We start from the raw sequence: 72,089 nt of genomic DNA on the forward strand, positions 1-72,089 counted from the left end.
ACCAGTCTTGGTGATGTTTCTTGGTGAATCCCATTGATTCTTCAGTGGTACGGTAGATAGACGAACGCAGTATGTTCGAGATAGAGTTTGTGTCCTCGATGGCAGGGCTTTCTGGGATGCTGTACAGTTCGGCTGTAAGTCAGTTTCTAAGACGGTAAATGGCTGGGAGGGATTTAAGGGTACCGCAGTTGAGCTTCTTGCTGGAAGCCTGTTTGCGGTGCTGTGGACTAATTTCTATGTTGACTTTTGATCGAATCAACCTGAGGTCCGTCCAGCATTCTGCACCACTCATAGCCCTGGTGATCTGGAACTCTCTTTGGTCAGCTCGTCTGGTGATTATATAATCTATTGGATGCTAGTGTTTGGATCTTGGATGCTGCCAGGAGGTCTTCAGTTAGTTTTTTTTTACTGAAAGATGGTATTACTAACGACAAGTTGGTGCTCTGGGCAGAGTGTTAGTAGTCTGAGACCATTGTCATTATGCTTGCCAATGCCATGTTTGCCAAGTACGCCTTCCCAGAGCCCGTAGTCAGATCCCACACGAGCATTGAAGTCGTCCATTAGCAGAAGTTTGTCGCTAGGAGGTGTCTTCTGGATGACGGAGTCCAGTGTGCTGTAAAAGTTGTCCTTCGTGTCCTTACTAACATCTCGGGTTGTTGCGTATGTGCTGATGAGAGTTGCATGTTGATCTTTCGTAAGGGGAATCTGCCAGGTTATCAGCCTTTTGCTGATGCCTGTTGGTGTTTCTGGGAGCGTTTTAAGCAGACCGGTCTTCACAGCAAAGCCTACCGCATGGAGCCGGCGAGAGTCTGGGGGGAGCCCTTTCCAGAAAAAGGTGTAACCTTCTCCAACTTCTGATAGGTATGGGCCTGCGCAGGGAGAAGATTTGGGTGAGTGTAGGGGTGTGCAGTCCTTACTCCCACCATCTTGGCTCCAACCAGCTTCTTCCAGTGGCATGAGTAATCACGACGACCTTCTGCTGATTGGAGTTGCAGGGGACTGCCAGAGATCCAGTCTGTTGGTATCCTGCCCAATGTGAATCTTTGAAACACAGATTTTTCGTTCGGGGTTTACTCCCAGAGCCATACACACCCCCTGGGTTTACCCACATGGCAGTGGGGCAGTGATTGGTGGGGCGTGTCCACATTCGTGTGGGCCTGCACACCCCACCCCTAGGGACCACAGCAGCTTTGAGATCCCCTACTGGTTTAGCCTGGCTTTGCGAGATGCCAGTTACCCTGCGTGGCCACGAGGAGGCACAATAAGAGTCTTGGTGAGGGAGAGGCTGACCTAGGAAGGATTACGCACTCGGATTCCTTTACCCAGGCTGGGTTGGTCAACGGCAAGAACTCTCTACATGCAACATCTCTCTAGCATGCTGCAGTAGACGCATCACTACACCCTGCAAGCATAACTCACACACACACAGCATGCGTGTAACCTATGTGATACATACAACTAATAGATCGAAAAGGGATGTTTTTGTAGGCAATTAGTGGAGGGGGACTTTCAATAACTGAGTGATATTAAGACCGTATGCATTGTGTTTGATGGTTTATCAGTGTATTTGCCATCACAACGATCATATGGATATTTTTCAAAAGCCAGTTGGCAGGTATTGCATTGATTGGTTTAAAATAAAAAAAACAACAACAACAAAAAAATAGATCATTACGCATTATCTGTTATCCGATTTAATTTATGTTTTTAAAAATCGAAAATGGGAATGAAAACAAGTGGAAAACTCTATTCCGTGTTCAAGGTTTGGACATGTGCGTAGATTGCACATGTGCAGTGTCTCTTATAGCTCGGTTAGTAGTGCGGCAGTGCCAGCAACTTGAGGCTTCCAGGTTCGATCCCGCTTCCGCCATCCGTTGTGTCCTTGGGCAAGACACTTTACCCACCTGCTCCCAGTGCCACCCACATGGTTTAAATGTGACTTAGATATTGGGTTTCACTATGTAAAAGCGCTTTGAGTCACTAGAGAAAAGCGCTACATAAATATAATTCACTTTCACTTCTTTTCAGCTCATCTGTGAGTGACGGAACGGGAAGTAGTGATTTTAGAGAAAGGACCGAAAATCTGTACTAAGATGCGCGATCAAATCCCTTTTTGCCTCCACTTTCGTATTACATGTGCATATAGATATCTGTATATGTCAAACCTCGTTGTGCCATGACGAAAATATTTTCTGCGTAGGGCTCCAAATACATTTTAGCCAGACACATGGTACTGTAGTATCCCCACTTTTACTTGGAAAATAAAAACTTCCGGTGCCTGAAAATGAAAAACTATCCAATTTTTGTTTACTGGGGATATTCATTTTTCTTTTCAAAAATCAAAAATCAAAAAACATTTAGTTTTTCAAGATAGGTTCCAGCACCCCCCGCCACCCCAAAAGGAACAAGCGGTAGGAAATGGATGGATGGATGGAATTTTCGTTGTTGTATTTTTAAACGAAATTCAAATAAACCTGTCGTTTTTTTGTTTCGTTTTTCAAGATCCCTTTTGTGAAAAGAATATTGAAATACCAAAACATACACGGACCCTAAAGGTTTGCATCTCTTGTTTACAAGTGTAATGCTGCAAGCGGAAGTTGTTACAATAAAGTTTGTTGGAAAAAAAATATACTGCTGCCGTAAAGAAGTAAACGTGCGTTGCGACAGTTTGGAATGGAAACGAATGTTGATATCATTGAAATGATGTGTCGCACTCGCAGCGAACTCCTTGCTCTATCCCACTCACCTTTAGTGTTGTTTAACAACGGGTAAGACCGTGTTCTTAGGCTGGCCGTGAGGTACGTTTTGCGATTTTTGACGCAATTATGAATAGCTAGCATACACACATTGGTAGAGTTCGGACTAATTTGGACTGTACAGCCTAATTTTGTGGTTCAAGTACGTTTTCAGTTCAATTCTTCCAATGCTTTGGTTTTGTTGACGGGAACTGAATACCCCTCCTTAATGTGTCGCTACATCCTTGACAAACCTAAATGACAGGACCTTCTTAAGCGTGGACACGGATTATATTACCGGATTTTGGATATTATATGAATTCATAAAGACGTGTGTCATATTTATTGTGTCACGCTATTGCCTCTTAAAAATACTGGCAGGATAATTTAGAAATCCGCCTGGTGTTTTATTCTGAAATTCCCGAGCGGAAAGCGTGCCTGGTTCTCTTATGATTGACGTTGTCAGGAAGTGGGATGTGGCCAGATTGTATTTGTGCTGCTGTTCGAGATATGAAAATCATTGAATCAGCGCGCTTCGGGACCTCTGCTTCGTCGCAGGTGACCGCGGGGATTAGGACAGTGTTGCCGAGCGTCACTCAAGTTGCCGTGGGTGGTCGAAGGCAGCAAACAGAGCCGCTTGGCTACCTACGTCTGGACTGGGCCACTTTCCTAAAGGTCTCACCACCGCACGCCCAAACAATGTATCGCACATATACCCAATGCGATTCTTACGTAAAAAGTATGTGAATCCATACAGTGACGTTTTTTTACTTGATGTAGGACCGAGATTAGTGGGCTGTGTTGTTTATTACTAATGTCAGCGAGTCATCATCGCCGAATGATGATGAAATCCACGTTAGCGCTCGGCAGACTGGAGCTGACTTCCAGCACAGTCCCTGTCGGGGTCAACATCAGCCCGTGCATCTCCCCGGGACTCTCCGCCAAGGAGAAGAGCGGCCAGCGGCCAAAGGAACCACAAGGCCCGGCTCACCTGGATGGATGCGTGCCTCTGTCTCATCAGGTGGCGGGTCACAAGTATGGAGTCGATAAAGTGGGTGAGTAAATGCACCACAACTTTGTTTGGGGGGGGGAGACACAACAGGTGGATAACATTATTTACTGAACCTAAAATATTACTTGTTTTATCTTTGTGGAAAATATTGGACACATTGTGTTGTCAAGCTTATGAGATGTGATGCAAGTGTAAGCCACTGTGACACTAACGTTAATTTGTTTAATGTTTTTTTAATTTTTATAAATGGCTGTAATGATAATGTCGATGAGGGATTTCTAATCACTGCTATGTTGAAATTCTAATTAATATTGATACTGTTGATATTACTCATTTTTGTTTGACTACTTTTGGATTGTTTTGTGTCATGTCCGTGTGTCCTCTCAATTGCTCTGTTGATTGCTATTCTGAAAAATAAAAAAATAAAAACAAACATTTAGTGTCTTCGAAGTGACAATGTAAACAAAAATGTTCACTTTCGTGTCTTTCAACATTTACTTTCTGACAAGCAGTGTCCTCCACGGTGGACATGTTTATATCAGTCTATAAAATGCTGTTCCTAACAAAAGTTAATAACAATTTAACTTTTAATAATGTAAATACCTCACAAACTGATGTTTGGCTTCGCTGGGCTCAAATATATTTTCTGGGTGACAGTTTAGGAGGCGGTGACTTGTCTAGGGTGCCGCGGTCCGCCCGAGTGCAGCTGGATAGGCTCCAGCCCTCCTGCGACATCAAGAGGGACAAGCGCTGGAAAATGGATAAATATAATGAGGATTCATCAAAACGTTTTTCAGTTTACTCGTATTTGACATAATTTGATTTACATTGGCTGTGTTATTTTCAGACCCTGCCAACGCTAAAGCGCCATTAAAAAAAAAAACTCCACACCATACGGTCACGCGTCACGGCATTATTGTGAAGACTTTGAAACCAAAATACCGCGGTATCTACAAAACCGTTTCACGATATGACAATGTTATAAAAGTTCTGTCAGCCAAATTTATAAAATTTACATTGCCTATCATCTATTTTGCATAACTTTACACTGGACTATTTCTTTTGATCTGCACTATATATGGTGCAGTATATGGTATAGCTCGGTTGGTAGAGTGGCCGTGCCAGCAACTTGAGGGTTGCAGGTTCAATCCCCGCTTCTGCCATCCTAGTCACTGCCGTTGTGTCCTTGGGCAAGACACTTTACCCACCTGCTCCCAGTGCCACCCACACTGGTTTAAAAATGTAACTTAGATATTGGGTTTCACTTTGTAAAGCGCTTTTAGTCACTAGAGAAAAGCGCTATATAAATATAATTCACTTCACTATCGTTCTACCTTGTCTCATACCCCATTTCGAAAATGTTAGCTTAATCAATTAGTTTTTTTTAATGATGACAACAGTTGAACATAGAAATAATTATCTATATTTCTTTTATTCCTTAAGAGTACGGTAAGTGTATTAAAGTGAAATATAGAGCTATGTGGCCTTTGTCTAAAAGTGCAGGACAAAATAACTGTTTACCTGATTTCTATATTTCAGAAACTTGTCAGGACATAACTTGTGGTGTAACTGTACATCTATACATTTTCAGATTTTTCAGTACGTTACAGAGTGGTACCGATATATGACACGGCACACATTAAAAGTAACAGACAGGAAGTGTGCATTCGGTGCCACAGTGCAATGCACACGCCTGGGGAGTGTGTCTAAAAGTGGACAAAAGACGAGGCGTTCTGCGTGTTAAATGAGATCCAGGTGGAGGAAAATGGAGCCTTTGACTAACAGTAGTCATGACTAGTGATTAGGGATGAGATCGAAAAACCGGTTCCCAGTGCATCATTTCCTTGGAATCGCTTGCCATTTTGTCAAGCGATTCTCTTAACGGTTCTTCCGGGTGGGTATGCGCAGCGATGTCTGATCGCAAAATGCAGGTGCTCAGGCGGAACAAACGCTAACATTTTACAAGAAATGATTGCGTTACTTGTCATATTTATAAGGCTACTATTTCATCAAGTGGATGACATGCGAGCAATATGCTGAAACATTTGAACACAGCATGCAACAATTATTAATGAATGTTGCGTTTTTGAAACGGTCCGATCTCATCCCAGCAGCAGTAACGCTAGCACGTCATGTGAATGCAACAGGTATGAACACCGTCTATCATGTAAGTGCTATTATTTGTTAAATTGGATGGATGGACTAGAAACACATTCTGACTGGCTCCAAGGTGGGCAGTTCTCGCCCCAGTTCACGTCTGCCGTTAGACTAATGTCACCGAGCAGCGACCAAAAGCTTGCACCCATTTACTTCAGTAGATACTCCAAATTTTCGGTAAGTGAATGTTCAATTGTAGTCAGAGAAAAGTTGCATGTTTTCCTCCCACCAGATTTTCTCTCAGTCATTATATTATACAGGTGAAACTCAAAAAATTTGAATATCGTGTACAAGTCCATTCATGTCAGCAGATTTACGTCCAATGTGAAACTAATATGTGATATTAACTCATTACATGCAAAGTGAGATATGTCAAGCCTATATTATCATTGTGATGATCTTGGCTTACACTTTTTGAAACCTCAAATTTTCTGAGATTTTCAATTCAAAGTTTCATAAACTTTTAAGCCATAATCATGAAAATTATAACAAAGGCTTGACATATTTTGCTTTGCATGTAACATGTTAATATCACATGTTACTAAATGGTACATTCTTGTGTAATTTCCACATGATTTATTTTCTTAAATTCCACAAAAGAATATGTATTTATATAATTTTTTTAAAGTACCTATTTTTCTTCTATGCTGCATATGTGACCTCACTGTAAGCTTCCACTTTTCCACCTTTTCCTAATCCACCTTTTTTTCTCTGTTTTTCCAAATAAGAATCGATAAGAGAACTGTTAGGGAACCGAATCATTAAGCAGAATCGAAAGTAGAATCTTAACCAGAAGAATCTTATAAATTCCCATCCCTACTAGTAATAGTGCCAAAATAATGCTGCTTCAATCATTAAAGTCTTCTGTTGGGTAACACTTCATCCATCCATCCCATCCATCCATTTTCTACCGCTTATTCCCTTTGGGGTCGCGGGGGGCGCTGGAGCCTATCTCAGCTACAATCGGGCGGAAGGCGGGGTACACCCTGGACAAGTCGCCACCTCATCGCAGGGCCAACACAGATAGACAGACAACATTCACACTCACATTCACACACTAGGGCCAATTTAGTGTTGCCAATCAACTTATCCCCAGGTGCATGTCTTTGGAGGTGGGAGGAAGCCGGAGTACCCGGAGGGAACCCACGCAGTCACGGGGAGAACATGCAAACTCCACACAGAAAGATCCCGAGCCCGGGATTGAACCCAAGACTACTCAGGACCTTCGTATTGTGAGGCAGATGCACTAACCCCTCTGCATCTTTTGTGAAATCTATTAGTGGACAAAGACAAGTGGATAAGACGAAAGCAGTGTGTCAGCATTGTTCATGAGAGATTGGGAATGGTGATACAACTGGGTAGAATTAATGTTCAGTCAATGCTGTAGTGCTACACTCTAGATTACCTACAAATATATAATGATTCACAATGTAGCACTTGTTTGCATCTTTGCAAATTCCTAAAAAGAAACACTGTAGTGTTGTAAAAAGTCCCTAAGCAGGAATTGTTTTTCATGTCTAATGTTTAAGAACTGGCAGCATGTTGTACATTTGATTTAAGAAGTGAAAAATAGTTTAGAATTATTAATTTGGTTCAGCAAGCACTCATCATGTCAAGAAAAATGGTAATCTATTAACTGTCAAACTGAAATGTTACCGTTCAAGTTGTATAGTATTATGATGGTGTTTTACCCACTGACAAACAAAAATTTAATGACTAAAGTTGTGTTCCAATTAGTTAATAGCCTTACTAAACATAAAGCAGATCAATTAATAAGTCAATCTCAAATGAAACCTCTCTCCGTGATAGCGATTGCTGATGGATGTATCTCTGTCCGATAAAAGAAATAATCATTTTGTTAACAATGTACTGTACCGACAGTAAGGCAGTATAATCTTATTTTATTTTTTCCCTGCGCCTAGACCCGAATAATCATTAACTCTGGTCACATACAGTACATTGTGTTCGGTGCACAATATCGAGACTCTGGAGTGTTATTGTGTTATGGAGGCTGTACTTTGTTGAACAAATAGTGGAATCCTGTTCAGCCTGTATTGCGTCGTGCTTGCCCCTCCCCATTGCAAGGTTTGCTAGGCCTCAATGGCAGTTGACCTCTATAGATAATATATACTAAAATATGTACTAAAACAGCAACTAAAGTTTTCATTAGCATAGTACCACTAAAATTTAAACTGATCATTGTTTCGATAAACACTTTTAATTTGAGACATTTTTAAAATGCAGTGCATTCCAAAAAGGCATCTTTGGGAAATTAGGAGACAAACTATTACAAATTAAATCCGTTCCCACTCACTTCTTTGGGAAATACAGAGAGGTCAGAGCTGAGCTATGTTATTATATTTCATCCATCAATCCATCTTCTTCCGCTTATCTGAGGGTCGGGTCGCTGGGGCAGCATTCTAAGCAGTGAAGACCAGACTTCCCTCTCTCCAGCTACTTCGTCCAGCTCCTCCCGGGGGATCCCGAGGTGTTCCCTGGCCATCCGGGAGACTTAGTCTCCCCAACGTGTCCTGGATCTTCCCCGTGGCCTCCTACCGGTCGGACATGCCCTAAACACTTCCCCAGGGAGGCGTCTGGAGGGCATCCTGACAAGATGCCCGAACCACCTCATCTGGCTCCTCCTGGTATGGAGGAGCAGCGGCTTTACTTTGAGCTCCTCCCGAATGACGGAGCTTCTCACCCTATCTCTGAGCGAGAGCCCCGCCACCCGACAGAGGAATATCATTTCGGCCGCTTGTACCTGTGATCTTGTCTTTTCGGTCATAACCCAAAGCTCATGACCATATGTGAGGATCGGAATGTAGATTGACTGGTAAATTGAGAGCTTTTCCTTCCAGCTCAGCTCCTTTTTTCACCACAACGGATCGATACAGCGTCCGCATAACTGAAGAAGCCGCACCGATCTGCCTGTCAATTTCACGATCCACTCTTCCCTCACTCGTGAACAAGACTCCGAGGTACTGGTACTCCTCCACTTGGGGCAGAAATCTCCTACCCAACCTGGAGATGGCACTCCACCCTTTTCCGGGTAAGAACCATGGACTCAGACTTGGAGGTGCTGATTCTCATCCCAGTCGCTTCCCACTCGGCTGTGAACCGATCCAGTGAGAGCTGAAGATCCTGGCCAGATGAAGCCATCAGAACCACATCATCTGCAAAAAGCAGAGATCTAATCCTACAGCCACCAAACCAGATCCCCTTAACTCCCTAACTGTGCCTAGAAATTCTGTCCATAAAAGTTAAGAACAGAATTGGTGACAACAGGCAGCCCTGGTAGAGTCCAACCCTCACTGGAAATTGATTCGACTTACTGCCGACTTACGGTACTTACTTAATATGTTCATTACATTTAAATGTCACAAAATTAATTAAGCCCCCCAAATTAGAAAATGGTTATATTAAGGCAAATCATTGTTTGATTCCCTTGAGATTGAACTACCCCTGTACAAAACAATAACAGTCCATTTTTGGTAGCTTTATTTATAAGAAGACCCTCTTAAATGCAGAAAAAAGTATTGGTATGATTTGGTTTGGTTTATTATTTTCAGACATCCCTAACAATTAAAGGGTAACTGCCTGTTTTTTTGGAATTTTGCTTATTGTTTACAATCATTATGAAAGACATGATGACAGATGTATTTTTATATGCATTCTAACTTGTAAATAAAAGTCCGCTTACAGCGGAATCAATGGGAGGTCATGTATTTCGCCCATAAAACCCAATTAATTACCATTCAAAAACCTCCAACAATACTTAATTTACATTTTGTGACTTGAATATTAATCAAATACTAGTGATATTGTTATAAGCGCTAACGCAGACAAACTATTTATAGTGGCGCCGTGATCACAATCCTGTGTACAATTTCAACATGATCGACTGGCGAGATGTTTTCTCACTTATTGTAGATCATAAATCATACATCTCACCTGGACAGAAAAAGTCTAAATATGTATTCTGACAAGTTGGTACTCTTCAGCAGCCATTTAGGACCCAGAAATGGCAAGAACAACACAAAAAGACGTGTGGTCTCCCTCCACCCCGTTTCTTCACGAGGATTATGAGTCATTCTTCAAATAAATGGGAATATATAAATATCATAGCAGTCGGCATCCTAATGACAGCAGACACTGTACAGTAAGTGATGTTTTTTTATGTTTGTTGGCTCTCGTGAAGTCAGCAGTGAGTAATAATCAGTGATGAAGAAATTAAAAAAAAGCAAACGTTGTGATGCGTTTTTGAAATTAATGCGCCGCTCCATTGTGAGCGAACTATTGATCGCATTTATTTAATATTGCAAAAAAATAAACTAACATCCATTGTCATGTCTCTCATAATGATTGCACTTTTTCTGGAATTTTGCCTATTGTTCACAGTTCCCCTTCAAGGAACAGTACAGATTACATGTTTACAATTCAACATGCCTGAAAAGAAGTAGGAAGAAGCAGAGCTAATTTAATTCTACCCCTTCTCGATGTCTATTACTGATCATTTATTCACGATTATAATATTCTGTTTGCTTCCATGTTTTCATCAATACATGCATATAATGTAATCAGATAAAACATTTAAATACATTTAATATCTAAATTACTACACTTCACTTCAAAACTGTATAAACTGTATAAAGACGGTTACAGTAACTTGTCATTACAGTTTTAAGGGAAAAAAAACGTTGTTTGTTTCTTAATATTTATTTCAACTCATTGTGCTTAACTGTGAGAGTGCGTGTGTGCATGTAATTAGGGCCCTAACCAGGATTTGATAAATACAGAGGTCAAAAATTGGTTCTCCAAGAGAAGCCTTGAAAGGCTGAAGTCATGGGTATCCCAGCACCATGTAAATAAAAGCTTTTGAGGTAGAACTATCCATCCATCCATCCATTTTCTACCACTTGTCCCTTTTGGGGTCACGGGGGGGGGGGCTGGAGCCTATCTCTGCTGCATTCGGGCGTAAGGCGGCGTACACCCTGGACAAGTCGCCACCTCATCGCAGGGCCAACACAGTTGACAGACAACATTCACACTCACATTCACACACTATGGCCAATTTAGTGTTGCCAATCAACCTATCCGCAGGTGCATGATTTTGGAGGTGGGAGGAAGCCGGAGTACCCGGAGGGAACCCACACAGTCACAGGGAGAACATACAAACTCCACACAGAAAGATCCCGAGCCCGGGATTGAACTCAGGACTACTCAGGACCTTCGTATTGTGAGGCACATGCACTAACCCCTGTTCCACCGTGCTGCCCACATTTAAATACAATGGCATTAAAATAACATAATGAATATACTTCATTTTTAGTAGTAAGTAAGCAAATAGGTTACAAAGGCTCCGAATTTGGCTGCTGACATAAGCAATAACATATTGTCTAATTTCTCATTGTATTATTTCGTAAAATTATGAGGGACAAGTGATAGAAAATGAAATAAGTATTAATTTACTTGTTCATTTATTGTTAATATATGGTTACTATCTGTTTTAACATGTTATTGTCTGGTTACTTTCTATTTTACACATTTGTTAAAATGTAATAAACACTTATTCTTCTGTTTGGATACTTAGTTTTGGGTGGTAATAGAAATGTAGGTATTATCCAATACCAAGTAGTTACAGGGTCACACATTGGTCATAATTAAAGAAAATAAACTAAAATGAATAGCCACACAAGATACTTGATTGGCAAAGGAAACATTAAATATTGTTCTGGCTTCATAAGAGTCATATTATTTTTATTTATGGGTTTAAATATGCTCATCTTCATCCTTTTCAATTTGTAAATGTTTTATAATGTTTTTTTAATAAATCAAATTGGTTGAACAGTTATTTTCACTTCTAGTATGTGACATCACTCGCGTTCACTTCCTGTTGAACGGACGTCTGTCAGTTTCAACTTGACACTGTGGAGTTTTTATTGATCACTTTATGTAAGGCAGCACAGCGTTTATGTTCAATGTGAATACTGTGTCTTAGTTGTTTAGACAGTAATGTGTTTATACAAGTTTAGACTTGTCCAGGGTGTACCCCGCCTTCCGCCCGATTGTAGCTGAGATAGGCTCCAGCGCCCCCCGCGACCCCAAAGGGAATAAGCGGTAGTAAATGGATGGATGGATGGATAGATTGGAGTATGACGTTTCTTAATGGGAAAAGACATCAATGTCGCTCTTTTTCATGTTGGAATGTAAGCGAGCAGGCAAGCTAGTCCTTCCATAAGTTTATCAAAGTGTGGTTGTGAATAAAATGTTTTCGATCATTTTAATTGAATCTGGTAATGCAAACCGTCGGGAGTTTTACAGCGGTTAACATTATTGTCATTTATGTCCATGTAGTACATACGCCCGCAGCTTCTGAAACATCCAAAAGAGTGACTGCTCTTGTAACCCAAACAACACTAGCTCAAATGTTTTGTCATCTCATCGAACTGAACAAAGGCTGTGAAGATTGTGTATTCAATGTGAGAGGTGTCACTCCTCTTTATTTTTGTTGGCCAAACTGTTGTACTGAACCAGTAGAAGAACACAGCTTGTTTATTAGACTTTGGAGCCCCTGCCTTGAAAGAAAATAATGTTTGCCTTGGTGCTCTTCTAACCTGCCTTGGTGCCCTAAAATATGAGCCCTCCTTTAAGGCAACACTTGCCTTGACCATAAAAAGTTAAAATTTGAGGCCTGCATATATATGGCGATTATCGACCCTGAAAAAAGATACCGACTTCATCTTCTTTTATCGTTCCGTTAATTGACTTATTCAATATTGGCCCAGGCCTAACGTAGTGTGTTTTGTTGCCATGGCGGCAAGGATTAGTGATTTTGAAGTAGCTAAAACACTGTCGAGGGATGGTAACAGCTAGCTCGTGAGGACTTTGCAGTGCATTGCACCTTTATCGTTCGTTTTAAAGCCAAAATACGTCCATTCTCCCTCTTTTGTCTCAACACTGTTTCCGCTTGTAAGGGCTCTGTGTTTGTTGACTCACATGCGCCTCAGCACATATAACCAGCAATTATATATTATCAAAGGCAGTATAGTACCTTTTTTATGTTATTAATACCGCAGTACTCTATTAGTAGCGGTATACCCTACAGCCCTACTACAGGGTACTGACTGACGTAAAATCAAATAGTGCGATGTTTTGATACCTTCGTTACACGGGACCTTTGCTTCACAGGACGTCAGTTCAAGCACTTTGCGGGCAAACAGGCGTATTCCATAGCGGACTGCCACTAGGTAATGTTGCATATGTCCGTGCCAACAAAGCAAACATGCCTGATAGAAAGCGCTCAAACGTTAGGCTCCACTTTTCAAAATATGATTGCTTGACATAAGGCTGGACAATTGATCGAATTTGGATTTCGATTATGGCTTCTATAATCAATAATTGCTGCACTCAACAAAAAAGTAGGGCATTTCCGTGTTGATGTAACCGCCGACGGAGTCACAGAATTGGCCAATAAAACGGAATCCGCTGTTCAATGCTGAATATCACAGAAATTGACAAAAATGTGACTGAAATGTTGTAATTGTGAGGAGAAAAAACATTTGTTTGGGAAAATAATGTGTCCGGTAGGGCTTATTCATCTCGAAACACTCAATTGCCCCCTCTTGAACTAAACAATGTCGAAATCATGGGTCCTGAGGTCAAAAAGGGTTAAGAACCCCTGTCTTGGTGTTTATATGGTTTTAAACATATCAAATGAATCGTTAGATTCCCCATTACTAGGGGTGTAACGGTACGTGTATTTGTATTGAACCGTTTCGGTACGGTTCGGAGGTGTACCGAACGAGTTTCCACATGGACATATTAAGTAGCGTACCGCATGTTGTGTAAACAATGCACACCGAGGCACAACACACGGCATGCCAGCAACGACCGGGCTACGATAGACTGACCATAAGTCCTCTTTTCACTGGACAAGTCCTCTTTTGCGGGGCTGTCCTGGCGGAGTTTCTTAAATGCCTCAAATGTCCGGCATTTTGAGTTAGGGTTGCGTGTATTTTCATTGTACGTTCAGGGTTAAGAAGGGGTTAAAAACAAAACAAATTGTGCGCGCAGCAGCATTCGTGAGGGAGGGGCAGAGACAGAGAGAGCGAGATAGTTATGATAAACGCGCATGCGTCGCCAGGCTCTGCTTTTTATCGATATATTTATAAGATTTATTTTTTTATTATCTATAGCAGGGGTGTCAAAAGTGTGCCCCGGAGGCCATTTGCGGCCCACAGCTAATGTTTTAAAGGCCCACGGCACATTCTAAAAATACTATTAAAATTAAAATAAACAAAAACATAACAAAAGTGAAATAAAAAAGCTTAAAGGTTTTATTTAGAAAAAGTTGCAATAATAATAATAAAACAAAGCAGGTTTTTTTTCTTTCAAACTGTCATTGCTCAAAACATAAAATTGAATCAAAAACAATGTTATTATGAATTATTGACCTATCCAAGGTTCCGATTACTTCACATCAAATATTCCACTAAGAAAAATATTTTTGGTGGAAGATTTTGCAAATTTGGTAAATAAATAACCAAAAAATGTATATTTTGTTGTTTTCTTACTGTACCGAAAATGAACCGAACTGTGACCTCTAAACCGAGGTACGTACCGAACCGCAATTTTTGTGTACCGTTACATCCCTACCCTTTACCATATAATAATTTGTTTGTCCACCTTTTAATCAACTTAGGTCTTCTCACTAACTGTAGTATTCCAAGGCATATTTGATTATTTTAGACTAATATAAAATGGGTGTTTTTTCAAATTGACCGAGGATTACACCTCTATCCCGCTTTGAGGTAACTGGGGAGAAGATACATCTAAAGATCACATGTTGCTCAAAAGAACCATAAATTCAGTATGGTTTGTTTGTTGCAGGAATTCTGCAGCATCCAGATGGAACAGTCTTGAAGCAACTCCAGCCTCCACCCAGAGGACCAAGAGAGATGCAGTTTTACAGCATGGTATTATACATCAATATGGTTGTTTCCAATAGTTTACTGCTTCAGCCAGTTAAATAGTAGTTTGTGTGTCTATTATATAGTGAAAAATTGTTCTTGCATAGTCAGTCATTGGGCTACGTTATATTGTATGGAATAGAATCCAGCAGGTTAAAAATAACCTGATAGCAGAGAAATGTCTTCCTAGTGTTGCCCTTATTACAGGGATATCCATTGTGTGGGCCGCAGCTTGTTTTTTTATTAGCCTGATAGAAATGGAGAAAAAGAACACAAAGGAGTAATGTAAAGAGAAAATAAAATAGAATGTTGATGCTATTAACATGCTGTCAGTTTTTTTATCTAAAAATATTAGAATTAACTATGGATTAGTTTTAGCATTTTTATTACCTAATTAAAAATACCCCTGCCACACACACACACACACACACACACACACACACACACACACACAAAAACCCATAGTGTTCTATTGAAGAGGGATGATGTATATTATATGCCCCAGGTATATGCAGAGGACTGCTGTGACCCATTTCTTCTTCAGCTCCAGAACCATCTACCAAAATATTACGGCACCTGGTCCTCTCCTGATGCACCTAATGGTGAGATGTGTGCACTTAATAATAATAATAATAGTAATAGTAATATCTATTGGTAGTTGAAGTGTTGTACTATTTTTGTACTTTTAGTAATTATTCATTATCAAGTCTACAAATTAAAGTAAAATATGATTCCTTTGACCATTATTTTTTAAAATTTTAGGAGACATTTTTTAAAGGGGAACTGCACTTTTTTGGGGAATGTTGCCTACCATTCACAATCCTTATTTAAGACAAGCACACATATGTTTAATAATTTTTTTATGCATTCTAACTTTTAAATAAATGCGATCAAATGTCCGCTTGCGTATGGGAATCTGCCTATAAAGCGCTCTAAAAAACATCTGAACACCTCCACCAAAGTTGTATATATGCTGTTTGTATATATATATATATATATATATATATATATACCGGTATATATATATATATATATATGCTGTTGTACATGCAGTAACAACATATGTAATGTAGTAACAAGCACATTTATAATATGTAATATTTACATATTCTGATAATTTTAAGCATACGACGGCGGCGTATTCATTTCAAAACTCATCACAACGTTTGCTTTTTCCTTCCAACAAAATTACTGATTACTACTTACTGCAGACTCCATGAGAGCCAACACACATAATAAATCATTACTTACTGTACAATGTCTGCTGTCATTAGCATGCCGACGGTTATATCCGCGTAAAGGTAAAGAATGACTCATAATCCTTGCAAAGAAAACATGGGGAAGGAACTCTGCGTCCCGTCTTTCTCGCCATTTCCGGATCTAAATTGGATGCCAAATTTGTTGGCACTTGTCAGATTACTTCCTCATCCTTTTACTATCCAGGTGAAAGGCATGATTTATAATCTAGAATAAACTTAAACGAGCTCTGAGGTGAGAAAGCAGCTCACCAGCTGTCAGGGTGCCGCTATAAATAAATTGTCTGCGTTAGCGCTTATAATAAAAATATCCCTAATACTTGGTTGCGAAATGTAAATGGAGTATTGTTGACGGTTTTTGGATGGTTATTTATTGTGATTTATGGGCGGAATAGAGGACCTCCCTTTGCCTCTGCTGTTTTATTTACGAGTTAGAATGCATTAAAAAAAATACTTCCGTCGTCTTGTCCCTCATAATGATTGTGAACGATAGGCAACTTCCCCCGCCCCAAAAAAAAGCAGTTCCACATACACTTTTAAATATATGGCAGATGACTGACACAGTAACAAACAATACCTGAAAAGCCTGAAAATCACCTCTCTTATCTCAGCCTCATTCCAGTTTTTGGATTATGTAATTACTTCAAATGGTTGGATAGACTTAAGCTCAACGCAACTGGTTGAAAAAGTTGTCCGTCCCATTTTGTTCAAGGTTTTCTCCAGTCAAGAGTTTTTTTTTGCTTGCTTCAGTCACCGATTGCTTTCTTGTGTGGTGTTCAGTTGTTGTTTTTTAATGAATGAGCCGTGTAGTTCGAGACCTGCCACAGATATCTTCGGTCGTAAACTACAGTATATAGATACAATTGATTTGACTTGACCCAACCCATAGTACATGTCACACATGGTACTCCATGGGATGTCCTATTTTTGCAAATGACTGTTGGGTAAATTGTGAAACATATTTTAGATTGTGGACATGATAGTCAGTGTGAATAAAATCTACATGTTATTTAAGCCCGTTATAGTAGAATACCAAAAATTTTAATTACTCATTGTCACATCATTTATACTTTATTTATACTTTTGTACCCGAAAGGTACTTTTTGTTTCTCTCGTCTACCACAAATAATTGGAAATGTGCGTGTGCCTGTCACTGCCTCAGACCTGTACATGAAGCTAGAGGATGTGACTCGACACTTCGTCAAGCCGTGCATCATGGATGTGAAGCTCGGCCAGCGAAGCTACGATCCTTTCGCCTCACAGGAGAAAAGGGAGCAGCAGATCAGGAAGTACCCACTAATGGAGGAGATAGGCTTTCTTGTCCTTGGCATGAGAGTAAGTATGAGTTTTAAGGTTTTATTTATAACATGACATTTTCTTAAGAATGCTCTCTACTTTTATAAACACAATAATATTGTATGTTGGTTCCTTTACAGTAGGGATATCCTTATAATGGGTAACTTAGTTATTTTTTATTTTATTTTATTTTACCAGGAAAAATCCCATTGAGATTGAAAACCTCTTTTTCAAGAGGCAACAAAGTTTCACTCAAAAGTATAACAAACATTTTCTAAGGAAAAAGAGCTCAGTTGACTTAAAAAAACATTTTTTGGAAGTGCGGGGGGAAAATGACATATATGATTGCAGCTTAGATAGGCTCCAGCACTCCCCGCGACCCCGAAAGGGATAAGCGGTAGAAAATGGATGGATGTAATGTATTGTATTTCTGTCAACACTGTCAAAAAATTTAACAAAAAAATTTTGTTTTTATAAAAAAAAAAAAAAAAAAGCTCTGTTCAGGCGAAAGGCACACAGAGCAACAGCTGATTGTTTGATCCTAGGGAGTAAGAGTCAACGGTTCTCTGTCTGATTAAAATATTAATGTAGGGCGGCAGTAGACCAAGCAGAGCCTTGTAAAAAAAAAGTGTATGTACCTGCCTTCTAGTGGACAAAGATAACCATTCTACTCGTAGGTACATGTCACAGTGATTTGTCATGGATCTACAATTTGTAATGAACCTTAGAAAAGCATGATAAACAGTGTCCAACATTTGAAGACTTAAAAACAAAGCATTCGTGTAAAAAAAAAAAAAAAAAAAAAATCACCATAATACAAGTAAGACAAGGTGCTTTTTTCTTCAAAATAAAAACTTATTATGGTATAAAACCCCTAATTTTAAGTGTTATAATTAGTTAATAATGATGATAGAAACTCTTTGTCAATGTTAATCGAAATCTCGCAACAAGTAGCAAGTCACAAGCTATTCATATTTAATCTCTTGTAGCAATTACATAATAAGAAATGAGTTAATAACCCATGTTGACAGCCAATTTACAGCCTGGTTGCAATTACTGACGAACGCATGTGACACAGACACGTGGACAGTATACAAAAAAGACAACAATATTTAAAGGGGAACCGCAATTTTATGGAATTTTGCCTATCATTTACAATCCCTATATAAGACAAGAACACGTTTTTAAAAAAAATGCAAGTACGAAGTGGCTAACATTGCAGCTCATGAGCACACTCTATTGCGCCAATAGGGCCCTCTAAAAAGCATCCAAAAACTGACAACAATTTTCCATTCACATGTCCTGACCTGAATATTAACCAGCATTATTATAAAAGCTGAAGAACTACTTTTAGCGGCGCTCTGATCACAGGGAGGTAACGAGCTTATTCAGCTATTGACATACTGAGCCGATTAGCTGCTGCCTTTGAGTTGGTGAACGTTAACGCTAGATCATAAATAACGCCTCTCACTTGTATAGTAGATAGTTCTTGCCATAAACAGTGATGTTGGTCAACTTTGACATTCAACTTACACCCAAAGATGTTGAGAAAGACACGAAAAGACGCTTGTTTCCACCCACTTTAAAAAAAATTTTTTTTTTTAACTACATCCATGAGGATCATGATTATTTATTAATCTACACATTGTGCAGTAAGCAGTTGATTTATTATGTTGGTATTTTGTATTTCTTGTTCAGCAATCTGGTGCTGTACTGTAAATAGAATTAACTTGATTTTCTGGGGGTGGCGGGCACCTTCCTAATATAATGGTAGGCGAAACAGTCACAAACTTATGACAACTCATTCAAAGTTGCTTCTACTAGACATATTTCTTTTAGATTACTGACAACAGAGAATACAAGTTGTCTTCTTTGTGGCAAACAATGTCATGTACATGTATGTAGTATACATACACCTTCATTTACACAAACTCTCCTTCGTATACTCATTGGTCAGCGACCAAGAAATACCCATTGATTAATCTTAGAACAGCAATATCTTCATTTTGGTCTTTTGTGTCTTTGCCGTCTATCGCCCAAACACAAGTAAATTCACTGCATATATGTAACTCTGATAACTCGGGCAAAGAACACACAGACTGTGAGTGGAAACTGTTTACTAGGTCCACATGGGCGAGACAGGAGGGGGACGTGTAAATGTTTACTTATCTTTTGGAAAGGAAGCAAGTTAGATATTGGGACGTTCATCATTTAGCTTTTTGGCATTATCATTTCCTGCTCACTCTAAGATACCCTTAGTATACAAACATAACATCTCCTGGCACGAAACACAATTATCTGATAGAGACCTATGATTTTATGATGATCATACAGTCTTCTGGTAATTTGCAAAGTTCACCAATTTAACAATTTCAACTTTTATTTATATCTATATAAATATTTTGGAGCCCTTTTGGCTGAACGGAGTGGGAATTCACTGACTGACCCTAACCACACCTGATTCAATGATTAACAGAGTGGTACAAAGGTAAATTTTTAGTTTGAACATCATTGGTGAGTATTGCAAAGATATTATATACAAACTCAAGGTCCACAACCAGCTCATGATGCAATTACATCCATTGTATAAATAGTGTGGTACTTTTAAGTGTTTTTGTTGTACTGGTAAATGTGAGAGTGAGAACAGACTTCACATTAGTCTGCATGTTCTGGATTTTTACCGTGGTAAACATAAAACCCACAATTGGTCACAAACGTATCATAACAAAAACAATGTGTTCCTCTAATCCGCATTCATATTACATTTAGATTATATTTAAATGGTTATTTCCAGCATCCTATCCCTTATTGATAGGAGGAGATAATTGTATTTTATTTTGGAAACAGGAAGTGTTTCTGCTCAGTGTTAGGCTACTGCTTTATGGTAACGCACAAGAACATTTTGTCTTATGTAACATTTAGTGTTTACTTGAATATTACACATAATAATGCAGTGCATCTGGAAAGTATTCACAGTGCTTCACTTTCCACGTTTTATGTTACAGCCTCTTTGGAATAAGTTAATTTTTGTTCCTCAAAATTCTACACACAAATCCCATAATGACAACAACGGAAAACGTTTTTTTGAAATGTTACAATAAAAATAAAGAACTTAAGAACATCTATGTAAGTATTCACACCCTTTGCCATTGGTGTATCTTTTTTCCTTGATCATCTTTAAGATGTGGCCACAGCTTAATTGGAGTACACCTGTGGTTACAGCTGTAAATTCAGTTAATTGGACATTATTTGGAAAGACACACTGTATGTATATGTATGTACATAGAGTACTACAGTCACTAAGCATAAAGTTAAAAAAAAAAAAGTGTTGACTGCTGAGACAAGTTTGTCTCAAAGCTCACATTTAGGAAAAGGTGTAAGGGGAAAATATGGTAAGAAAGAATTATGAAATTGGGGTTACTGGTAATTTTTTATCAGTGTTTCACTTTTTAAGGTGTAAATTTCTTTGGTGCACTGCCATCAGTGGAGTCAGTCTCACATGATAGACGTAAAAAGAACAAAAGTGACAACCTTCCTCAGTGTAGCGACATGCGACTGTGTATTCTTCTGCCCACTCAGTCTTTCACCGTGCACATGTCTCTAATTTGTACAGTATTATTCATTTATGGGAGAGCATACATAAACACAAAATGTCATAACACAAAGACCGCCTGTAAAGCTATGTAGATTGTTTAATAAAAGGACAAGGTAAAGGGTTATAAATAATTTTACTCCATTCACTTTGCTTACTAATTCTTGATTAGAAATGTTTGTATTCCAGCATGTAAAAGCAGCTTGAAGATGATCGGTCTCCACAGCATTTTGCAATCGCACCAATTAATGCAAATTCATACAGAGAGCTTTGAGTTGATAGTCCTCGAATAGAATATCAGTTTTGAACAATAATGGACTAAACATGTAAACCACTTTCAATATTACATTTGTGGAGTGCATGTGAATGTCAAGTGCAATCATTAATTGATTACACCCAGTTAGCTAATGTGTTTAGTCACATAAATGGGCTCAATGTTGCAACAAGACACCTACCCAAAGTTATTTGACTCACTGATGTCCTGTGTGGTGATCTTGGCTATGAATGCAACTGTATGACTTACACGTGGTTTAGTTGAGTTCCTGTTCGTACTGTATCCTGTGTGGTTTGTGGTCAGTGCATAGTAGTTAGTGTTACATCATTAGGTGGCACCCAACATTACAGTTGCTAACATCTATTTTTTTAAAGGGAAAATAAGAGAAAACCTGGGGATTTAAAATCCTTTCACAATTATTGCCCTATAAAGTTATTGGAATTATTTTTACTGCCATTTTCACAACAGCAACATGTTATGAAATAACAGTTCTCATTGGGTTTGTTGCTGTTTTGTTCTGCAATTTGTTTCTATTTTCTATTAGAAGTGAACACTTAACATGCTTCCATTTCGATCACCTATTCACATTACTAAACATTGTTAGTTGTTTTACTTTTCCATTTTTTGTGTATTGTTCTTTACCATATGCAAAAACCTAAACTTGAATTCATTTTCTCTCAGGTTTACAAGCTTTGCGATGACACGTTTGACACGTTCGACCAGCATTATGGAAGGGGACTTCTGAAGGACACCATTAAAGATGGTATGTTTGTGTTAAGCAATATAGAGTTACTCGGAAAGTATTCACAGCACTTTACTTTTTTCACATTCTGTTATGTTACAGCCTTATTCCAAAATAGAATACATTCAGTTTTGTCCTCAAAATTCTACAGACAATACCCCATAATGACAATGTTTTTTGTTTTTTTTTATTCACAGCTTTTGCTAAATACTTTGTTGATGCACCTTTGGCAGCAATTACAGCCTCCGGTAGAAACGTGCAGAGGCACCAGGTGGCCTCGACGTCACTTGCATGCGCAGTTTGGTAAAGTAAAAAAAAAAAAGGAAGTTGACGGGATACCGTAAATGAACAAGGAATTCTCTACTACTACTACTACTACTACTACAAAATTAAACTAAAAGTCGCCATATCTCTAAAAAAAATATTTTTTTTCTTACATGAAAATACATTACAGTAATATAATGTATATTATAGTGTGATATATTTGGGAAGTTTCTAATCTTTTTATGGCTGCTAAGTAGAGAAAACACAAACATCAGTGTGAATCTACTTTTGCTTTATTTTTCAACTCATTTATGTAACAACTTACATGTAAGCAAATATGCCACAAGGTGTACACCTTTTCTAGTTTTTCAACAATCACTTTTTCTTCGAAAACAAAGTATACATATACAGTATATCAGGAATCCCAGATGTCTGCTATTTAGAATAATTTTTCTAGCCAAAGTTGTATTTATTTTAGATTTCCGTATAAAACCACTAACTCGGCCGCTTTCTGCCACACCGTGGTTAGCTGGCTGCTTAGCGCTAACTACGCTAGCAGGCCGAGTGCAGCCTACCCTAACTGACTTGTTTACGTGTTTTGCAGCACCGTGGCTAGCTGGCCACTTAAGAGTCAAAGCCAGCTATGCTAGCCACGCAGTAGGCCAAGTGCAGCCTGCACTAAAAGCGTGTCCACGCTGTCTAAATGTGTTTTATTATTCTGTTCTAACATGTGGACAGTGGACACATCCCCTAAGCAGGGACAACCTCTCTAAGAGAAGTTACAATTGTTACTCGCGTTTACGCCAGCGTCGGAGGGGTGACTTTTTTTTAAACCTAGCAAAGCTTTGAATTATTAAAAAAATGGCCTGTTTGTACTACGTTAAAGTATAGGTTAACTAGTGAGGCGGTAAAGAGGATGAAAGTAGTCAGTAGATTGGGGGAAACGTATTGTAGCGATGAGAATATTTTGTAGTGAACTGTAATTGCCCAGTGTGGGCTGCAGAGGGCAGCGGCGGGATGCAAAGATTATGAGGAAGTGTGCCTGTCAGCTATACAGTGCTAGCCAGTTTCGTAAAAATACAAATGAAAGGCTGATTTGTGCACAGTCATCCTATGCCATTACAGTATATTCATGAATTTATTGATATTACATGTAATAAAAAAAAACTTCATGTTATAATTGAACAAACACAAACTTGTAGCAGATATCATGAAGGCAATCTTACATCCATGCCTTTACCAAGTCATTCACGAGTTCCACAAAATATTAAAGTTTTTAAAATTACAATGTTTGTTATCAAATATAGCCATCATATCTCATGTATTCATGAAATACCTTATAATGATGTAGTGAAGATATTTTCTCAAACCAAACAAAACATTGAACTAATGAAATAAACTATGGATGTTTTACATTTTGAAATGGCTTGTATTGATGTGGTGAAGATATTTTCTCAACAAAAAACATCAACTATTGATGCTGTGGTACAGTCATAAAGAAAAGAGGTGCGGTTTTCAGTCCATATCATCTAATAGATAGAAATTATTGATAAGTTTTCTTGCTTTTTTACATAATATCTATGTAAGAAATGCCTTCCGAAGCATCTTAAAAATGGTCAAATCTCTTCAACCCTAAAAGGGACCCCTTTAACCATGGCTGATATTTTTCAATTCTTCTATTATTTTTGCCTCAATGGGATCACTGATATTAATACACATATACATATTCATATATTACATATGGGATGGTGAGGCTTGGTTGGTAGTTGGTTCATTCCCCGGCTTCCGCCATCCGTTGTCTTTGGGCAAGACACCTCACCCCTGCTCCTGATGGGTCGTGGTTAGGGCCTTGTATGGCAGGTCCCGCCATCAGTGTGTGAATGGGTGAATGTGGAAATAGTGTCTTTGAGTACCTTGAAGGTCGAAAAGCACTATACAAGCATAACCCGTAACCTATTATTTACACACTATAATAGTGTGCCGAAAATTTGTCTGCCGGAAAAATACACCTGACACCGGATGTTGTGATGACGTATCCACTTCCGTTGGCGGGCTGCGTCTTTCCCTGTGCACACGAATGAGGTAAAGTCGCAATCAGGTTGCATTCACATCGCATTTCGGTTTAGACCAGGGGTGTCAAACTCATTTTAGCTCAGGGGCCCCATGGAGGAAAATCTAATCCCAAACGGCCCGGACTGCTAAAATCATGTCATTAAAACTTAAAACTAAATACAATTTCAGATTGTTTTCCTTGTTTTACTTTGGCCAAAACAGAACAAGCACATTCTCAAAATGTCAATGTACACATTATAAATAATCCTTTTGGCAAAATACTTTAAGTTGAAAATTCTTTGGAAAAATTGTGTGCAGTTTCAAAATCACCATGAAGAACACAATGAACTTAAACTTTGTCTCAGTGTATTTACAAAGCCATTAAACTTTAAACACTTCCTGTTTAGCATTCTCAGGTTGGCAGTTCACCATAAAAAATATTTGGAAAAGCAGTAGTGTTTCCTCAAACCACCGATTTGGTGAAATCCGCAACTGCCACAACACATGAATTTATCTTAATACAAATATTACAATTATAATATAAACAAATCAATTATCAAAATAACACCATAGCCGAAATCATGGTAACATAACTACAAATCTAAGGGAGAACTGCACTTTTTTAGGATTTTTGCCTATCGTTCACAATCATTATGAAAGACATGACGACGAATGGATTTTTTTAATGCCTTCTAAATGTTAAATAAACATAAATAAAAGTCTGCTTACAGCGGAGCCGATGTTAGCTCCACTATTCCGCCCATAAAATCTGATTAAAAAAAAAATTAAAAAAGCGCTAACAATACTCAATTTACATTTCGTGACTTGAATATTAACCAAGTATTAGTGATATTGTTATTATAAGCGCTAACGCAGACAAACTATTTATAGCGGTGACATAATCACTTCCGTTTGTCCCTCTGTTTACATTATCGAGTGGTCTGCTGCTTCCTCGCTTCCTTGGTACAAGTAAGTTTATTCTAGATCATAAATCATGCCCCTCACCTGGAAAATAGATGGTTGAGAATGTATTCCGACAAATTGGGACACTTTGACTGCCATGTAGGACCTGGAACTGGCGAGAACAACACAAAAAGCGCTTGTCCCCCCAGACCCCGTTTCTTTGCGAGGATTATGAGACCTTTTTCATCTAAATGGGAATATATGAACATCCAAGCAGTCGGCATCCTAATGACAGCAGACATTGCACAGTAAGTTATGTTTTATTGTGTTTGTTGGCTCTCGTGAAGTCTGCAGTCAGTAGTAAACAGTAATGAAGTAAAAAAAGAAAAAAACGTGATGCATTTTTTTAATTAATGCACCGCACTGTGTGTGCTTAAAATGATCAAAATACATAAATATTAAATGTTATTATAAATGCGCCCATTACTACATTACATATTTACTTACATCATGTATATAAAACCTTAATGGAGGTGTTGGGATGTTGTTTTAAGAGCTTTATTGGCAGAATAGAGCGACTTCCATAGGCTCCATTGTAAGCAGACTTTTGATCAAATTTATTTAATATTTAGAATGCATAAAAACAAAATAACTTCCATCGTCATGTCTCTCATAGTGATTGTGAATGATAGGCAAAATTCCCCCCAAAAAGTGCAGTTCCCCTTAACCAATGGGAACATGGTAGATGTAGGTATAAAATAAAATAGAACGAACAAATGTAGAAACACACCTTTTACAATGGAGTTCAGGATGCGCATCACGCTGTCAACCACTTGCGAATGCTGCACCAAAATAACTACTACATAGATGATGGTCATGTTGACTTAAGTCTTTCAATTTCATTCAATAAAATGGAGCAAATTTTTATACTTGGCGAACTCATTTCCCGGGCCGAATTAAACCTGTTTGGCCCGTGCGCCATACGTTTGACACTGCTGGTTTCGACTGACGTCACATTTGAAAAGTTTAGATTCCAATCGGATTCGGACTACCTCCTGATGTGGCATTAATCTGATGCGAAAGAGATTTGAAGCACTTTGGAGCGTTCAGATTGGATCTGTGTCACTTGAAGGCAAAAAATATCAGATTTAGTGTGCAATGTAAACGAGGCTCTTGATATGTAGACTCAGATTTTGCTACTGTGTGAACAAGGAATTGTGTTTTTCTCTCGTCCAGGCTTGGCTAAATTCTTCCACAACGGCATTTGTCTAAGGAAGGATGCCGTGGCAGCCAGCATCCGCAGAGTGAAAACTATCCTCGGCTGGTTTGAGTCTCAGCGTCAGTTGGCCTTCTACGCCAGCTCTCTTCTCTTCGTCTACGAGGGTCTCCCCTCGTCTTTCACCTCAAGCGCCTTTTCCTCCCTCTTCAGCACACCCACAATCAGCCCAATTGCGGGCAGCAGGTGTTGGGATGGGGAGGAAGAAGGAAGGCTGGAAATAGGAGGCAAGAAAGAAGAGATGGCAGAGTACAACAACAACAACTTTCAGGTTGCAGTGCCCTGTGATTGCAGCCTAGACTCTGTTTACACCAATCATAGGAAAGGTGGCCTCCATATTTGTGCTAAGAGCAAAACTCATGGCAACAGTGGAGATGCTTGCACTTTGGGGACAACAACATGCCAACCCATTTCTGGAGAGAAACTGCCAGAGGGCCGTGAGCAAGACAACTCTACGTGGTTGTCCCAACAACCACCAAACGGAAATGGAAACAAATCCCAACTGGAAGGGAAGGCGGAGGACAAAGAGAGGGAGAAGAGCAGCAGGAGAGAGGAGGACATAATGCGAGGACAAGGGGGAGATGACGCAGCAGAATTGAGCAGAAGGGATGCGGACGTGGAAGTCAAGATGATCGACTTTGCCCACGTTTTCTCCAGCGAGAGCCACGATCACGGCTACATTTACGGCCTCAAACGTCTGCTGACTGTGTTGGAGCAGATCCTCTGCGATGATGTTTAGGCTCCTCCTCTTTTTACCTCCTGAAAATGAACCACTGTCTCCTCCTACCTGTCCATTCTCAAATCTTGGAACGGCCATCATCATCTCATCTGTGGTAGCTCTCGTGTGTGTGCGTGTTTGTGAAAGCCAGAGGCTGACAGCAGCTCGACGTGCTAACCATTCCGATCGAGGTATCTTTCATGACGCTCACGATGAACCAACTCCAAAATGTGACCTAACCTTTCCTGTACTCCTTTTAAATTACACTGGATTTGACAAATCTATTTTTATATCATGGCCACAAAAAAATGTTGTTTCTCAGAACATCTCAAATCTTAAGTGAGCCACAGATGTTTATATCATAGTAACTATTTGATAATATTTTTAGGAGGTGGTTTTTGTAAGGATGCTGAGAGACATTAGCTCTATGCATGAAAAAGGTGTATTTTCTCATATTCTTTTTGAAACCACACAGATAGTAGGCCAAAGCTCAATTTTAGAAAAAAAAAGACATGTGATCTATTAAAATATTCCACATTACGTTCGAATTGGTAAACCTGATTGTGTGTTTGCACAACTTGTTGATGTCAGACATCGATGCAACAAGACGTCCACTGTTCCATTCTAACATGTTATTCGTAAACCAATCAGCAGACAGCAGCTTGTGCAACTCCACCCTACACAACAAATGTTTAAACTTTGAACGTAATTGTCCTGTTTAGCTTAGTGTCTTTGCAATTGCTCTGCCACACGCGATACTGAGAGCAGATCAGAGAAGTAAACACAACTATTTAGAGACGGAAACTACGTAATGTCAGGTACTCTATATTTGTGTGGATACATTTTTAATTTGTGGAAACAATTTTGAAAAATACAAACAATCTGACCAACAGCAATTATCAAAGCACTTACTCTAGCGTTCTTGATATGATACTACCTGGCATTATCACAACTGTCCTGTCGCTTTGGTGGTCATATCCCCTGTAGCTCCCTGCCTATAGAAGACATTTTCCTAACATTTAGGGACTGCTTTGTTATCCTGTGATGTATTTTTTCAACATGAACACAGTATTAGTAACAGTGTCTCTCAGCATTCACATACAATTTCAGTCTTTTAGCAATTCATTAAATTCTGCTCTGTGCAGCATTAAAATTCTGCATAATTGGCTCTGGTCAAAGTCTTACTAACGTGTTCAGGGCGTTCAATTCTATCATTCGATCGCCACCAGAAAACGGTTGTTCATTGTGTTCAGTCATTGCAACAATAGCACAATCTGTAAACAATTAGAACTACGCTATTGCAACTGGATTTTCTTCATTTACCGTAGGTTTACAGTGCATTTTCAACTGGAATTGGAAGCTCATCAACAATGTCAAATTCAAGCGTGGTTTCCTAAAGCTTAAACTGACCCACTTTACTGCCGTGTCAGCCAGGTTATCTGTACACTTTTACCTTGTGTTGTCACTTTTGTGTGTTTGTGGAATCCAGTGTCAACAGGGATTTGACTCAGGTAATTCATGGAAAAAAATCACTCCAGGATGCATTGTTAATATTACAGGTTGTAATGGCATTATATATGTATGCAAGTATGTATGTATGTATGGGGAGTTATATGTATGCATGATTGTGTATATACAAATGTATGTATGTATACATACATACATACAAACATACATATATGTATGAATGTGTATATGTATCCATTTTTACTGCTTGTCATATATACATATATATATATGTGTATATATATATATATATATATAGTACACACACACAGTATGTATATATCCACACGTTTGTGTATTTGTTATACATAAGTGTGTGTATATACTGTATGTATACAGTTTTTTCCGTACCATAGGGCACACCGGATTATACGACGCATGGCCGATGAGCGGGTCTAATCAGGTCTATATTCATACAAAAGCGCATTATGGGGTCATATTATGATTTTTCTTAATTTAAAATGGTCTACATAACATGTAATGGTGGTTCTTTGGTAAAAATGTTGAATAGATTTTCTAAAAGTCTCTTCAGGATGCACTGTTTTGTGGGCGGTCTTATTTACGTGGTTCCACTTCGACAGCGTCTTCTCCCCGTCATCTTTGTTGTAGCGTGCAAGGACAAGGGTGGAAGAAGTGTCAAAAGATGGAGCTAACTGTTTTAATGACATTCAAACTTACTTAAATCTATAAAGGAGCAGCGTCTCCTCATCCGTGGCTAACAATTGCAACAACAACGTCGGAAATGTGTCCCGTGAAAAACCAGCCAGCCAGGACTCTAATAACTAAAGTTCCGTGGATTAATTATGTAAATCCACTAAACCGGTAGTTTTTAGCGCTTCCATAGCGAGTCTACTGTCAGATATAAGTTAGATCTTTACTCTTCTTTGTATTAGAAATGGCAACAGCGGAGGATGAATGTCCCATAACAAGAAGATCGAGAAAAAGAAGCTTTTTGACTACGGCGTCGGCACAAATTTTCAGGACTTATGCAGATCCCAAATACAGATCAGCAAGTACCAAAAGGTAAGAAAAGTTGATTTTGCATAATATTGCGAAACAAAATGTCATATAACATGTCTGCTAATAGGTGCCATTTTGTGGTCCTTATACACACAATAATAATACCCAAATGTTGAAGTACAGTACATCTGACTACGGTAGTCTTAATGCTCCGACAAGCCAAGCCAAGCGGCTGCATAGCTTGCCAAAGTCGTACGAAGACATTTTGATCGATTTTTGAGCGCCGTTGTGTAATGTTCTATATTGTAAATGCCGTCATATTGCAGTCCACACGTATCTCTTAGGTGTAACCGCTATACACTGGTCACACTTATTACACCATGTACCAAATAAAATAGCTTTGAGGTCTGTAAGCACAACCAGAATTATCCTGTACATTAGGCGCACGGTCGATTTTTGAGAAAATTTAAGGATTTTAAGTGCACTTTATAGTCCGAAAAATACGGTGTGTATGTGTGTGCATGTGAATGTATGTGTGTATATGAGGGACAAGCAGTAGAAAAATGGATGTATATGTGTGTATGTATATATACTGTATATATATATATATATATATATATATGCGAGTATGTATTTTTACTTTGCTTTTAAATAGTATACCTGCCTGACTACTTGTGCTTTCGTTTGGTTCTGGTTTCTGATATTTGCGACCTTATTTTTTTATACTAGAGGGTCAAATATTTGAGAGGCTGTGCTGCAATTGATATAACAAAAAGGATTAATGGTGTGCTCTTCTGCCATTGTTGTTGTTGTTGTCATGGATTGGAGAATGAACGACTGAACAGTTGGAACAATTCCGTTCTGGTGGATACAATTTAATAAGACCACAACTTCTGAAGTCGAGTTTTAAGTTTGTAAGGATGAAAATGAGTCCTGCTTAGTGGGTGGAGATAGACAGCAAATGAATGTTATTGTTTTTCTTTTTTTGGGGGGGTGGGTCAAATTATTTTAAAGGAGACACACCGGTATAGAAAAAAAATACTTGTAACGTCAAAACTCAGTGAAATACTGTATTGACCCAAATATAAGTCAACCCCTTATTTTCAAGACTTGTTTATGACCATGTAAGAGAAATGAAAGATGGTTATATCAAATGCTGTTTTCAATAGCGGTGAAATAGCGGGTAGATTGCAATGAAACACTTAACGATGACGTGAGGCGCCATTACACTTCCACTCATTCATAAACCCTCCTGTCAGTCTCATGGAAGTCAAGCACGATAACCTTTTCTTCCAGATTGCGACAACTCTGTGCATCACACTTCCATGTCTTAAAGCCACTTGACTCTTGTTTGTTTCATTGATTATCATTGTCTTAAAATTAGCATAAGAACTCCTCTGTTTGATAACTTTCCCACCTCTGAGAAACGTATTCGAGTTTTTTTTATGTGTGTGCCGGGATGAAAAGCTCCAGCACTACCTGCTGCTGCTTTGCATCCAGACATTAAATATAAAACATGTCTTTTCAGAATTGTCATTGTGGAGAAGAAGTGTTCCTTTATCCCAGCCAATAGGGAGCTTCAACACTTGAAGGCTAAGCCCTCGCTTGAAAATAAGACAGGCCTCAAACATGTCACAGGCATTTTAAGACCCCAAGAAAGCGTGTTAAATGTGTGAAAAAGAGACACGAAACGTCTCCTTTAATTCTAAACCAGGGGTGTCAAACATACGGCGCGGACAGATGAGTTTGCTAAGTATAAAAATGAGCCAAAACATTTTTAGTGAAAGAAACTGCTGTTCTAAATGTGTCCACTAGATGTCGCCATAGCAATTCTTTGTATCTTTGTAGATTATACTACATATGTAAAAACAAAAAACTAGAGATGTCCGATATTATCGGCCGATAAATGCGTTATCGGTATCGTTTTTTTTGTTTTGTTTTTTTAATTAACATAAAAAACACAAGATACACTTACAATTAGTGCACCAACCCAAAAAACCTTCCTCCCCAATTTACACTCATTCACACTCAATCACACAAAAGGGTTGTTTCTTTTTGTTATTAATATTCTGGTTCCTACATTATATATCAATATATATCAATACAGTCTGCAGGGATAGAGTCCGTAAGCACACATGATTGTGCGTGCTGCTGGTCCACTAATAGTACTAACCTTTAACAGTTAATTTGACTCATTTTCATTAATTACTAGTTTCTATGTAACTGTTTTTATATTGTTTTACTTTCTTTTTTATTCAAGAAAATATTTTTAATTTATTTATCTTATTTTCTTTTATTATTATTTTTAAAAAGTACCTTATCTTCACCATACCTGGTTGTCCAAATTAGGTATAATAATGTGTTAATTCCACGACTGTATATATCGGTTGATATCGGTATCGGTAATTAAAGAGTTGGACAATATCGGATATCGGCAAAAAGCCATTATCGGACATCCCTACAAAAAACACATGATATTAATGCACCAGTCGGGGAAAATGAGCAAACTACATAAATAACATCCTGTAATTTGATTTTGATATAATTTTTTTATCTTGGTAGTTTGACAATTAACATCAATGAGTTGACTGATGAACATTATCACATAATTTATTCAGAAAGTATAAATAATGACAAATAAAGATAGAATACTATTAACCGCAACATGTAAGTGTAAAAAAATAAACATGATTTGTACATTTTCAGAATGTGCTTGTTCTATTTGTAAACAAAGAAAACAATCTGAAGTTGTCTTTATTTTTAAGTTATCGTGCCGTGATTTTAGCAGTCCGGCCCAATTGGGAGTAGATTTTTCTCCATGTGGCCCCCCATCTATAATGAGTTTGACACCCCTGCTCTAAACGTATAGTTATTTGCCTCATTTTATTTTATTTTATTTTCCAATTGTGTTCAAATTTTACAGATGGATTAGAATTGAGAATTCTGTATATTTATAGAGGTTTGTAGTTTGTTCTTAATATAAGCTGACGCTGCAGAAATGATGGCTGGACAGAGGAAGCTGAGACTAAAGATGCAGGAACCACTTGGATAATGTGAAAATAAAACACCAGAACCTTAAGCAGAATTCAGGTTCGTAACTTTGCTGGTAAAGGAAAAAATATTCTCCTATTGGTCCGCTCAACTCCAATATATTTATCTAGTACATGAAATATTACTTTCAGTGCTGCTGGGCATTAGTTTGAATCCAACATTCTGCAAGGTGTGTGTGCGTGTGTGTGAGATGTTTACTGCCCTACTTTGAACTGATGTGCACATGCAGGCCTTTTTACACAATATGTAGCTTTTAAATATATACAATGAAAATGATAACCCCTTTGTATTAGAGCCCAGTTGCAACTTAAATGTGACAAAAAGAGACGGCTGGTAATTACAATCAACATACTGTACATTTGAAGAGTCTTTAAACGTTTACATGATTTAGCAAAGCTGTATCTGGAACCGCTTCATAAACTTGATTGGGTTTTGTCTTTGTCTTCTTGATATTTTCCTTCATTCAGTCTGGCAGCTTTATCAGTCTTGCTGCTCGTCTGGCTGTGGCAAGCTAACAAAAGTCCATATCCTGCATATTCACGTGTAATAATTGTTGTCACTGATGCAAGCTTGTTGTGTAACGCCATAACCATGCTACCATACTTTTACACACGCCTAACTTTATGTACAAACCTTTTACAGCGGAATAGTCTACTATTTTTTAAATGATCCTTATCAGTTATAACGACAAAGCAGGGGTGAGACGTGTACATTATACAAAAGTTATTACAATTTATTATGAAAAAACACACAGAAATATAAGGTTCTTACTTCTTGTCTTTTGTTTTTTGGTTTGCCAAACTTTATTGAGCCCGAACACATTGCAGTGCAGTCTCTAAATTGAAATGTTTAATTTGATTGCATTTCAAGTTTTTTGGGGGGCAATTGAAGTAAGCTGTTCAAACTATGATGAGTTGATGATCAACAATAAAAGAGTTGACTGCTGTTTGAAATCAAATGTAAAAACAATAAAACTCTCTCATCCTTAACGTTGACCAAGCGTGTGAGTCTCTTAATGTAAACACATCCTCATTTCCATGTACTTATACACCAGGGGTGTCCAAAGAAACAGTTATAAATGTTTTACGACTTAGTAAAAAGCTCATTAGTCAAGGGTAGGTAAACAATGAATTCATATTATAAAGCATGTTTGAACACCCGTTAGTGTGCAATTTATAAACAGTTTGTGTTACTCATTATCTAGAAAATGTTAGGCAAGGCAAGGCAACTGTCATGTGTGTGTGATCATGTTTTGTTTTAGTCATGTTCGGTTTTGTTTTTGGACTCTTTGTGCACTTTGTGCACCATAGCAACCCATTAGTTTTCACCTGTTTCACGTTTTGAGTCACGCACCTGTTTTCACTGATCATGTCACTGCTATTTAAGCCTGTCTGTTTCTGTTGTTTGTCCTGGTGACATTATCCTTTCTAACTCTGTTTACCTCTGTCATTATCATGCCCTGCTTATTCCATAGTGTTTGCTTCATGCCATGCCACGTACGTTTTTGTTTTGCTCTTGTCACAGTAAGTGTTTATTAGTTTCACGTCCATAGTTTTGCCTTTGTCCTACTTTTTGTTTTCTTAGCCAAGTTTATCTCCGCCTGTGAGCGCGCCTTTTGTTTGTACCCCTTTTTGTAGTTTGTTAGTGTTAAAATAAAAATGTACTCACATTCACGCCTTGCCCGCGCCAACTTTCCTTTGCATTCCGGGAAAACACAACCCAAGGACCACGTTTTGACAGCAACTTTATTTGTATAGCACTTTTCATACACAAGGCAGACTCAAAGTGCTTCACAGACAACAAAGTGAAATTAAAGAAAATTAAAGCAAAATTAAAATGCAAACAATAAAAATAAAAACAGTGTGGACGTTAAAAGTTTTAGCTGAAAGCTAAGGTGAACATTAAAGTTTTCAGTCTAGTTTTAAAAGTAGTCAGAGTTGGGGAAAGTCTGACATCTTCAGGAAGTTTATTCTAGAGGGCTATATAGTGGGAGCATATCAGTGATATACTTCGGCCCTAGACCATGTAGTGATTTATATGTGAGCAGGGGGATTTTGAAATCAATTCTCTGATGTACAGGGAGCCAATGTAAGGATTTAATAATTGGTGTAATGTGCTCACATCTTTTGGTCTTTGTTAGAACTCTAGCAGCAGCGTTCTGAACAAGCTGTAGCTGCCTGACAGTTTTTTTTGGGAAGACCTGCAAGGAGACCATTACAATAGTCTAGCCTACTGGTAATAAAGGCATGTACAAGTTTTTATAAGTCGTGAGCTGATATGAGCCCTCTAAGTCTTGTTACATTTTTGAGGTGATAGTAGGCCGATTTTGTTACTGATTTGATGTGACTGTCGAAATGTAAATCAGAATCTAAAAAAACCCCAAGATTTCTGGCTTTATTTGAGGTTTTCAGGGACAGTGATTGGATGACTTTAAACCTTTCTTTTTTAGCACCAAAAACAATTATCTCAGTTTTATCTTCATTTAGTTGTAGGAAATGTTGGCACATCCAGTGTTTGACTTGCTCAATGCACTGGCACAGAAGATCTATGGGGCGATAGTCATTTGGTGATAGCGCTACATACTGTAGATTTGGGTGTCATCGGCATAGCAATGATGGTCAATGTTATCATTTTGCATGATTTGTCCTAGTGCAGGGGTCGGCAACCCATTAGCGCCGCCCTCGTGGCTCTCTGGAGCTTTTTAAAAAATGTATGAAAAATGGAAAAAGATGATTTTTTTATTTTTTGTTTTATTTTTGGTTTATGTAGGAGGACAAACATGACACAAGCCTCCCTAATTGTTACAAAGCACACTGTTTATATTAAACATGCTTCACTGATTCGAGTATTTGGCTAGTGCCGTTTTGTCCTACTAGATTTGGCGGTCCTTGAACTCACTGTAGTTTGTTTACATGTATAACTTTCTCCGACTTTCTAGGACGTGTTTTATGCCACTTCTTTTTCTGTCTCATTTTGTCCACCAAACTTTTAACGTTGTGCATGAAAGGTGAGTTTTGTTGACGTTATTGACTTGTGTGGAGTGCTAATCAAACATATTTGGTCACTGCATGACTGCAAGCTAATCGATGCTAACATGCTATTTAGGCTAGCTATATGTACATATTGCATCATTATGCCTCATTTGTAGGTATATTTGAGGTCATTTAGTTTCCTTTAAGTCCTCTTAATTCAATTTATATCTCAAGACACACTATCTGTATGTAATATGGCTTTTAATTTTTTTAATTTTTGCGGCTCCAGACAGATTTGTTTTTGTATTTTTGGTCCAATATGGCTCTTTCAACATTTTGGGTTGCAGACCCCTGGCCTAGTGGGAGCATATAGATGTTAAATAAAGTCGGCCCCAAGATTGAACCTTGGGGGACTCCACACGTTACGTTGTTTGGTTCTGATACAAAGTCACCAATGGAAACAAAACAGTTCCTATCTTGTAGATATGACTTGAACCAGCTTAAAACTGTGCCTGAGATCCCCACCCAGTTTTCCAACCTGTCCAAAAGTATTGAGTGGTCGACAGTGTCAAATGCAGCACTGAGGTCCAATAGCATTAATACTGAAGTTTTGCCAGAGTCTGTGTTTAGACGGATGTCATTTATAACTTTAAGAAGGGCCGTCTCTGTGCTATGAAGAGGTCGAAATCCTGACTGGAAGTTGTTGTGGCAGCCAGTAGAAGCCGAGAAGTGATTTAGTTGTTGGAGGACAACTTTCTCAATGATTTTACTTATGAATGGTAGATTTGAAATTGGTCTGTAGTTGCTGATAACAGAGGCATCTAGGCTCCGCTTTTTTACAAACCCCGTTTCCATATGAGTTGGGAAATTGTGTTAGATGTAAATATAAACGGAATACAATGATTTGCAAATCCTTTTCAACCCATATTCAGTTGAATGCACTACAAAGACAAGATATTTGATGTTCAAACTCATAAACTTTATGTTTTTTTTGCAAATAATAATTAACTTAGAATTTCATGGCTGCAACACGTGCCAAAGTAGTTGGGAAAGGGCATGTTTACCACTGTGTTGCATGGCCTTTCCTTTTAACAACACTCAGTAAACGTTTGGGAACTGAGGAGACACATTTTTTAAGCTTCTCAGGTGGAATTCTTTCCCCTTTTTGCTTGATGTACAGCTTAAGTTGTTTAACAGTCCGGGGATCTCCGTTGTGGTATTTTAGGCTTCATAATGCGCCACACATTTTCAATGGGAGACAGGTCTGGACTACAGGCAGGCCAGTCTAGTACCCGCACTCTTTTACTATGAAGCCACGTTGATGTAACACGTGACTTGGCATTGTCTTGCTGAAATAAGCAGGGGCGTTCATGATAACGTTGCTTGGATGGCAACATATGTTGCTCCAAAACCTGTATGTACCTTTCAGCATTAATGGCGCCTTCACAGATGTGTAAGTTACCCATGTCTTGGACACTAATACACCCCCATACCATCCCAGATGCTGGCTTTTCCACTTTGCGCCTAGAACAGTCCGGATGGTTATTTTCCTCTTTGGTCCAGAGGACACGACGTCCACAGTTTCCAAAAACAATTTGAAATGTGGACTCGTCAGACCTCAGAACACCTTTTCACTTTGTATCAGTCCATCTTAGATGAGCTCAGGCCCAGCGAAGCCGACAGCGTTTCTGGGTATTGTTGATAAACTGTTTTCGCCTTGCATAGGAGAGTTTTAACTTGCACTTACAGATGTAGCGACCAACTGTAGTTACTGACAGTGGGTTTCTGAAGTGTTCCTGAGCCCATGTGGTGATATCCTTTACACACTGATGTCGCTTGTTGATGCAGTACAGCCTGAGGGATTGAAGGTCACGGGCTTAGCTGCTTACGTGCAGTGATTTTTCCAGATTCTCTGAACCCTTTGATGATATTACGGACCGTAGATGGTGAAATCCCTAAATTCCTTGCAATAGCTGGTTCAGAAATTTTTTTCTTAAACTGTTGAACAATTTGCTCACGCATTTGTTGACAAAGTGGTGACCCTCGCCCCATCCTTGTTTGTGAATGACTGAGCATTTCATGGAATCTATTTTTATACCCAATCATGGCACCCACCTGTTCCCAATTTGCCTGTTCACCTGTGGGATGTTCCAAATAAGTGTTTGATGAGCATTCCTCATTTTTATCAGTATGTATTGCCACCTTTCCCAACTTCTTTGTCACGTGTTGCTGGCATCAAATTCTAAAGTTAATGATTATTTGCAAAAAAAAAATGTTTATCAGTTTGAACATCAAATATGTTGTCTTTGTAGCATATTCAACTGAATATGGGTTGAAAATGATTTGCAAATCATTGTATTTCGTTTATATTTACATCTAACACAATTTCCCAACTCATATGGAAACGGGGTTTGTAGAAGAGGTTTAATGACTGCAGTTTTGAAAGCCTTCGGGAAATTGCCCGATTGAATAGAATTATTAACTATTTGCAATACGTCTGTTGATAGGCAGTCAAAAACATTCTTAAAGAAGTTGGTAGGTAAAACATCAAGGCAGCATGTGGATGACTTTAGAGCTGTCGCCGTTAAAGGGTTGCATTTTTATATATTATAAATTATTGAGTCAGCATTTCTACATTAAGTATATATGAAATAATATATATACTTCCTGCACTTTCGGTGTACTTATACAGTACAGGTCAAAAGTTTGGACACACCTTCTCATTCAATGGGTTTTCTTTATTTTCATGACTATGGTAGATTGTCACTGAAGGCATCAAAACTATGAATGAACAGATGTGGAGTTATGAACTTAACAAAAAAAAAGGCGAAATAACTGAGAACATGTTTTATATTCCACTTTCTTCAAAATAGCCACCCTTTAATCTGATTACTGCTGTGCACACTCTTGGCATTCTCTTAATGAGCTTCAAGAGGTAGTCACCTGAAATGGTTTTTACTTCACAGGTGTGCTTGAAGCTCATCGAGAGAATGCAAAGGGTGGTTATTATAGAATAGAGTTTTTATTGTCATTATTACAGTGAAAAGGTCCAAAGAACAATGCAATTGGAGCAGATCCTCTAGGGTGCATACACAATCATTTGGTAATATAAATAGTAAAAAAAGATAAAAAAAGAAGAAAATATGTATCTATATATATATATATATATATATATATATATATATATATATATATATATATATATATATATATATATATATATATATATATATATATTCACACACATGCACATATCCATACATATGCATATATATACATATACACATACAACATTATTGCACATTATAGTCCAAAAAAGATAAAAAGACATGACACATGAGGACATGACAGATACATTATGCTCACTCAGTGCCAGTTTAATGCTACTATGGCTCTTGGGTAAAAACTGTTTTTTAGTCTATTTGTGCCCGCTTTTAGCACCCTATAGCGTCTGCTCGAAGGTAGCAGTTCTAGGTGGCAGTGCCCAGGGTAGGATGGGTGATATGATGATAAAATATGATGATATTTTGAAGAAACTAGAATATAAAACATGTTTTCAGTTATTTTTGTTAAGTACATAACTCCACATGTGTTCATTCATAGTTTTGATGCCTTCAGTGACAATCTACAATGTAAATAGTCATGAAAATAAAGAAAACGCATGGAATGAGGAGAAGGTGTGTCCAAACGTATGGCCTGTACTGTATATATTTACAATATTTCATGTAGAAATGTTGACTCATTCGTTTTATAAAAATGCAACCATTCAGCATTTTATAGATAAGCCTATTATTGAGTAAAACTTTTAAATAACTGTTTATACATCATATCCTAATGAGTATTTATGTTGGAAATATGCTTTATAAAAAGATTAAATCAGTATTTACTCATGCTTAATAGTGTGTACGTATTATAAAGTGTTGCTAAAAATAGAAGTTTACCAAAATACAATGTTAATGGTGCTACTAGTGATGGGTTCAATGACGCCTCAGTGAGTGTGTGGCACACTCACCGGCTGTATTGACGCTGCATTGACACTCAGTTGCTGTTTCATAATATGTTATAATAATACAGGATTTTTAAGAAAGCCACTTTATTTGACTCCGGCTTCTTTCAGTACGAGTCGTCACTGGTGAGATGAAAGAAGCGCTTCCTGGCAAACAGTTTGGCGCCTCACAGTCAAACGACTTGTGTCGGTCACATGATTTTCTCTTAAAGTAACACACACAGAGGAACAGTCAGTATTGTTTGACCCATCATGAGCTGAGACTAAAGATGTCAGTAATAAAAAGATTAAAACATATCAGCTCAGCATATCTGTTAGATAGTTTGAACCCGTTTTCACAATTAAAGATATCAAAAAGGCCCTTTTTGAGTTTTTTTTTTTTTTTTTTACAATATATTCACAGGAATAAAGACCCGATTCGGAATTATTTATTAATAATTTCTAATCAATTCATAGTTTGATTCATAATGATCAAAAAATCGATTTAAAAAAACATTTTTTAAAGGGACAAGTTTACTCACTGCAGCAGCCAAGAGCAGAATTTGTCATTTGTTTAAAAAGGTTTTATTCACATTTTTTATAACCAAAAAATATATAGTAAGAATCAGTTTGAATCAAGAATCCATTCTTATATTAACCTTCATCCCAAGAATCCGATTCAAATCAAATCATGTGTTGTTGAAAAGATTTTTGATTGATTGATTGAGACTTTTATTAGTAGATTGCACAGTACAGTACATATTGCGTACAATTGACCACTAAATGGTAACACCCCAATAAGTTTTTCAACTTGTTTAAGTCGGGGTCCACGTTAATCAATTCATGGTACTGAGTAGGTAGTAATCATATCTAGAGGCTAGAGTGTCTGCCCTGAGATCGGTAGGTTGTGAGTTCATACCAAAGACTATAAAAATGGGACCCATTACCTCCCTGCTTGGCACTCAGCATCAAGGGTTGGAATTGGGGGTTAAATCACCAAAAATTATTTCCGGGCGCGGCAACCGCTGCTGCTCACTGCTCCCCTCACCTCCCAGGGGGTGATCAAGGGTGATGCAGAGAATAATTTCGCCACACCTAGTGTGTGTGTGTGACAATCATTGGTACTTTAACTTTTTTAACTTAATATATAGCATGCATTTATTACAACACTGTTTAATGCACAAATATTCATATTTATTTTGACTTCTTAGTATTATTATTTTTTTCCCATCATGACAAGACATCATGCCCACCCTAAATAACCCTGCAAAAGTCGCTTTTTGCACATTCTCCATGTTCTGTACAGCTGCAATAATTATGATGGATACTATTACTTATTTTTTAATGTATTACTCATTTAATGTATATAATGCAAGTGTTTAATTTACTACAGTCGTCTCTTCTACTTCAATGTCACAAAAGTCAATTTTTCAAGTATCGGGTTCAGGAACTATTTAGGCCGCAGGTGTCAAAGTCCGGGTCACCTCATTTTATGTGGCCTGCAAACTTGGAAATGTTGTGTCAGTCTATGGAGCGCCAAATGGGAAAAAAGTTTTGATTGAAAAAAAATTTAAATATTAAAAAAATAAATAAATAAAATAAATTTGAATAATTACTTAAATGTGTCATTAATTATTGAAATTCTGAAATAATAAAAGCAATAATTAAACTGTTAAAAAAATGTAGAAAAAAACAGGACATTTTACATGAAATTAATGACATGTATTTGTTTAATTTAAATTAAAATGAATTAATGACAGATTTAAGTAGTCATTTAAAAAAATATTAATTGATTTAATTTCTCCCATTTGGCTCTCCTTATCAAATAAGGCAATTCGGCATTTTTGCTAAATGTGTTTAAATTTAGACAGAATTTTGTAAAGTTTGCAAAAGTTTGTTGGCATAGAATATGATCATTAAATGAGAAGGGCAATTGTGTAATAATATATTGTTGCGATTAGACATTTATTTTTGGTTTTGCAGTTATTTAAGCACTGGCCTAGTTTTTCCAAATACTGATTGGGTACTGGGATCGGTTCCTAAATGAAACCCATCCCAAATCTTTAAGCCTTTTGGCGTTTTTAAGTTCTTGCGGGCGTCAAAGGGAAGTAGACGTTCCAGCGATTGATGGATTGTTTGTGTTTAATTGAGAGAAAGATGTTTTTGACCCTCAAGCAGACCTTGGATTAGTACTTGGTGAAGGAACACTTTTCAGCTCTCCGCTAATTGTTTAATGGAATGAAGGACAGGAGAAAGTGGCCAAGCCTCTGTTCAAATAAACCTAGCATAAAAATGATGTACTGCTGATGACTTTGGAGTGGAAAATGACTAAATCAACAAGGCGTTGAATATTCCATGCAGAAGATCATAGTGTGAAAACACAACAATACAAAGTCAAACAATGCACACAAATTGGGCCTGTGACGTCAACAACCATGGACCAGTTTAAAAAAAACAAAAAACATTTAGGTTGAGTAATAGATTACAATTCAACTTGTCATAAAATGCTGCATTGTTTATTGAGTTGTTCGCTTATTTGTTCCACTGGTCCTACAAGTATGATGTCACACCTTTTGTTGGAAAGCTTTCCCTTTGCAAAAGTTCTGTACTGCGATGGCGAAGGAAGTGAAGAGTACACAATAAACACAACACACGGGCGGACAATAAAAGGATTGTATTAGTCAGTGGTCACATAGCTTTAAGACTTTCATGACATGCCTGAGTTCAACAAATACAATGAATCCAAAATATTACAATTATAAAACATTGATGTGTCAGCTCCATACCTAACAATTATTGCCCACTTGAAAAACAAAGCCGGGATTACTTCCCAATAGTGTACACCTTTTATACATCTATATAAAAAATATGTACTATCTCTCGAAGGCACAGTTGGAGTTATTTGCATAGGTCCACCATAAAATGAATAACACGCGAATGAAATAAAATCAAATAAAATAAACATTTATATTTTTGTTTCATCTGACATCACATGGACAAAGATAAGACCTTCTGGAGGAAAGTTCTGTGGTCAGATGAAACAAAAATTGAGGTGTTTGGCCACAATACGCAGCAATATGTTTGGAGGAGGAAAGGTGAGGCCTTTAACCCCAGGAACACCATGCCTACCGTCAAGCATGGTGGTAGTAGTATTATGCTCTGGGCCTGTTTTGCTGCCAATTGAACTGGTGCTTTACAGAGAGAAAATGGGACAATGAATTACCTCCAAATTCTTCAGGACAACCTAAAATCATCGGCCTGGAGGTTGGGTCTTGGGCGCAGTTGGGTGTTCCAACAAGACAATGACCCCAAACACACGTCAAAAGTGGTAAAGGAATGGCTAAATCAGGCTAGAATTAAGGTTTTAGAATGGCCTTCCCAAAGTCCTGACTTAAACGTGTGGACAATGCTGAAGAAACAAGTCCATGTCAGAAAACCAACAAATTTAGCTGAACTGCACCAATTTTGTCAAGAGGAGTGGTCAAAACTTCAACCAAAAGCTTGCCAGAAGCTTGTAGATGGCTACCAAAAGCGCCTTATTGCAGTGAAACTTGCCAAGGGACATGTAACCAAATATTAACATTGCTGTATGTATACTTATTGACCCAGCAGATTTGGTCACATTTTCAGTAGACCCATAATCATACTTGCCAACCCTCCCGATTTTCCCGGGAGACTCCCGAATTTCTCCCGGGGCAACCATTCTCCCAATTTCCACCCGGACAACAATATTGGGGGTGTGCCTTAAAGGCACTGCCTTTATCGTCCTCTACAACCTGTCGTCACGTCCGCTTTTCCTCCATACAAACAGCGTGCCGGCCCAGTCACATAATATATGCGGCTTTTACACACACACATAAGTGAATGCCACGCATACTTGATCAACAGCCATACAGGTCACACAGAGGGCGGCCGTATAAACAACTTTAACACTGTTACAAATATGCGCCACACTGTGAACCCACACCAAACAAGAATGACAAACACATTGCGGGAGAACATCCGCACCGTAACACAACAGAACAAATAACCAGAAACCCTTGCAGCACTAACTCTTCCGGGACGCTACAATATACACCCCCCGCTACCACCAAACCCCCCCCATCTCCCGAATTCGAAGGTCTCAAGGTTGGCAAGTATGCCCATAATAACATTGTTCTTTACAAGTGTATGTAAACTTTTGACCACAACTGTGTGTGTGTGTATGTGTATATATATATATATATATATATATATATATATATATATATATATATATATATATATGTATATATGTGTGTGTGTGTGTAAGTGCAGAATCCAGAGCTAAGAAAAGGCAACAGGGTAAACTAATGTTTGCGTGTGCATTTATTTTTGTCATATCTATATAATTGTATTCCTAGTCGCCACCTGCGATGAGGTGGCGACTTGTCCAGGGTGTACGCCGCCTTCCGCCCGATTGTAGCTGAGATAGGCTCCAGCGCCCCCCGCGACCCCAAAGGGAATAAGCGGTAGAAAATGGATGTATTCCTAAAAACAGCCCTTTTTGGATTTTTGCCTCCCATTCACAATCTTTATGTCAGACAAGAACATTTTCTTTCTATTTTTATGCATTCTAAATATTGCAAAAACCGACCCCAAAGGGAATAAGCGGTAGAAAATGGATGGATGGATGCTTGCAAGAGGCGTTAACAATGCCGGTAATGGGGATACGACCTATTTTGCCTTTTGTCTTAAAACAAGGTTCAAGGTTCAAGGTTCAACTTTATTGTCCCCGCGGGGAAATTTGTCTTGGGCACAGTGCATCATTGCTTTCTTAACATACCCAAAAACAACAGAAGAAAAACACAAGCACAGACTCAACCACAACCATACAACTAACATTTAAACATCAGAACATGGAGCTTGATAGACATAGGTGGCACTTTGATGTGCAACATTTCATAAATGTGCTGTCAGTAAATCTGTAATGTAGTAACATTGAATGTAGTACATTCAGGGGAACATGTCATTTTGCTCATTTTAAGCATTAACTGAACTTTTTTCCTGGGTGCATTGATCACTACTACTACTACTACTACTACTAATCAAGAGAGCCAACTACGACTACTTGGGACAAAAGATGATCCAAAACCTTATTGTTTTGAGCCTGAATGTACGGAAGATGAGCTCCTGTCTTGAACCGAGATCTACAAAGCGAAGAGGAAGCAGGACCTGACTCCCCTCCAGGGACGTCTTCTTTGAACTGTTTTACGACCTTTTCTTTGAACTGTTACTGTTTTGTAATCAAAGGCGATGGCTGTTTACGACCCCGGACCCTTTAGGAACAGCTGTTGCCATGTAATCAGGGAAAGTCCAAATAAAAGAGGAGGCGTACAATCTTTCGTCAGAGCGTGATGGACTGTACAAGAGTACAGCCTAGATGTTTCTCCTCAATTGAGCCAAATTTAATTCAATCTCTGTTTAATTCCTTGTTTTTTTGTCATGTTTAATAGATGTCATCAGTGTTTGAACCTGGCAGATGCTGCTTTAAAAAGTACTTTAACTGATGTAGACAAAGTTTAATTTGCTGACTTTGGCTAAAATAATAGTTTGTCTCGCTCTCGTTAGTAAGGTAGAAGCTAACACTCTTACAGAGGCTGTGTCCGCATCCTCCCCCCAGATGTCCGACATCATGTCTCCGCTTTAGGTGCTCGTCTATCACAGAAGTACTGCCATGAAAACAAGGTCCGTTATGAGCAAGGTATTCATGTTTTTAACAAGAATAAGAGGAAATATCCTCAAACTTTACTTGTTATCACTGAAAATGTTATTGCGAGTGACCCACTTCCGCCCGGAAAAATACGAGTGACGACGTGAATCGTCATACATATTTGTCGGCGACACATTTTATTGTCGACATTGTCAACTAATCGTTGCAGCTTTAGCGATAAGCAGATCCAGCTCCAGTGAAACACTAAGCATCATGTAACAGTAGTGCTGAGTGCTAAACAAGAAATACAGGCTACAAACATAATAAAACAATCACTTACTTACAATGTCTGCTCTCACTGGGGTGCCGTCTGATGGAATGTTTATATATTTCAGCACGAGACTTGTGTTCCACATTTGGATGATCAATTCTTCATAATCATCATGCTTCAGGTAAAAAATGTTGGGTTGCTTTAGCGATGTCTTCGGGTCTAAGTAGAATTTAAAAGTCGGCCACCTTCTCTGCTTATGACCACAACCTTCTACTAGCTTACCTCTCTGTGAGCAAGGCACCGTGTTAAAGTTCAAGTTAAAATTAAAGTACCAATGATTGTCACACACACACTAGGTGTGGTGAAATTTGTCCTCTGCATTTGACCCATCCCCTTGTTCACCCCCTGGGAGGTGAGGGGAGCAGTGGGCAGCAGCGGTGCCGCGCCCGGGAATCATTTTTGGTGATTTAACCCCCAATTCCAACCCTTGATGCTGAGTGCCAAGCAGGGAGGTAATGGGTCCCATTTTTATAGTCTTTGGTATGACTCGGCCGGGGTTTGAACTCACAACCTACTGATCTCAGGGCGGACACTCTAACCACTAGGCCACTGAGTTGGTTCCTCACGTTAGCTCTTACAATAATGTTGCCATAGCTTGAGTAATATGCAGGTCACGGCATATAAAAGGAGCATTTATGGCGTTTTTTGGATGTTTTTTAGAGGGCTTTATAGGCGGAATAAATTAATCCTAATTACCTGCATTGTTAGCCGCTTCTTGCAAGCAGTTTTTTATTATTTAGGACGCAAAGAAAAGAGGAAACGTGTGTTCTAAACATTTGTGCACAAAAAAAGTGCAGTCCCCCTTTAGAGATTCTTAACAACACGGAATCCCAATAGTTTTAATTCGGCATGACTGGAAACTCTGCTAACCATAGTTCCTTGATGACCTGGCAGCAAGTCTCTAGAAAAGCAGGCTGAATAGGTGACATGGAGTGAAAAAAGGGCATACCAATCATCAAAGCACCAGAAAGCAGACATTAGTTTTTGCAAACAGACTAGAGTGTTTATGTTCGATGATATCCAAATGTCAAAAGGAGAGTCTACTGGGGTTGAATGACAAAAATGTGATCTTTCTCTGAAAGGTCTAATGATTACTGCAGATACCCACGTACAGTTTGAGGCAGCATATTCACAAGCAGCCAAAATGTCTTCATTGCATCTCTTCCATTGGACATTTGATTAGTACACTTCAGTTTGAATAATTTTTTTCTTACAGCGTTTAAAACATTCCAAGAAGGAGTGACTGAATCGGCAAAAACATGATTTGCTTTTTCTGAGAATTCACTTTCTTCTTGCAGTTCCTCATCAACACCTTGCTTCTAAAATGTAGTCTCTACTAATCATTATAGTCTTTTCAAGGTTTTCAAGGCCTGCGGGTAATACTTTAGGAAGATCCTGCGAGCGATCTCGTACGTATCGCCCTGAGGCTTAGTGGAGTACTTTCGGCCGTTATAAATGAATCCCTTCTCTACTTGGAAAACAGCCTGGTTGAAGGCATCCTGCCTAAATGGCTGTCCACTGTCCAGACACTCCACCAGAGTTTGCACAAACAGTCCCCATCGCTGGGCATAGTAGTCCTCCATGAGGCCGCCCCACTCCTTGCTGGCATAGTCCAGGATTTCACCGCTGGGGCCCCACAGAGTGAGTTGGTTCCTGGCGTTCATGTCGTAGACCTTGGCCTCCTCATCATCAATAGCTAGAGACTTGGCACGCTCCAGCCATGTTCCCAACAGGAAGTTGCGATCGCTACTAAGCAAACGGTTGAGCTCTGGGAAAAGGTCGTAGATGAGGACACCGCCTGTAATTAGCAGTTCTGGTAACTTCTGTTTATGAAAGGCATCGGTGATATCCAGGTAATAGGACGTAGTTAACTCTTGCAAGACCTGCCGAGTCACATCCACAAGATCATACCTGAAGGTTTCCTTGGACACGAGCGAAGGCGAAGCTTCCATAATTAGTTTCCAGGCTTTGAATAAGTCTGCTGGATCGTACCATAGTTCGGTATTCATGTGAAAAGACGGCCGGTGCACCAGTGGGCTGTGGTTATGATTTCGGTAATGTGGTACCGTGCAGTTATAGACGCTGAAAAACAGGAGTCTCCACGCGGCAATCACGGCGTCTTGTGTCGTGCCGTAACGGCGTACAGCATACAGAGACGCCCACTTGACCAAGTTGACCGGCTCCTTGCGCCACGCCAGTTCGCTCATTAGCTCATACATGACGGGATTCTGCTCAATGCCCTCCGGCGTCATACCGATGCCCACCATGGTGGAGTTGGGGAAATGCAAGGCTTTGAAAGGCCCCGAGTTCATACTCTCCACCGTGCCAAAAAAGCCGCTGTTGCCCCCGAAGTTTTGCAGCATGCACCAGATGAAAGGCTGCCCGTAGAAAGACTCTGTGTAAGAGAAAATTGGCTCGGTCTCGGCAAACAAATCGAGCACGATCATCCGTCCAAGGGCCACTCCGTGTAGTAGGGCCTGAATCTGGGCAGGCTTCCAGAAAGCTGCATCACTAAAGAACAACCATCCCTGCATCAGCCAAATTGCTTGAGGATCAACTAGAGGAGGAAAAAAAACATGTATGAGGGACAAGAAAGGGAATGTTCTAGAACATGGCTCAAATATCTAACTCAGTTGGGAGCTCGATGCGGGCTAAGCTTTGTAACACAATAGGTCATTTGTGGGTCCCCAAACTGGGGCAATTATTTCTCTTGAAATTAACAACACATGGAATAATTTGCCAGCTTGCAAACTGTGGGGTTTAACTTCAGTTCAGATATAATTGAGCCTAAAGATAAAGACTCAACCAAGCGGTGTAGTGAGGTTCAGGTAACCTTTGCGTGTTGGGTGAATCTGAATCTGCGACATTGTCACATCGTATAGCATAGGAACGCCTCTAATAAATTCAAGGAGAAAAGAGGAACATGACACAACACAAAGGAGAGCGATGGAGGACTCAGCATTTCATGTTCTTCTCGGTGTGTCATTATCCAGACATCCTTTGTTTGTTGAAAGGTACGTTTGATCTTATTCCCATTCCCATTGTTGTTTATTTAGTCATGGATTGAATAGTTTTGGTATTCTTTGTCACAAATTGCACAAAGGACCCTTCAAAATTAGCATACCATAAAAAACTGTACCACTCAGCAGAAGACCGATTAATGACTAATTATGAACAAGAGCAGTCTAAGGGGTCCTATTATGCGAAACCAACTTTTCTTACATTTACGTACCTGTTTTTGCCTATTTGGAGTACCCCAAATCCAACACTAGAGGCACGGTGGAGATATTTATAAAACAATCTTGCCTTCTTCTAAACTTGCTTAAAACGAACCGTTTGGAATTTGACACCTTAGTGACATATTTTGCTTTAGTTATGTTAGCGGATATCGCCATATATGGTAGAGGATTACCCAAAGAGCTTTGCACGAGTCCACCATTTCTATTCAGATGTCGTCCAAAGTTGTCGTCAATACATTCCTTACTTTTCTATATCTTCTTGGCTGAAATCATACGCTGTTGCAGTTTCTAATCAAAAGTAGCGTATAGTTCTAATTTATATCTTTGGTTGATTGGTTGAACTTGATTTCAAACATGTAAAAAGTTTATATATGATACATTACATGTTTTACATATTTTCATTTTTCTTTGCAACATGTCCAAAAAGGAGTAGGAAGAAGCAAGGCTTATTTAATCCGATCCCTTTTCCACTTCATATCAATTACATACACATATGTTTACTTCCTGTTCTCAATTTGTACACAATTTACATCAATGCATTCTAAATACATCAGTGCTCTTCATAAATAGTTTAATCAATTTTCAGTATCCGTCAGTAGACTCGATATGGAAGCACTAAAAGCTATAACATGACTGACAGGATGGAGGAGGCCTTTGGTACGTAAACAAGACGCATTCTGAAGAGACAGTCAGAAAAACTAAATCCACGCAAAATTTTGACCAACGCACCACCATTACATGTTATGTAGACCATAATAAAGTGTTTTAAATTTAGAAAACAATATATATACTATGACCCCTTTGATCTGTTGACTAAAACCAAATTCATTAGTAAATTAGTAGGCCAATAATGCCAGTATGAACAATACTTAGACCGTAAAGCAATTAATGTTACTGTGGTAAGAAAAAAAAAAGTCAAATTATTTAGATATATCACAAATAAAACTGTCACACAATCATTCAATCAGCCATTTAGCAAGTTATGGACTCACCTTCATCATAATAAAAAGAATACACGAGGCAGCCCAAAAGCCAAAGTCGATCAACCAGGGCATCAAAAAAAGGAAACAGCCGCCGCACAGACTGGAAATGCACGATCGCTTAATGGGCCCTATAAAGATCGACCGCTACTCGCCGAAGAAGATGACTTTAGCCGTTTCAGGGCACAGGAGGACGACAAAGAACACACTCAATGACCTTTCCTACAGTGTGCCGTGTTACAGGCACTGTCTCTTGTTACATTTGGAAATAAACACAAGCACCTGTGTAAGTGTTTCCATGTGTACACCTGCAGCTTTTGCAGCCAATATATATACAAAATAAAATGTGTCCAAACATTGGCAAGCATTAGGTGCACTCTATAGTCAGGAAATGACAGTAGATTTCGCCCTTTGACAGCTTCCCTCACGTAATGACGTAACTATGCCTGGACGTAACACACATGCACACGCACTTACTCAAAGTCACAGATATTTCATTATGCACTCTAATCTCATGAAACATCTAAAGATGTTGTTTTTCAAAAATGTGACCTGAAGGCACCACTTCACAGCTGTAAGTAAGACTGCTTCAAGACCATAGCCTGGAAAGTCTTCTAACAGGAGGACCTGGATCAGTACGCTTCAGCGGTCCTGGGATATATCAAGCACTGCACAGACTCTGTCACTGTGGAGAAGCGCATCTGGGTCTATCCAACACAAGGCCGTGAATGATTGGAGAGGTGCGGCGTCTTCTCCGGGAGCAGCACGCCGCCTTCAGATCCAGAGACGAGGAGCTGTACAGTGCCGCTAGAGCCAACCTAAAGCATGGAATCAGTAGGTTTAAGGCAGGCTATAAGCAGAAGATTGAGGACTGCTTCCACAGCAACAACTCCAAGCAGAAGTGGCAGGGTTGACCAACAACAAACCCAGCCACCTCTCAGCCGACGTGGATGAACCTAAGCTGGTGGAAGAGCTGAACTCTTTCTAAACACGCTTTGAGGCGGCACCAACAGCAGCAGCCTCACTATTAGAAGCAGCCACGGCCAAACCTCACACACCGACCCACAGCAGCATCATCCTCAGGGAGCACAAGATGGGACGCACACTAAAGGAATTTAACCAGAGAAAAGCAGCCGGGTCGTATGTGTTGAGTGCTGAGAGACTGCACTGATCAACTGGCGGGGGTTCTCACCAAGATCTTAACCCAGTCCCTGTCCCAGGTCACTGTACCAGCCTGCCTGGAATCCTCCACAATCATCCCGGTTAAGAAAAAGAAAAACATCAGCTGCCTGATCGACTATTGTCTAGTGACACTCCCTCCCCATCCAATGAAGTGCTTCTAAAAGGCAGTCAGGCCCCACATCATCTCACTCCGCCCGCCCAGACTGGACCTCTACCAGTTCACCTATAAAGCTAACAGGTTCACGGAGGATGCTATCACCACAGCTTTCCACTCTGCCCCATCTCACCTGGAGAAGGGGGCTACACTCGGCTGCTCTACATGGACTTCATCTCGGCATTTAATACCATCCTCTGCGATTGACTGGTGCCCAAACTACTAGACCTGAGATTACCTCACGCCACCTGCCTTTGGATCAAAGACTTCCTGTCCGACCGTCCCCAGAGGGGGAGGATAAGTCCCCCCACTTTTACAACCCTCAGCCTCAGCACCGGTTCACCTCAAGGCTGTGTGCTGAGCCCTGTACTTTACTCCCTTTACACCCATCACCACTTCTTCGCCGGCCACCCCAGCAACTCCATCATAAAGTTCAAATCTGTTCGAATCATAAAGCTGCATCTCCAGGGGTGACAAGACCGCGTACCGCGATGAGATGGAGCAGCGGTCAGTGCTTTGCAAGGACAACAACCTGCAGCTGAACAAGTTGGAAACTCAGAGGGATGGTAGTAGACTTAAGAAGGAAGAAGACCGACATTCTGTCCCTGTACATTGATAAAGGGTTGCGTGAAGATTAGGTCTTCAGATTGACATGTCCTGGAGAACTAACACCACGGCGATCATCAAAAAAGCACAACAGAGACTCTACTTCCTAAGAATACTCAGGAACTACCATCCAAGACAGGATCTGCTTGTGTCCTTCTACTGCAGTTTTGTGGAAAACATCTTCACCTACTGGAACTGCGTGTGGTTCGTCACCTGCACAGCTGCAGAGAGGAGAGCGCTCCAAAAGGTTGTCAAAATGGCCCAAAAGATCATCAGCTGCCCTCTTCCCTCCTCAAGGACCAATATCACCCTGGCAACAGACACTTTGTACAGCTGCGGTCAGGTAAGCGCTTCAGCGCCATGCTCACCCGGACAAATAGATTCAAGTTTATCTTTTACCCCGGGGCCATAAGTGCTCTGAATGCTCCTAAGGTATAAATATAAATTACTACAACCCCTACTACGACTATTGTGCACTAAGAGAGGGGAGTTACTGCATTCAATTTATGTTTACCTTGATGCTCACTGGTCATACGTTTACAAACATGGTTGCTCCCCGTGCAGTATGTTTACATTCATGCTTACATCAATGTGTATATAGACAGCCAGATTACCTACTGGTTATTTTGTATTCCACAACTACTCTATAGGGTCTTGCACTTCAATTTCATTGTACATGTCCAATGAAAATTAAAAAATAATTAATTCATTTATTCATTCATAACACAATAAATATTTTTCCTGGTAATTTATTACAATTTAATTCTGTTGGTAATTAGTTTACTTTTTAGGGTATTAATAACACATTAAGTAATTTTCCCAACACTAGTAGTTTGATTACTTGTTACTTGAAAAATTCAGTTATTTCCATTACTGTGTATGAACAGGTGAATATCTGTGTCCTAATTCAAGGGCTTCATCCTTGGGAATCAAACAGTACTGTCACTGTTTAATTGTCCATTTCATAGGAGCAGATATATGTACATGTTCAAGGGTGTGATCTTTATCCTTGATGATGGTTGCGGCCTTTAAGCAGCTTGGACCAGGCATACAGTCAATGTTGATAAGTGTTTGTTCACTTTCTGAACATTTTACAAAGTCTATTTTCAATTTCCATTTCTTTGCCACACTGCCTTTAGCAGCGTCTACCCCCTGATTGGGAATCATAAGCAAGGGGGAAAAAAATACTTATAAAGAAAGAAAGAGACGTCACCCCTCAGTGTATCGACGTGTTACTACATATCCTTCAATCACACGCTTGTTATGATTTCTTTTTGTACAGTATTAATAATTCATTGGAGTAAGTACGAAACCACGAAACGTTGGTACACAGACCGCCTGTATTGAAAAATGTTTAAGCTTTATGAAATTTGTTACAATATCTATACCTATAGAACCTTTATTTTTCAACATGAAACCTATTTTATTTATTTTAGTTTGATTTGGACATGTCATTCAGATATTGAAATTTAAAATACTATGAAATCTTTTGGGAGCACTGTATTTATTTGTGTTGATGCAAATCGGAAAACATCTAATGCCAAATGTGAGAGACTTTTCTGTTAAAATGTGAGGTTAGCATTGCTAACACTTTGATGTAAGGGTAGCGACATGTAATGCAACCAGGAAATCTCCACCAGTAAATACACATTCATTACAAAATGTAAAAGAAGATCACCTGCAGTCATTGAGGCAAAGACGGACCGACTGACTGCCGACAGGTAGGCAGGGTCTGAGGAAGGTGGAGTCATCTCATTGAAGGTGTCGGTGTTGTAGATGTGGTCGGTCCCAAATTGTTTTACCACCTGGGATAGATAGAGAGAACCAATCTGGAGGAAAAGTGGATCCTGGGGATCCAGGATATAAGAGCAGGAGAAACTGCAGTTGAAGTGAGCCCAAGGTCCCAGTCTTGTTACATTCGCTTCTGGATACAACCTGCAAAATAAAATATGTTCAGTGAGGGAACCATTGACACACAACACTTACTGGTACTTTATAAAAACAAAGCCTTACAACTAGGGCTGGGCGATATGGCCTTTTTTTAATATCGCGATATTTTAAGGCCATATCGCGATACACGATATATATCTTGATATTTTGCCTTAGCCTTGAATGAACACTTGATGCATATAATCACAGCAGTATGATGATTCTGTGTCTACATTAAAACATTCTTCTTCATACTGCATCAATATATGCTCATTTTAAACTTTCATGCAGAGGGAAATCACAACTCAAAAAATCACTATTTTTTTCATACGGTGTTGATCTGGAAATGTTTGCCTCGGCATTTTGATGGTGTGGACGTGTGGCACCGAACGGAGATGTTGACATGCGGAGTAAGCACTCTTCATTCTCTAGCAGGGGACTTTTCAAATGATGCTACATATTAGCAGTAATGCTACTTTTTATAGCAACGCTTTTGCCCCACACTTGACAAATTACAGTTGTCTGTTCGACATATTCCCACTTGAAGCCAAACCACCGCCAGACGATGGACCCTCTGCTGTTTTTTGGGCGAATTAATTATTCCTTCATTTGTTACCAGATTCGCACCTTCTCTCTCTCGTATTACCACTCGCACGCCTGCCCTAGCATCACAGTTAATGTTACCCATGCTGCTACCTCTTTGCTGCGCGAAGGTGTATACGTATGTGACGTATGACGTGACAGTATGTGACGTATGTAAGAAGGTGCGCTTGTCTGTCTGTGAGAAGGAGACACAGGAAAGAGTGAGAAACGCATGCAGAAGTTCTTCTTCTACGGTAAGCAGCCGCCGACTTCATTTTCCCCCTTCTACGGCTGCTTATCGTAGAAGAAGAAGCACTTCTTCTTCTACGGGGGAAAATGAAGTCGGCGGCTTCTTACCGTAGAAGAAGAAGTTCTTCTAGGCTGCTTACCGTAGAAGAAGAAATTCTTCTTCTACGGTAAGCAGCCGCCGACTTAATTTTTCCCCGTAGAAGAAGAAGCGCTTCTTCTTCTACGGTAAGCAGCCGTAGAAGGGGGAAAATGAAGTCAGCGTAGTTACCGTAGTTGCGAGACCTGTTGTGGCTCAATATTGGTCCATATATAAGGTGCACCGGATTATAAGGCGCACTGTCAGCTTTTGAGGAAATTGCAGGTTTTTAGGTGCGCCTTATAGTGCGGAAAATACGGTAATCTAAAATGCACTCTAACGATTCCTGGTCGATTCATGGATCGCACACCTGCTGTGAATTTTGACATTCAGCTCCTAGTCCGAGAACAACAAATGCTGCAAAAAGTACTGAAACACTTGAACAGTTGTGTATTCAAAAGTTTAGAGAAGGTTAAACTAAGTTTATCAGTAAAGTTATACTGCATTTTAGGCTCATCCTGAAATTTCACCCTGAAGCCAAATATCCCTAACTTTTTATGGACAGACCTATTTAGTGTTGTTTATTTTGTACAAAGTTGCTGCTGTCATTAATTACTTTTAAGGGGTTTGATTGAACTACAGTAATTAACCTTCTATTCTACTGTATTCCTGCAATTTGTTCTGAATATGTGGACTATTTCCAATCTCATTTGGAGTCTTAATGATTATTTTGCACAAGGTTGCCGTTGTCATTGATTTTTATGACTCGACCGTATTAAATAAATGTCATATATATATATATATATATATATATATATATATATATATATATATATACACACAGTATATAAATATATATATATATATATATATATATATATATATACACACACAGTATATATATATATATACACATATACAGTATATATATATATATATATATATATATATAAGACATAGATAGATATAGATATACATAAACTACATCTATATATATATATATATATATATATATAGATATACATAAACAGTATACCAGTATATATATATATATATATATATATATATATATATATATATATATATATATATATATATATATATATATATATATATATATATATATAGCGCAATGCTGTACCTCCCGCCACATTCACCTTCGCGCACAGTCGACGTACCCGGACTGTTAACATAGCTCCTGTCGCTGCTAACTGCTAAAGATAACAAAAACAGTTTGGCTGAAACCCTCACTGACTTCACACGTCGCTTAGCAACAGACACCACCTTTTCAAAGCACCCACACGCTGCTCTCATAAACTGCATATGACAAAAAAAAAAAAAAAAACTTTAAATATTGTTTTTTTTTAAGTAACGCATTAATTACTTTCCTTAGTAATTAATTACATTTATTAAAGAGTAATTCCATTAGTTATTACATTAAATGTATGTTTTGGTTAAGTAACAAGTAACTATAATTAATTACTTTAAAAAAAAGTAATTTTCAGAACACAGTTAGCTACAGTAATGTGGTGTTGAGTTTAAAGTAAACACTTCGCACGTTTTGTTTAAAATACTGTTATATACCATATATCACCATTCGGCCTAAAATACCGGGATGTCAGTTTTGTTCTATATCGCCCAGCACTGATCACTACCATGCATTCCACTGAACTATTAACCTTTGTAGGAAAGAACATAACATAATGTAAATGTAGCCTGGTTATTTATGTACCTAAAGTGCAAAGAAGACAGGGTGTTGATTTGAAGCAGGCAATAATTGGAGCGAGGCTGTTTTAAAACTTTAAAATGTATCATTGATTATCAATTATTGGTATCAACTTAAGTTAAAGTTAAAGTTAAGTTAAAGTACCAATGATTGTCACACCACTAGGTGTGGTGAAATTTGTCCTCTGCATTTGACCCATCTCTTGTTCACCCCCTGGGAGGTGAGGGGAGCAGTGGGCAGCAGCGGTGGCCGCGCCCGGGAGTCTTCTTTGTTTAGCTTTATTAATAATTTGAAATGCATGTCAACGTGGAAAGGAACTTGGTTATTTATTGTATTAACAAGTATACAGCACAACACAGCAGATACATAACCAATCATAATAATCATAATGCTCAGCTAGCATTAATACCAGTGATGAGATAGTTGCTTGCAGTAACCATTTTGTCTACCTGAGGATTCCCCTTGGAATATTCCCAGAGAAGGCTGGCAGCACTGGAATCATGCCAAATGATCTCATTCGTTCCAAAATTTTAAACTGTAAAAAGAAAGTTACAGGATTATAAAGAGGAAGAGCCTTGCAGAATGGTAGCATGATTACATTCCTCCTCCAAAAAGTATAAGAACACGGAGATCAATCAATTAAATTTATAAAAACAATTTGGGTTTGACATTTAAAGATGATTATTGGACCTGAGATAGCTTTTATTTATACGTAGTTACATTATGATCAGATACCCGATTTAGAAGATACTCCTTCGTACAAAACTACCAAGTTGAAAACTACCAAACTGAGGGAGATTCTTTGTTGAGCACCAAGATAATGATCCAAAACAACAACATGGGCAAGAAGTGGAAGGTACGACCAAGTCAATATCTGGACTTGAACCCTATATAGCATGGGTTTTCAAAGTCTAACATTGTAGTCCTCCCCCCGGGGAGCAATCATCTAAGCCCCAAACCACACTCATATGACTATTCAAATATGTTAATAAATAATTTATCTATTTGACCATTGGTGGGCATTGATATGTTTAAGGTGGTTCAAATGTCGTAAAGGTCTAAAATTGTGACTTGGCATCATCATCAGCGGTCTTTGTCGCCATTTGGTGGGCTCAATGTGTAACCACAGTTTTCAATGTTTTTTACAAGGTTACATTTTTATGTATTTATCAATGCCAACGCAAACATTACAAAGTTCTGCCACCCTGTGCGCTTTACTGAAAAACCTCAGGTAAAAATAATGCTCTAATAAAGGGAAGATTAAAGGGAGGGAGGGAGAGAGGGAGGGAAATCCAAGCTCCTGAATTATAATTGTAATCAAATCATGAAATGATGCCCAAAGATTCCCACTTCTAGTATTAATACATGCTTTACATTTTCGATTTGATGACAACCATCACACAGCCCTGTGTTGTGTTTCCCTATTAATTTCAATGAGCTATTTAGATATTTATGTCATAGCCTCATTCTTGTAATGATATCTTCCTCTTTTATAGTTATATTACCTCCTCTTATTACTTCTACACTCCTTTGGACTTTGTAATACTGCTTACCTATTCTTTCTTTATTTCAATTATTGTGACATGTTTTTTGACTTTACCACACATTTACTACAGTTCCAGCTTTATTTATTCTAAAGAATTCAGAACTATTTCATATGTTAAATACTGTCTTGTTTCTGAAGCTATATTTTCATGCTGATAAATGCACTGCTGCAGTCTGAGCACAAAACTATTCTTACTTTATTTTAGTTATGGGTAAGCACTCCATTTATGTCAAAATAGCTTGGCTTTCGAGTTCCACATTTTGCAGCTTCGATTCACTCTCACCTCACTGTGTCAGCTTCCGTCTGCTCAACGTCTCACTCTTCCTTGGTACTCGCTTCTAGAAGCAGTAGTTTATCCTCCATAAATTCAGATTCAAATAGATAAGGTTATAAATCTTAATTTGTCCAAAAATAGTCGTCTGTTACCAAGTCTCCCATGATTAGAACACACACAAGCGTTTTGTGTTCGGAAGAACGAACACACATTGTCGGTCGTGCACTGCTATGGAAACAGAAATAAATGTGTCAAAGAATTAGTTCCGGCAATGATTAAAATGACCAAAATACGGTAAATAGTGTACATATTTCATATGTTATGAACATGTCTGTTACTACATTATATATAGACTTGCAGTGTGTATATAAATTGATGGAGGGTTTTAAAGTTGTTTTAGAGGACTTTGAAGGCTACAATGTTGACTTCTATAAGTCGCATCTTTCAAGCGTTTTTTATCATCTTCAAAATCCCTCCCACCCCAAAAAAAAGATGTGTGTGTTCTTGTCTCACAAAATGATTGTGAACGATTGGCAAAATTCCCCCAAAAAACTGCAGTTCCCCTTTAAGACTTTCACGGATTCCAATATATGTAATTACTTGGAATTAAGGGGGATCTTTTGAAATCTAATCCAAATGTTTTCAGTAAAGAGCAAAAATAAATGGAAAAATTACATACACAAATTAGTAATTATGTTATGAAATTAATTACTTTTTGGAGAAAGTAACCAGTTAGCAGTTGCATTTTTTTAATTTAAGTAATTTGCCCCACACCAATATAGACATTGGGCAAACTGCTTTTTTAAAACCATTTTATAGAAAGGTTTAAATCGAGGAATGTGAACAATATTTCATCTGAAAAGCCATATTTTACTGTACATTGCGTTTTGTTTATTCATTTCAAAATAGTGCCCTGTGAAAGAAGTCAATTTGTTATTTGTCATATTCTACAAACAAATACAACTTGAAATAATGTATTCACGATTGTCAATTCTATCTACTTTATTTAAACAAAACTTTAAATACTGTACATGGCCAATTCAAAACAACTGGAACAATTTCTAATATTGCGTTGAGTTTGAAAATATTTGTAGTTTATAATGATGATTGAATAATTGTGTATAGAAGACAGTACCTGGAGGTAGAGCTGGTTCACATGCCAGGACTGTGGCAAAGGTCCCCCAAACCTGAACATGTTCCCCATTCGGTTCCATGCAAGAAACGCTGGGCCAGAGAAGAACTCTTCAATTTCTGACTGGTTTAAACCAAGGGCACGATAAACCTTAAAAAGATACATTAGGTACATGTTAGTCAATCAGTGATAGTGGGTGTTTGCATGACTTCTGCTTATATAGATTACAGGTTCAATTAGATCACATTTGCTATTGTACAATATGTTTATCGTTCAGTTCAGTTTCAGTTTATTTTGAACATGGATACAATACAATGTAATGCATCACATATTTCCAGTTTTATGAAAAGAAAGAAAATAAGAAAAATATATTTTTACTACTCTGGACAGTAATGATCTCCTTCAAGCTAGGAACTATTTTTGTATTAAAGCAGAGAAAAAAAATCTTCGAAAATGTGGGGCTGCAAGTGCGGATTTAGTCTAACGAAGTGTTTCTTAACCAACCACCGAGAGGACCACCAAAAATATTTGTTCCTCAGCTGTGGTCCCACTTGTAAAACACTACACCACTTTTGGCAGTAATGACAATATCAAACAAATAAGACGCCCAGATCTAAAATCATAGAGAATTTTCTGAATCGCAAAAATTATGACTAAAGTGTTAAAGCTCTATTTTCGTTTGCGTTTTAATTGTATTGACAGTTTATTTGATTATTTTTATTCATTTTTTTTTTTAATTTTTTTTTTACTTCTATATAAATTCCATGTACGGTAAATGTATTTTCATGTTTTATTGAGTCCCTTCTTTTGCAGTATATTTGATTAGTATGTATTTTGTAATCGGCCTGACCTAAGCCTTGATAATAATCTTTGTGATGAACACATGCTTTCGTATCATTTGACAAGGTTGTAAACTGTAAGTAAGTTAGATACAATTATTGAATACAATTAAAATCAAGTGTAATATTACTAATTAAGTGTTAATATGAGAGTAAGCCTTGGGCCCCCTGTAGTGGAAAAGTTGGGCCTCGAAGTTCAAAAGGTTAAGAACTTCTGCTCTAACAGACAATCTTAAGCAGGGGTGCCCACACTTTTTCAGCAGGCGAGCGAGCGAGATGTATAGATATATATATATATATGTGTATAATTATTATTTTATTTTATTTTGCCGTGTTTGTTCACATGTTAAAGGTGTACAAAATGCATGCATGTTTAACATAAAGATTCCTTTCTTTCATGCAGACAAGAATATAAGTTATGGTAATACCTGATTCTGATGACTTGCATTGATTGGAATCAGACAAAATTCACAGTAGTGCTGATAACTTCCACATTTTCAATTTCACACTGAGGAGGAGAAAACCAGTCCTCCTTTCTGTCCAATACCACATTGAAGTGGTTGGTTTTGGCATCTTGTTTGTCCAGCTTCCATACTTGTTTTTATACACTTTACAAGAAATACATTGACGGCAAACTCTGTGGCTTGCTAGCTTGTTTGCGCTAGCTTTCGGAGTCTCTTATTTTGTTAGCGCAGGTAGGATGGAGCAGCACTTTTATTATGAGACAGGAACTGTGCGGTCAGTCTTTAGGCTTTTGACGGGAAGTACGGTTGAAATAAAAACGTTTTCCTTCACACTGAGCTCGCAGCAGCCAGCATCATTTTACAAGATCCTCGGGTGCCTTGAATGTCAATCAAGACACGTCATAGTGAAGATTTGTGATCACTAATTTTTAGGTCAATTTTTTTAATGCCTGGCCGGCGGTCGACTGACACACCCTCTGCGATCGACCGGGAGCTCGCGATTGACATAATGGGCACTCCTGCTCTTAAGTGATCAAAGTGGCATTTTAAAGACCAAAAATCCCAACAATTATTGAACGTTTTGTAAAAAATAGGTGATTTATGGGAGGGTGAGCAGAATCTTTATTTTTTGTATGATTATTAAAAATCAGTTGTCTGTTAGCACATTTTTATAGAGGGTGGTAAATGGTGAGAGTTAATCAGGTTTCTGTTCCTACCTCTTGCCACAAGGCCTCTTGGCCAGTGAAGGCCAGTGGTAGATTGATTCCATTAAGCGCCATCCAGTCAATCTCTCTTTCCCACCTTGGCCAGTCCCACCACACAGAGGAATAGCTAACAGTGCAGACATTCTGGTAGTAGCGGAACCTGGACACAAACCATTCGTGAGCTGATGCGTTATAAGTCAGAATGCATGTTAAGTGAGGACACAGGAGACTGGTGTTTGGGTGTGTTGGTCGTAGGGATGCAACAATTAACTAATTTTATTATTAGACCTGATTAAAACATCACAATTATTTAATCTCAAAGGCTCCACTACACTACAATTTTCAGTCCTCCTTGCCCGCTATAAATTGATAATATGTTGGTATGTTGTTTTCGGCGCAACCTGCACAGAACAAAAACAAAGTTACACCAGCGATGCACGGGTATATATATTTGCCTATCGAGGGACACACTAATATGCTACATTAGCTTAAATATAGCAGCAGGACAAAGCAGCAGACTTTTCCCACCCCCCAAAAAGTGTGGAAACATTCGGGGCAAGACCAAGGGAGTCATTGAAGACAATGGCTCACCTATTTGCCAAACCTGCCAAAAGAAAGTTGTGACTGCGTGGTCTAATATGTCAAATATAGTGCAGCTTTACACGCCAAAGTAAAGGTAAGACATAATAAACAAGTTAAATTATGTTAGTGGCAAGTTGCTTAGTGAATAAATTACTTGGTAGAGAGTTAAACATAAACGTGTCACTTGCAATCAGAAACTTAGCGTGAAGTCAGTTCAGTGCAGACAAACAGCAACAGGTACTCCTGTCAAGAGTTTCATTCAGTGACCATTTTAATGTTAGATTGCTACTTCCTGTCCGTGTTGAATAAACTATAGACATTGAAGTTAATATAGCATGTGTAAAACACTAACACAACATCAGGAGCTTGTAGAATAACAGCACTATACCATGGGAAAATTATGATGTACATACCGGTTATTATTAACACAGCATAAAACAGATGATTAAAAATGAATAAATAGGCATGGATGACAGTCGATGACTGCAACACTTGAGTTTATTACTACACACGACTAACATTTTCCCATTGGGGATCAATAAAGTGATCTTAATCTTATATTAATAATACAATTGTTTATATTGTATTATAATAATGTTTTTGTTTATATTTTATTGTTTTGTACTGCCATTATAAAATTACTATTTGATTATTGTTATTTTCTATGGTAATAAATAACAAAAAAATCTCAGAGAAATGTTTATAGTATGTGATTTTAAACCTTTTGTGTTGTGAAATTAATCAATGCATAATAATGATGAAAAAATTATTAACCATTATTAATAAGACTATAATTGACAGTCAAAACCTATAACCATTGCATCCCTGTTGGTGCGTCTGACAAACATCGACACAAACACTTGCACAAAAGCGCACGCTCGGTGTAACAGTAATACTCTTGCATTGCCCGTTCTGTCCTGACGGAACGTTTGTTGCTGGACACATGATGGACTCTTGGGAGAAGTGGAATGTTGCGTGCCTGCTGATTCTTTCAGTCGAGGGCATTGAAAACTTCTACCTTTTCAAAACCATGATAACAGTACACATGCTGATTGGAGTACGCATTGTCCTGGTGTATCGACAAATTGGCAGCCGTTCAAGGTACCCTAAAGCTGCCACAAATGACTGAAGAATGGGCAGCGCTGTGGGGAGTCAGACTTTTGTGGTTCTGAACTTAATCACAAACTAGATAACATCTTGGAGAAGCTTTCTGCTCTGCAAGGCGAAGTTTGATGAATGTAAGGACCAGAAATAGACAATTTGAGTGAAACGCTTAAGTTTGTTTTCACTCGCTAAAACACAAACATTCTAATCTGGATTGTTTTCCCTGCTGGAGCGGTGCTATGAGACTCCTCTATATTTCTTCCTGTGTCTTTCATGGACACACACTTGTTGTTTGTTGACTTTTGTTAGACCGACTGGCTGTGTTATCGCTATAACACTCTGCAAGCACCAAGGTTGAGGAACAAAGCTACTCTTCAGGTTTACACACAAACATGCAAAATACATCCATGGAAAATACACCCCACACAAACTTGTACCCCACATCCCACGCCTCGGCCTAGGGTATGATGAACAACGATGCAGCGCCCCTTGTAGCGGTAGCTTCGGGCCGGATGCCCGCCCCCTGCGCCTCTCGTTGCAAGTCATGTGTTTGTTTGTGGTAATATGTATGCTTTGCTAGAGGTTTTTTCCGGGTCTGTTCTTGGACAGGTTTGTACTGAACATTTAATTTTGTTGTACTTTTTAAGTGCAATGACAATAAAGTTCCATTTGTTCCATTTCATTTTATTCCACAAACTTTTATTGTAGAGTATAAATTGTTGGGATGTTGGCACCTGCAGATCTAACCAATCTAAGTCTACTGATGAACTGATGAAGACTGCGTGGATGAGAGGCAAAACGTCTTTTAATACAAACTGAACAGTCCAGTTGCAAATAAGTAAAAAATAACGTATGTTGTGATATGGCGCATCGAAGATAATTATTTAATAATTAACTTTTATGATATCGTCAAGACAGGGAAAGCGTGGCACGCTTTGCCATGCTTCATATGGCTTTTTCAGTCAGCGCACTGCGCACATGACATAACTGGGGTGAGCTGATGCGGGTCTAACTCTCAACAGTTAATTGAGAGAAACGGTCCATTAAAAAGGACCAAGTCACCGCAAGTCTTTCATCCTGCCCCCAGTAAACAATGAAATACAATGTCTTACAATGCTCCTCTTGTCGTGCACTCACGGATTTGATGTGCTGAGTTACATCAGATGGAGCTGAGACTTCTCAAACGTTAGTAGTCAACTAGATAAACACACTGATTTCATGGAAACTAAATAAATGGCTGTATTTTGCCACAGACTCTGCGAGGGTTTTAAATTTTCTCCCCTAATATTACTCCAGCACGCATTGTAGCCGATGGACAGACCACGGTCTCTGGCACACACCAGTGGTCACTACCACTCGGGGCGCTAAAGACAATGGTCCAGTGACACAGTATAAAACATCCTACAACTTTAGGATTAAGGCGTTTCCATGGGTTTTTCTGATTTTCTTTAGAGCCAATCTATTTGAGGAATCAGACTAATTTACTGCATGGAAACGGAGTCAGAAATCACTGTTGTGGTCCTTGTGGTCTGTGACGCAGCTTTAGTATTTCCGTCTTTTCTGGACATTTGGTAGCACTGTTAGCTGAATAAATGTAAGAGACAAAGACCATGATAGTTTGTCTCTAAAATACACCATATCATAACTATTTTGTTATTGCGATTGGTGATTGATAATCGATGATGATGATGATTACATCTCGATTATTCTTGGTATTCCGGTTTTCTTCCACAATTTAAAAGCATGCATGTTAAACAATTTTTAAAGCATGCATGTTATGTTCGTTAAATAATTTCACACAGGTGTTGTGCATGAATGTGTACCGAAAGTCTGCTGAGATAGGCTCTGTGATGCTGAACAAGTTGTGTAAGGTTTATGATTACTGTACTTTCCAAACTTTATCTTGCTGCATTAGCTGGTTCTTGCGACTGTGTGTAGAATTATTACTTACGGTTTTTGGGGGGTTTTCTGCGACTACATTTACTTTTGGGATCAATAAGGTATCAATAAGTAGGTTGAGGAACCGGGTCTTACATTCTGATTCTCCCAGGACCGTCCAAATCTTCAAACATTGAGTCCTACTTTTGATGCTCAGTCCGCTGACTGGAAGAATTGGCCCTGCGATGAGGTGGCGACTTGTCCAGGGTGTACCTTGCCTTCCGCGCGTGTGCAGCTGGGATAGGCTCCAGGACCCCCAGCGGTCAAGCAGTAGGATGGATGGACTTACAAATCGATGCTAAACGTATTACGGACAGAGTAAGAGCAAGCAGGAGCAGGCAACCGATTCACTAAAATAGCCTCTAAACTAGCTTGAAACAACAATAAATATGGGCTTAGTAATGTTTAAGAAGTGTAGACTGAAGAGCGTTACAGCAGAAAGTAAGCAGTTATTAACAAGAAATTAACAAGTTAATAAGAGTCTAGAGAAGATAATATAACAACAACTGTTGGGCAGCTCTGTTGGTGTTTAGCTGCCACTGGCAGATTGTAAGGGGAAGACAGATCAATCCATAAATCGGTAGTGTTGATACCAAGGGTAGTATCAGTATATGACAGATACAAGAGTGATTAGAGTAATCCATCCATTTTCTACCGCTTGTCCCTCTAGGGGTCACGGGAGGATGTAGCCTATCCCAGCTGCAAGTGATTAAATCGATATTTGAAAAAACAAAATGGGGTGGGGAGGGGTCATTTTTGTTCATGTTTACAACTCAGGGAAAAACATTCAAAAAGGATTTATATTTGAGCAATGGTTGTAATAGCCTCGTGAGAAATTAGTTTTTTTTTGTTTTTTTTAAACTAAATCTGAATCGTAAATGAATGGGAACCGGAATCGAAACGAGGAATTGGAATCGTCCAAATTAAAATGATGCCAAACCCCATCAATAAGTATAACTAACCTAACCAAAATAACAAAACTTGTGCATTCTGTTTTTCTATTGAAACACTCATGGTGTCATAATCGGTTTCTGGTTGTCCGATGTTTTGTTCCCCGTGTGCTTGTTTGTGTCTGGATGTGTCTTGCCCCCGTTTCCTCCAATCAGCTCTCTCCTTTGCCTTGTGTCTAGTCCCGGTGTATTCAGTGGTCTAATTAGTCTGTGTATTTACCTTTAAGTTTGCTATCTAGTCTTTTTCCAATTGTCATACTGTACGTCGTTGTGGGGGTTCCTATACAAGTAGAGGTTTAGCTTTCATGTAAATAGCGTTTCTCTTTGTTTTGTGTACTCTTATCAGTTAGACTTTCAACTTTATGGTTATGGTATTTTGTGATCCTGAGGCAATACTGTCTTTTGGAATAAACGGTTTTCCTGTTGCTTCTTAATATAACCCCTTCAAAGGGAAACTGCCTTTTTTTCGGAATTTTGCCTATCATTGACAATCCCTTTGTGAGACAAGAACACATACTGTATGTTTTTCTCTTTTTTTATGGGTCTTCCGGGTCGCGGGGGGTTCTGGAGCCTATCCCAGCTGCACACGGGTGGAAGTTTTCATTAATGTAGTATTTTAACCATTAGAATTAAATTATGGTTAAAAATACTACATTAATGAAAACTTCCGCCCGTGTGATGGGGTAACACGGTGGTACAGGGGTTAGTGCGTGTGCCTCACAATACGAAGCTCCTGGGTTCGATCCTGGGCTCGGGATCTTTCTGTGTGGAGTTTGCATGTTCTCCCCGTGACTGCATGGGTTTCCTCCGAGTACTCCGGCTTCCTCCCACCTCCATTGTCCCTAGTGTGTGAATGTGAGTGTGAATGTTGTCTGTCTATCTGTGTTGGCCCTGTGATGAGGTAGCGACTTGTCCAGGGTTTACCCCGCCTTCCGCCCGAATGCAGCTGAGATAAGCTCCAGTACCCCCCGCAACCCGTTAAGGGACAAGCGGTAGAAAATGGATGGATGGATTATTAAATTATCCTAAATAAGTATACAAACATCAAAATAAAAAAGGACTCATATATTTGAGCAAACATTGCACTTGAATAATTATTGAGCATTTTTAAGTTTAGTTTTTACCCCAATGTTTGTTTTGTTGTCTTTTTTTTTGTTGCTAATTGCAATTCTATGCCTCTGGACATCATATTTAATGCTTTTTAACACCAGTTAAGGCTTTAATTTTCGAAATAATCAGGTTAATGACTTTTTATGCTTATGTGTGACTATAGTCCTTTTGGGGTGGACGAGAAAATACATAAGTGATCCTGGACAATATTCATGACAAATTTGTGCTTTGTTTTAAAGATGTGCTATTTGGAGTTACACAGTATGAAAACAAATTTGAAAGGGATTTTTACTTTTGCCACCTCATTATACTGTTGGCTAAGTTTTATATTCATAAATGTAAGTTGCTAAATACCCGACCTGTTTTTTGTGCCTTTAAAAAAGAATTAGAACTCTGCTTTAAACCTCTTAAGGCCCAAGCTGTTTGTTTACATGCTTTTTTTTATTTCTCTTTGCTATTTGGGCTTATTGGATCCTAATTAGAATAAAAACTAAGAATCCTCTTTTGATATGATGTACTTAGTCCATAAGTAACAAACATGTACCGGTACTTCATGTTTAGTGACATGCTAATTCTTATTTTTACACTTTTTTTTCCAAATTCCATTGTATGTTATACTCTTCTGACACCACCATATGGCAGTATAAGTGTACACATAAGGGCAATAAGACCCCAATTCAGTAGTGTACACAATTTTGGAAATAAGAGCTAAAAGGTGCTGTCCACGCATGTGGCCAACTAAGCCTTTAGAGCGGGGGTCACCAACCTTTTTGAAACCAAGAGCTACTTCTTGGGTACTGATTAATGCGAAGGGCTACCAGTTTGATACACACTTAAATAAATTGCCAGAAATAGCCAATTTGCTCAATTTACCTTTAACTCTATGTTATTATTAATAATTAATTATATTTATCTTTGTGGAAACAATCTTAATGATTTCTCACAATAAATATATATAGAAACAGATAAATATCAATATGCAACACTTTATTTTTATATTTCCTCTAAGTGCACATTTTTCAAATTGAACATTTTCAAATGATCACTTCTAAAACAGTCTTGTGAAATCACAAACATATCCAATTTTAACTAGCTAGCCACTAACATTTTTTTTAACAAATCATGAATTACTTTGCACCATGTTTGTACAAATAATAACTCATGTAAAATACAAAAGTCAACTCTCAAATTGTTAAATAAATCATGTCACACTTTGAACTGGACACCAAATCTGTTATCTGTTTCTTAGTCAGTTAGTGAAGACCAAGTCTTTAAAATATTTTCTTGGATTTTCAAATTCTATTTGAGTTTTGTCTCTCTTAGAATTAAAAATGTCGAGCAAAGCGAGACCAGCTTGCTAGTAAATAAATAAAATTTAAAAAATAGAGGCAGCTCACTGGTAAGTGCTGCTATATTGAGCTATTTTTAGAACAGGCCAGCGAGCTACTCATCTGGTCCTTACGGGCGACCTGGTGCCCGCGGGCACCGCGTTGGTGACCCCTGCTTTAGAGGTATTAAAACACTCTCTACCTCTAACAACTAAAAAGCTGTGAAAACTATGATGCGGTGTTCCAAATTTAAATGAATTACGTAACTTGTGTGAGCCTATGGCTTTACATGTTGTTACATCCATCCATCCATCCATTTTCTACCGCTTATTTCCTTTTGGGGTCGCGGGGGGCGCTGGAGCCTATCTCAGCTACAATCGGGCGGAAGGCGGGGTACACCCTGGACAAGTCGCCAGCTCATCACTGGGCCAACACAGATAGACAGACAACATTCACACTCACATTCACACACTAGGGCCATTACATATATATATATATATATATATATATATATATATATATATATATATATATATATATTGCATTCTATTTTAGTTACTTTATTGAATTTACAACCCCCTGGCGCTGTTTTGTACTGTTATTGTACAGTTTCTGTACTTGTTTTTATTGTTTGTATTTCTTGATTGTATATAAATGTTGCATATTATAAATAAAGGTTAATAAAATTCAAAAAAATAATAATAATACATAAATGATCTCACAGTTGTGGAGGGTGGGGCGCCTGTGAGACGTTTGCATACCAATTATTAATAGGAAGTTGCTCCTCTGCTGTGATATTTACTTGGGACATGTCTCTTTTTTTTTTAAGTTGCTCTTGAAAAGCCTGACGTGACGTTATTGGTCACGAAAGCCAAAAAGTTGGTTATGTGTCATAAAATACAATACAGGGCGCAGGTGACTGACCTGTGCTGGGTGTTGATGCGGAGGACACCGGAGAGTTTGGGCAGAGGACGAGGTAGGTCCAGCTGGTCACCCGACCAGGAAACGTGACAGTTACAGAAATATTTCAAGTAGTTGTAAATCCCTGAGGCCACCGACACTCCGGTGTTACCCGTGGCGACTATCTTGTTGTTTTTGGTGGACCTGAGCTCGCACACGTCCAGGCTATCGTTGGAAAGGTTCCTGTTGACTACGACGATGAACTCCGTGGATCTGTTGCCCAGCAGGCGTCTCAGCAGCTCGATCACAGCTCTGCCCTGCGTCTTATCGCCGCGTTGCGGCTTGAGATGATCCAAAGTGGAGAACGTACATGTCGCAGTCGCACACAGGCAAAGCACGACGACTACGACGAGGCTACAATCCCTTCTGTGCGACATTTCAATCCCTTTAACAGGTTTCCCACCGCAGCGCAGTTTTTAAATCAACACGATCGTTCCATTTGTAGTTGACCAGGAAGCGTTACGTTCTCCAGGAAGTAACAGCCAATCAGAAAAGGCCTTCTATTTTGTTTTCTAACTACTAGCCAATCAGAATGAGCAACAGAGGCTATTCCAATTTAACGAGGAAACTTTGTCATGTGATTATAACCATGCAGTCATTTGATGCACTTTTACAGGACTGTCCTGTTTTCAGGTATATGGTTGATCATTTTTGTTACGGCTACTGTATTGTAAAAAGCACGTGTAAACTTTAAAATAGGTGAATGATTGAAATATGTCACATTGTCTTTCAAAAACAGGTCAGTTAACTGGGTTTATCAGCATGTTTTGTTTTGCTCCCTTTACAATATGGGACTAATAGTTTGCAAAATCAGAAGAAAACAAAGACAATTGGCAGTATTTTTTCAAACATTTAAGAGGTTTCTCGTTTTGCACAAAATACAAGATGCATCGCAATATTCCACAATATATGAACAGCAGACAAGGTAAACATTTTAAAAGTGACATACTTATAAATAATAGTTCATTTTATCAATTTATACAGAAATTTCAGTTATTTAATTTTTTAAGCACTTTTACAGACCTTTGATAAAATAAAATAAAAAGAGCAGCCTAAGTATTTGTCACGGGTATGCCACAATACGAAGGTCATGAGTTAAATCCCGGGCTCGGGATCTTTCTGTGTAGAGTTTGTTAAGTTAAAGTACCAATGATTGTCACACACACACTAGGTGTGGTGAAATTTGTCCTCTGCATTTGACCCATCCCCTTGTTCACCCCCTGGGAGTTGAGGGGAGCAGTGGGCAGCAGCGGTGCTGTGCCCTGGAATCATTTTTGGTGATTTAACCCCCAATTCCAACCCTTGATGCTGAGTGCCAAACAGGGAGGTAATGGGTCCCATTTTTATAGTCTTTGGTATGACTCGGCCGGGGGTTTGAACTGACAACCTACCGATCTCAGGGCGGACACTCTAACCACTAGGCCATGTTCTCCCTGTGACTGCGTGGGTTCCCTCCGGGTACTCCGGCTTCCTCCCACCTCCAAAGACATGCACCTGGGGATAGGTTGATTGGCAACACTAAATTGGCCCTAGTGTGTGAATGTTGTCTGTCTATCTGTGTTGGCCCTGTGATGAGATGGCGACTTGTCCAGGGTGTACATCGCCTTCCGCCCGAATGCAGCCGAGATAGGCTCCAGCACCCCCCGCGACCCCGAAAGGGACAAGCGGTAGAAAATAGATGGATGAATACTTATAAATAATAGCTCCTGTTATCAATCTATTTAAGAAGTTTCAGTTATTTAATTTTTGAAGCAATTTTACATTAGGAATACAAAGTAATCTTTGACAGATCTTTGATAAAAAAAGAGCAGCCTTTATGAAAGTATTTGTCACGGGTATGCTTTCTTGCCACTCCCTTTGTCATGGAAGGTCTGATTTTTTAAGTGTTTGTGGCAAGAAAATTGAGTGAGAAAGGCAAGTTGCAATGAATGAGCAATTTATTTTCCTGTCTCCGTTAGGAAGTTGGCTTGTCCATAAAGTGTTCCGAGTGACAACTTCCTGACCGGTGATCAGCAGTCCTCAGTAAACACTGGTCAATGTATGTTGGTTTTCCGAGTATAGTTATTTTTTTGCTGTTGTCATTGTGGTGAATTCTTATGCCCCAAAAGTCTGTTTCTTCTTCATTAGTCAATGTTATGTTCTTCATCTTGTCAATACTGTCGAACAGGGGGTTCTTAACCCTTTTGAACTCGGGGCACAACTTTTCCGCTACACAGGGGCTCAAGGTCGACTCAACTATTAACACTGAATTATTAACTTACATTTGATTTTAGTCGCATTTAATAATTATGTCAAATCTACTTACAGTATACAACCTTGTCAAATGATATGAAAGCATGTGTTAATCACAAAGATCATCATTAGTCAGGCTGACTACAAAAATAAATACTAATTAAATACACTGAAAAGAAGGGACTCATAAAAAATAAAGAAAACTAATTTTACATGCAATTACACAGTGCTAAAATAAATACATTCTAACTACAAACCCCGTTTCCATATGAGTTGGGAAATTGTGTAATTTGTAAATATAAACGGAATACAAAGATTTGCAAATCCTTTTCAACCCATATTCAGTTGAATGCACTACAAAGACAAGATGTTTGATGTTCAAACTCATAAACTTTTTTTTTTTTTGCAAATAATAATTAACTTAGAATTTCATGGCTGCAACACGTGCCAAAGTAGTTGGGAAAGGGCATGTTCACCACTG

At 38.7% G+C, this 72,089-nt stretch overlaps 2 protein-coding genes across 3 annotated transcripts; one reads left to right on the plus strand and one right to left on the minus strand.

Annotated features, from left to right (window-relative positions):
* The first annotated feature begins 2,651 nt into the window (after window positions 1–2,651).
* On the plus strand, window positions 2,652–33,758 carry ipmkb (inositol polyphosphate multikinase b). 2 transcript variants are annotated; one of them, XM_061967086.2, is made up of 7 exons: window positions 2,654–2,798; window positions 3,294–3,790; window positions 14,794–14,879; window positions 15,379–15,475; window positions 17,292–17,464; window positions 21,973–22,054; window positions 26,489–33,758. In XM_061967086.2, the coding sequence occupies exons 2-7, from the start codon at window positions 3,550–3,552 to the stop codon at window positions 27,265–27,267; spliced, it is 1,458 nt and encodes a 485-aa protein (XP_061823070.1). In that variant the 5' UTR covers window positions 2,654–2,798; window positions 3,294–3,549; the 3' UTR covers window positions 27,268–33,758. The 2 variants fall into 2 exon arrangements, with proteins under 2 accessions (XP_061823069.1, XP_061823070.1); XM_061967085.1 differs by having other exon boundaries at window positions 2,652–3,790.
* Window positions 33,759–46,703: 12,945 nt separating this feature from the next.
* On the minus strand, window positions 46,704–69,834 carry naglu (N-acetylglucosaminidase, alpha). The gene is made up of 6 exons (XM_061967084.1): window positions 69,341–69,834; window positions 61,417–61,564; window positions 59,401–59,547; window positions 56,895–56,980; window positions 53,562–53,818; window positions 46,704–48,279 (listed from the first exon to the last, which is right to left on the minus strand). The coding sequence occupies exons 1-6, from the start codon at window positions 69,751–69,753 to the stop codon at window positions 47,066–47,068; spliced, it is 2,265 nt and encodes a 754-aa protein (XP_061823068.1). The 5' UTR covers window positions 69,754–69,834; the 3' UTR covers window positions 46,704–47,065.
* Window positions 69,835–72,089: the final 2,255 nt, after the last annotated feature.

Source organism: Nerophis lumbriciformis, linkage group LG11, assembly GCF_033978685.3.
Source record: "Nerophis lumbriciformis linkage group LG11, RoL_Nlum_v2.1, whole genome shotgun sequence".
Lineage (NCBI taxonomy): Eukaryota > Metazoa > Chordata > Actinopteri > Syngnathiformes > Syngnathidae > Nerophis > Nerophis lumbriciformis.

Excerpts from the sequence above, each read along its gene's own strand:
- ipmkb (XM_061967085.1), top strand. The coding sequence starts at position 3,550 with ATGTCAGCGAGTCATCATCGCCGAATGATGATGAAATCCACGTTAGCG. Across the intron at positions 14,880-15,378 it reads AGATGCAGTTTTACAGCATG|GTATATGCAGAGGACTGCTG; the intron begins GTATTATACATC and ends TATATGCCCCAG. Across the intron at positions 15,476-17,291 it reads CTCTCCTGATGCACCTAATG|ACCTGTACATGAAGCTAGAG; the intron begins GTGAGATGTGTG and ends TCACTGCCTCAG.
- naglu (XM_061967084.1), bottom strand. The coding sequence starts at position 69,753 with ATGTCGCACAGAAGGGATTGTAGCCTCGTCGTAGTCGTCGTGCTTTGC. Across the intron at positions 59,548-61,416 it reads AAGAGGCCTTGTGGCAAGAG|GTTTATCGTGCCCTTGGTTT; the intron begins GTAGGAACAGAA and ends TATCTTTTTAAG. Across the intron at positions 48,280-53,561 it reads CTTTGCCTCAATGACTGCAG|TTGATCCTCAAGCAATTTGG; the intron begins GTGATCTTCTTT and ends TTCCTCCTCTAG.